This window comes from Bufo bufo, chromosome 3, assembly GCF_905171765.1.
Source record: "Bufo bufo chromosome 3, aBufBuf1.1, whole genome shotgun sequence".
In the NCBI taxonomy this organism is placed as follows: domain Eukaryota; kingdom Metazoa; phylum Chordata; class Amphibia; order Anura; family Bufonidae; genus Bufo; species Bufo bufo.
Genome location: NC_053391.1, coordinates 294,252,428 through 294,324,516, shown reverse-complemented (window position 1 = coordinate 294,324,516; position 72,089 = coordinate 294,252,428).

The following is a 72,089-nucleotide window of genomic DNA, read 5'->3' as shown; positions in this document are numbered from 1 at the left end:
GATTGAGGCCTACTATACACCGGCTTCCACTAAATACAGATATTCCTGCTTCTACAAAATAATGATTAAGGGGTTTATATACCTGCTTCCGCAAAATACTGATTGAGGGGTGTAATACACCTGCTTCCACAAAATACTGATTGCGGGGTGCGGTATTCCTGCTTCCAGCAAATATTGATTCAGGTGTTCTATATACCGGTTTCTGCCAAATATTGATTGAAGCCTGCAATACACCGGATTCCACAAAATACTGATTGAGGGGTGCGATATAACTTCTTCCACTGAATATTGTTCAAGGAGTTCTATATACCTGTTTCCACAAAATACTGATAGAGGGGATTGATATACCTGTTTCTGCCAAATATTGATTAAAGCCTGCGATAAACCGGCTTCAACAAAATACTGATTAAGGGTTGCGATATTCCTGCTTCCAAAAAATACTGATTGAGGGGTGCGATATAACGTATTCCACAAATTATTGACTAAGGGGTTCTATATACCTTTTTTACAAAATTCTTATAGAGTGGATTGATATAAATGCTTCCACTAAATATTAATTGAGGCCTGCGATACAACGGCTTTAACAAAATTCTGATTGACAGGTGCGATATACCTGCTTTCACCAAATATTGATTAATGAATTCTATATACCTGTTTTCACAAAATACTGATTGAGGGGATTGATATACCTGCTTCCAGCAAATATTAATTGAGGCCTGCGATACAACGGCTTCCACAAAATACTGATTTAGGGGTGCGAAATACCTGCTTCTACAAAATACTAATTAAGGGGTCTATATACCTGCTTCTGCAAATTACAGATTGAGGGCTGTGATACAACTGCTTCCACAAAATACTGATTGAGGGGTGTGGTATTCCTGCTTCCACTAAATATTGATTCAGGTGTTCTATATAACGGTTTCCACAAAATACTGCTTGAGTAATGCGATATACCTGCTTCTTCAAAATACTGATTAAGGGGTTCTATATAACTGGTTCCACAAAATAATGATAGCGAGGATAGATATAACTGCTTCCACTAAATATTGATTGAGGCCTGCGATACACTGGCTTCCACAAAATACTGATTGAGGGGTGTGATATACCTGCTTCTACAAAATACTGATTAAGGGGTCTATATACCTGCTTCCGCAAAATACTGATTGAGGGGTGCGATATAACTTCTTCAACCAAATATTAATTGAGGCCTGCGATACACCGGCTTCTACAAAATATTGAAATATGTGATTTACCTGCTTGCACCAAATATTGATTATGGGGTTCTATATACCTATTTCCACAAAATACTGATAGAGATTGATATACCTGTTTCCACTAAATATTGATTAAGGCCTGCAATACACTGGCTTCCAAAAATACAGATTTAGGGGTTCTATATACCTGCTTTATCAAAATACCGATTAAGGGGTGCAATATACCTGCTTCCACCAAATATTGATTGAGGCCTGTGATAAACCGGCTTTCACAAAATACTGATTTACTTGTGCGATATACCTACTTCTGCAAAAAACTGATTAAGTGGTTCTATATACCTGCTTCTACAAAATACTGATTGAGGGGTGTGATATACATGCCTTCACCAAATATTGATTGAGGCCTGCGATACACCGGCCTCCACAAAATACTGATTGAGGGGTGCGATATATCTACTTCTGCAAAATACTGATTAAAAGGTTCTAAATACCTGCTTCCAAAAAATACTGATTGAGGGGTGCGATATACCTACTTCCACCAAATATTGATTCAGGTGTTCTATATGCCCATTTCCACAAAATACTGATTGAGTAGTGCAATATACCTTCTTCTACAAAATAATGATTATGAGGTTCTATATACCTGCTTCCACAAAATACTGATTGAGGGGTGTGATATATCTGCTACTGCAAAATACTGATTAAGGGGTTCCACCAATTATTTTTTGAGGCTTGCGATACACCGACTTCCACAAAATGTTGATTGAGGGGTGCGGTATGCCTGCTTCCACCAAATATTGATTCAAGTGTTCTATATAACGGTTTCCACAAAATACTTATTGAGTAATGCGATATACCTGCTTCTTCAAAATACTGATTAAGGGGTTCTATATACCTGTTTCCACAAAATACTGATTGATGGGTGTGATATATCTGCTACTGCAAAATACTGATTAAGGGGTTCTATATACCTGTTTCCAAAAAATACTGATTGAGGGGATAGATATTACTGCTTCCACGAAATATTGAATGAGGCCTGCGATACACCGGCTTCCACAAAATACTGATTGAGGGGTGCGATATACCTATTTCTACAAAATACTGATTAAGGGGTTCTATATAACTGCTTCCACAAAATACTAATAGAGGGGATTGATATACCTGCTTCCACCAAATATTAATTGAGGCGTGCTATACACTGCCTTCCACAAAATACTGATTGATGGGTGCGATATACCTGCTTCCACCAAATATTGATTAAGGGGTTCTATATAACTGTTTCCACAAAATACTGATAAAGTTGATTGATATACCTGTTTCTACCAAATACTGATTGAAGCCTCCGATAAACCGGCTTCAGCAAAATACTGATAAAGATTATAGTGATGAGCGGCAGTAGTCATATTCGAATTTGCGATATTTCGCGAATATTTTGTCGAATATTCGGTGAATATTCGCAAATTCGAATATTCATTATATTCTACGATTTTTTTTTACTCGAAAAATCGACAAGGTATTGATCGCGTAATATGCGAATTTTCGTAATGCAAATTTTTATCGCAAATTTTTCAATTGCCGAGCAAAAACATGATTCCTCCCTGCTTCTTGCTTGTGGGCCAATGAGTCATAGCACTATATCGAATATATTTGTTTTTTTCGAATATTCGTAATATTCTAAAACAAGAATATATAGCAATACAGCCAATATTAGAAAAAACGAATGTAGAGCAATTTAGCTAATATGGTGCTATAATCTTTTTTTTTTAATAGTTGGAATTTTTTTCCAATCTGAACTTAAGATGAGAAAAAAATTACAACTATTAGACAAAGAAGATTATAGCACTATTTTAGCTAAATTGCTCTATATTTCGTTTTTTTCCCGAATATTTGCTATATTGCTATATACAGTGGGATGCGAAAGTTTGGGCAACCTTGTTAATCGTCATGATTTTCCTGTATAAAACGTTGGTTGTTACGATAAAAAATGTCAGTTAAATATATCATACAGGAGACACACACAGTGATATTTGAGAAGTGAAATTAAGTTTATTGGATTTACAGAAAGTGTGCTATAATTGTTTAAACAAAATTAGGCAGGTGCATAAATTTGGGCACTGTTGTCATTTTATTCATTCCAAAACCTTTAGAACTAATTATTGGAACTCAAATTGGCTTGGTAAGCTCAGTGACCCCTGACCTACATACACAGGTGAATCCAATTATGAGAAAGAGTATTTAAGGGGGTCAATTGTAAGTTTCCCTCCTCTTTTAAATTTCTCTGAAGAGTAGCAACATGGGGGTCTCAAAACAACTCTCAAATGACCTGAAGACAAAGATTGTTCACCATCATGGTTTAGGGGAAGGATACAGAAAGCTGTCTCAGAGATTTCAGCTGTCTGTTTCCACAGTAAGGAACATATTGAGGAAATAGAAGACCACAGGCTCAGTTCAAGTTAAGGCTCGAAGTGGCAGACCAAGAAAAATCTCGGATAGACAGAAGCGACGAATGGTGAGAACAGTCAGAGTCAACCCACAGACCAGCACCAAAGACCTACAACATCATTTTGCTGCAAATGGAGTCATTGTGCATCGTTCAACCATTCGGCGCACTTTACACAAGGAGATGCTGTATGCGAGAGTGATGCAGAGGAAGCCTTTTCTCTGCCCACAGCGCAAAAAGTGCCGCTTGAGGTGGGCTAAAGCACATTTGGACAAGCCAGCTTCATTTTGGAATAAGGTGCTGTGGACTGATGAAACAAAAATTGAGTTATTTGGCCATAACAAGGGGCGTTATGCATGGAGGAAAAAGAACACAGCATTCCAAGAAAAACACCTGCTACCTACAGTAAAATGTGGTGGCGGTTGCATCATGCTGTGGGGCTGTGGGGCCAGTGCAGGGACTGGGAATCTTGTCAAAGTTGAAGGACGCATGGATTCCACTCAGTATCAGCAGATTCTGGAGACCAATGTCCAGGAATCAGTGACAAAGCTGAAGCTGTGCCGCGGCTGGATCTTTCAACAAGACAACGACCCTAAACACTGCTCAAAATCCATTAAGGCATTTATGCAGAGGAACAAGTACAACGTTCTGGAATGGCCATCTCAGTCCCCAGACCTGAATATAATTGAAAATCTGTGGTGTGACTTAGAGAGCTGTCCATGCTCGGAAGCCATCAAACCTGAATGAACTAAAGATGTTTTGTAAAGAGGAATGGTCCAAAATACCTTCAACCAGAATCCAGACTTTCATTGGAACCTACAGGAAGCTGTAATTTCTGCAAAAGGAGGATCTACTAAATATTAATTTAATTTCTTTTTTGTGGTGCCCAAATTTATGCACCTGCCTAATTTTGTTTAAACAATTATAGCACACTTTCTGTAAATCCAATAAACTTCATTTCACTTCTCAAATATCACTGTGTGTGTCTCCTATATGATATATTTAACTGACATTTTTTTATCGTAACAACCAACGATTTATACAGGAAAATCATGACGATTAACAAGGTTGCCCAAACTTTCGCATCCCACTGTATTCTTGTTTTAGAATATTACGAATATTCAAAAAAATGAATATATTCGATATAGTGCTATATATTAGTTTTTTATAATATTCATAATCTTTCCCATTTAAAGTCATGATTCCTCCCTGCTTCTTGCTTGTGGGCCAATGAGCCATTGGCCCACAAGCAAGAAGCAGGGAGGAATCATGTTTTTACTCGGCAATTGAAAAATTTGCGATAAAAATTCGCATTAAGAAAATTCGCAATAAAAAAATCTCGTATATTCGAAATTACGAATATATATCACTATATTCGTGAATTTTCAAATGACCTATATTCGCGATAAAAATTCGAAATTCGAATATTCGTGATCAACACTAATTAAGAAGTGCGATATTCCTGCTTCTACAAAATACTGATTAAGGCTGGGTTCACACGGGCGTTGCGGGAAAATGTGCGGGTGCGTTGCGGGAACACCGGCAATTTTTTTGCGCGAGTGCAAAACATTGTAATGCGTTTTGCACTCGAGTGAGAAAAATCACGCATGTTTGGTACCCAAACCCGAACTTCTTCACAGAAGTTCGGGCTTGGGAACGGTGTTCTGTAGATTGTATTATTTCCCCTTATAACATAGTTATAAGGGAAAATAATAGCATTCTGAATACAGAATGCATAGTAAACTAGCGCTGGAGGGGTTAAAAAAATAATAATAATAATTTAACTCACCTTAGTCCACTTGATCGCGTAGCCCGGCATCTCCTTCTGTCTCCTTTGCTGAACAGGACCTGTGGTGAGCATTAATTACAGGTAAAGGACCTTTGGTGACGTCACTCCGGTCATCACATGATCCATCACCATGGTAAAAGATCATGTGTCGGGATTCGAACCCGTGACCAGCCACATCCCAGGCGGTAGCCCTTCTTACTAGGCTACCGTCCTCTCTGGACATTACTCCCTGAAACCTATTATGTAACCTCAGTCTTGCCAAGCCTTGCTCATCACCCTTGATTCCCCACACCTGGTACTTCCCTATATAAGTCCAGCCCCTTGCACTCTAGCTTGCTGATTATTGAGCTCCTGAGCCTTGATCAAGCTTCTCCTCATCTGCTGCTTCTGCTACTACTGAAAGTCCACTGCTGACCAGGAATTGCCTACTGACTACTCTTCTGCTTGTCCCTACCTACTGAACTGCTACCACCGTTGCCATCCGGATTGTCTGACCACGCTTACTGCCGCCTGCCCTGACCCACCGCCTGCCTACTGACTACTCTTCTGCTTGTCCCTACCTACTACCTGCCTGCGGTCCTTGCCACTGAGCTCCGCTCCTACCTCCAGCCAGCGGTCCTCTGACAGGTGAGCCTGTAGGATTGTTACAGAATAATCAGCCCCACTATGGAGTCCGCAATGGCCACTCTGCGTAAGCAGGTCTCCGAACTTCAAGAATTTGGTACTACATATCAGGAGAAATTTGCCCAGCTCCAAGGCGTAGTCCAAAGCCAACAGAGGGAGATTATTGAACTACAGAGGCAACTCCTGGACGTCCGCGGCGCACCCGCAGACACCCGCATGCCACTCCCATCAAGATTCAGCGGCGACAGACGCCAGTATCGGGGGTTTCTAAACCAATGCCGCATCTATTTTCAGATGTACCCGGCCCCCTTCACCACCGAGAAAAAGAAGGTGCTATTCGTGGTCAATCTCCTGACGGATGAAGCATTAGCATGGGCATCACCATACGTGGAGACTAACAGTCAGCTCCTGGACAACCTAAACAACTTCATCACCGCCATGAGCCAAGTCCGCCATGAGCTGTTGCTGGGTGATTCAATCATAAGAAGTGTGGAGCTTAAAGAAAATGGTTTTGTGAGATGTCTCCCTGGGGCTACTGCTAGAAGAGATAGAAGACGTATTATTAATATTGTTAAGCAAGCAAAGCAGGAAGGGGACGTGGATGTTCTTGTCCATCTAAGGACAAATGACCTGGCTTGCAATGAAGTGTCAGAGGTGAAAAAATCTTTTATCACACTTGGTAATGACGTACAGGATTTTGCATCCACCATTTCATTTTCTGAAGTTCTGCCTGTGCATAATGTTCAGAATGATAGGCAGAGGCGCATAAAGGAGTTCAACATATGGCTTGGTAAATGGTGTCAAGAGCAAGGATTTGGCTTTGTTTCTCATGATAGCTCTACTTGGAATAGAAAGGAACTGTACAAAAAAGATGGTTTGCATCTTTCTCTCAAAGGAACAAATGTACTTAGTGAACAACTCCAAGAATTTGCGAAAGAGTATTTAAACTAGGAAGGGGGGGCAAAAGAGTGAAAATAAAAGAGTCCAATTGCCCCCCGAAACAATGCCAGAACAGGCCAGAAGCACTGAGGATAAGAAATGATAAGCTCAGAGTCCTGTCTACAAATGCTCGCAGTTTAGGTAAAAAAATCAATGAACTTGGGTCAATAATGGCATCTGAGAATGTAGATTTAGTGGCTGTTACGGAGACATGGTTTAATGAAAGAAATGACTGGGACATAACCATACCAGGGTACTCTTTATACAGAAGAGACAGAGAAGGCAAGAAAGGAGGAGGAGTGGCCCTGTATGTGAAAGATAGCATTAAATCTAACCTAATACAAGTTGGTGAGGCCAACATAGAGTCAGTTTGGGTTACGTTGCAGTTTGCTAACCATGCAGTAACTCGTGTAGGTGTGATATATAGACCACCTGGTCAAGTTAAAGAACTAGATGATCTACTAGTTGAAGAAATAGCTAAAATGACAATGAAAGGAGAAGTTATCATTATGGGAGATTTCAATCTTCCAGATATAAACTGGAAAACCAAAATAGCAAGTTCTACCAGGAGTACAGATATTCTAAATTCCCTACTGGGGTTATCTCTACAACAAGTGGTTGAGGAGCCAACCCGGAGGGAGGCCATTTTGGATTTGGTATTCACAAACGGGGATTCGGTATATGATGTCATTGTAGGCGAAACCTTGGGATCTAGTGATCACCAGTCAGTGTGGTTTAATATAAGAACTGTGAAAGAGTCCCACCACACAAAAACAAAAGTTTTAGATTTTAGAAAAACAGACTTTTCAAAAATGAAATTAGTCATAAATGAGTCCTTATCAGACTGGAACGGATTACATGGAGTCCAGGAGAAATGGGACTACTTAAAAGGTGCATTATTGAAGGCAACAGAAAATTGCATTAGACTCGTCAGTAAAAGCAAAAAAAGGAGGAGACCAATGTGGTACTCAGCAGAAGTGGCCCAAATCATTAAAAATAAAAAGCTAGCATTTTGTAATTATAAAAAAACCCAGAGCAATGAAGATAAGGAAATCTACAAGATTAGGCAGAGAGAGGCCAAGCAAGTTATAAGAACTTCTAAAGCGCAGGCAGAAGAAAAACTAGCTCAGTCTATGAAAAAAGGGGATAAGACATTCTTCAGATATATAAATGAAAAAAGGAAATTAAAACAAGGAATAACTAAATTAAAAACAAAGGACGGAAGGTATGTAGAAGAGAATAAAGGGCTAGCCGACTGCCTTAATGAATACTTCTGTTCAGTTTTTACAAAAGAAAAAGGAGAAGGACCTCCACTAGAAAGAATGACTATTAAATCGTTTGATGCATGTATCTTTACAGAGGAAGATGTTCTAAGTTTGCTGTCTAAGGTGAAGACAGATAAGTCACAGGGGCCTGATGAGATACACCCAAAATTATTAAAAGAGCTTAGTGGTGAGCTGGCAAAACCGTTAACAGATTTATTTAACCAATCATTAGTAACAGGAGTCGTCCCGGAAGATTGGAAATTGGCAAATGTCGTGCCCATTCACAAGAAAGGTAGTAGGGAGGAATCGAGCAACTATAGACCAGTGAGTCTGACATCAATAGTAGGCAAATTAATGGAAACCCTATTAAAGGATAGGATTGTGGAACATCTAAAATCCCATGGATTGCAAGATGAAAAACAACATGGGTTTACTTCAGGGAGATCATGTCAAACAAATCTTATAGATTTTTTTGACTGGGTGAATAAAATATCTAGATTTTAGTAAGGCTTTTGACACTGTCCCACATAGAAGACTTATCAATAAACTGCAGTCATTGAGCATGGACTCCCATATTGTTGAGTGGATTAGGCAGTGGCTGAGTGACAGACAACAGAGGGTTGTAGTCAATGGAGAACATTCAAAACAAGGTAATGTTACCAGTGGGGTTCCACAGGGATCTGTACTGGGACCGATTTTGTTTAATATCTTCATAAGTGATATTGCAAAAGGCCTCGCTGGTAAGGTTTGTCTTTTTGCTGATGACACAAAGATATGTAACAGGGTTGATGTTCCTGGAGGGAAACGCCAAATGGAAAAGGATTTAGGAAAACTAGAAGAATGGTCAGAACTCTGGAAACTGAAATTTAATGTGGATAAGTGCAAGATAATGCACCTGGGGCGTAAAAACCCAAGGGCAGAATATAGAATATTTGACACAGTCCTGACCTCAGTATCTGAGGAAAGGGATTTAGGAGTAATTATTTCAGAAGACTTAAAGGTGGGAAGACAATGTAATAGAGCAGCACGAAATGCCAGCAGAATGCTTGGATGTATAGGGAGAGGTATAAGCAGTAGAAAGAGTCAAGTGCTTATGCCGCTGTACAGAACACTGGTGAGACCTCACTTGGAGTATTGTGCGCAGTACTGGAGGCCATATCTCCAGAAGGATATAGATACTCTAGAGAGAGTTCAGAGAAGAGCTACTAAACTAGTACATGGATTGCAGGATAAAACTTACCAGGAAAGGTTAAAGGACCTTAATATGTATAGCTTGGAAGAAAGAAGAGACAGAGGGGATATGATAGAAACTTTTAAATACATAAAGGGAATCAACTCGGTAAAGGAAGAGAGCATATTTAAAAGAAGAAAAACTACCACAAGAGGACACAGTTTTAAATTAGAGGGGCAAAGGTTTAAAAGTAATATAAGGAAGTATTACTTTACTGAGAGAGTAGTGGATGCATGGAATAGCCTTCCTGCAGAAGTGGTAGCTGCAAATACAGTGAAGGGGTTTAAGCATGCATGGGATAGGCATAAGGCCATCCTTCATATAAGATAGGGCCGGGGGCTATCCATAGTATTCAGTATATTGGGCAGACTAGATGGGCCAAATGGTTCTTATCTGCCGACACATTCTATGTTTCTATGTTTCTATAAGTCTTCGATGACCCCAACCACTGTGCGACAGCCGAGGCGCGACTACATGGTCTGCGGCAAGGGAGACGCTCCGTCGCCGAATACACCGCCGAGTTTCGCCGTTGGGTCACGGACACCACCTGGAACCCAGCGGCACAGAGAAGCCAATTCCGGCGAGGCCTGTCAGAATTAATAAAGGACGAACTCGCCAGAGTTGAGGCCCCGGACGATCTGAATGACTTCATTCAGTTATGCATCCGGATAGATCAAAGACTCTCCGAGAGGAAGAAAGAAAGACTCTGGTCCTCGGACCACAGACCCACTTACTCCTTCTCTTCCACCGCCCAGCGCGACCCCCAATCAGCAACTGAACCTATGCAGGTCGACGCTCTACGTAGGTCTCTATCCACAGCTGAGAAGGAGAGAAGGCTGGCCGAAAACCTCTGCCTCTACTGTGGGGAGCCGGGTCATTTTGCCATCAAATGTCCTCATAAGATCCGAAAGACTATTGCCGTCACGGAGCTAAAGGAGCAACCACAGACTCCAACCCCACCAGCAGCCCTTGAAAATAACAACACGGCGGCTCATGGATCCCACTTCATCGTCCCTATCCTCATCGACATTGAGGGGCGACAACTCCCCTGTTCAGCGATGTTAGACTTTGGGGCGGGAGGCAACTTCATGGACCTAACCTTCGCCCGCGAAAAGAACATTCCACTGACAATCAAGGCAGCCCCCGTTGACCTGGAAACCGTCGACGGATCCCCACTCTCCTCGGGGCCGGCCACTCACGAGACCACCGAACTACAACTCCTCATAGAACCAGATCACCGTGAAAAAATCCACTTCTCTCTGATCGCCTCCCCGAAGTTCCCAGTAATCTTGGGCATCCCATGGTTGGCCACCCACAACCCCTCGGTGGACTGGGAAACCCGCTGCATACGATTCCCATCCGAGTTCTGCATGCTAAATTGCTCCCACAAACCCGTCCTTCCACCCGAAGACACCACTATCTCAAAACTATCCATCAAGGATCTGCTACCCCCTCAATACCGCAAGTTCCAGGATGTCTGCGACAAGAAAAACGCAGACAAGCTGCCACCACACCAACCCTACGACTGCCCTATAGAACTGTTGCCCGGGGCCGAAATACCCTTTGGCAGTATCTACTCCCTCTCAGAGCCTGAACTCAAGGCTCTGAAAGAGTACCTGGACGAGGACCTGAGGAAGGGGTTCATCCGGCCCTCCACCTCCCCCGCGGGAGCCCCCTTTTTCTTCGTAGAGAAAAAAGACTCCTCCTTGCGTCCCTGCATAGACTACAGAAAGCATAATGACATAACCGTAAAAAACCGGTACCCGCTCCCACTGATTTCCGAACTCCTTGAGAGACTCCGGGAAGCGAAGATCTTCACCAAACTCGACCTTCGAGGGGCCTACAACCTCGTCCGAATCCGCCCTGGGGACGAATGGAAGACCGCCTTCCGGACACTTTATGGTCTTTTCGAGTACCTGGTCATGCCTTTCGGACTCTGCAATGCTCCCGCCACCTTCCAGCACTTCATTAACGACGTCCTCAGGGACATGCTGGATCTGTTTGTAGTCGTTTACCTGGACGACATCGAGTTTGAGTGAACCACCACTCAGTTCCTCGGATACATCATCTCCCCAGAGGGCCTAAGTATGGACCCGGGTAAGGTCCAAGCTGTGATGAACTGGCCCGTTCCGAAAAACGAGAAGGAGATACAAAGATTCATTGGCTTCGCCAACTTCTATCGGAAGTTTATCCGGAACTTCTCCAAGGTCATAGCACCAATCACCCAACTCACCAAGAAGGCAGTCCCCTTCTCCTGGACACCCGAGGCCCAGGAGGCCTTCACCAAGTTGAAACTCCTTTTCACTTCTGCCCCAATCCTAATCCACCCCAACCCCGAGCTCCCATTTACAGTCGAAGTGGATGCATCAGACTCTGCGGTGGGGGCAGTTTTGTCACAACGGACAGGGGAGAGGATGCTATTACACCCGTGCGCATATTTCTCCCGCCAGATGTCCCCCTCCGAGAAGAACTATGACATCGGGAAAAAAGAACTACTGGCGATCAAGGATGCCTTCTCCGAGTGGAGACACCTGCTGGAGGGAGCCACCAACCCCATAATCGTACTAACTGACCACAAGAACCTCGAGTTCATCCGCAGCGCTAAGAGACTCTCAGCCAGACAGGCCAGATGGAGCCTATTCTTTTCCCGCTTCAACTATCTCATCACCTATCGCCCTGGATCAAAAAACGGCAAGGCTGACGCCCTCTCCAGAATGTTTTCCGAGCCCTCACAGAGTAACAAGGGCCAAAATAACATCTTACCCGAGAGAAGGGTCGTAGGGGCCACCTACTCTAAAGAACTCCTGGGCACAATCAAAGAAGGATACGAAAATGACCCCTTCCTCGCCCACCCCACAGGGAATGTCAGCCTTACGTTTAAGAACGGTCATTGGTTTCATCAGGACCTACAACTAAATGTACCAGAAATCGCACGGCTCGAAGTGCTCAAACTCAACCATGACTCCAAGCTGGCTGGCCATTTTGGCACAAGAAAGACCCAGGAGCTTCTCTCCCGCTCCTTCTGGTGGCCAACATACAAGGAGGACATCAAGAGGTACATCTCCTCGTGCGCGGTATGTGCCCGCAATAAGACTCCTCGTTCCTCCCCCGTGGGTCTGTTACAACCCCTCCCTATTCCCTCCCGCCCCTGGGGCTCGATCTCCATGGACTTTGTGGTAGACCTTCCTCCTTCAAAAGGGATGAACACTATCCTGGTCGTGGTCGACCGTCTCACCAAGATGGCCCATTTCATCCCCTACAAAGGCATACCTACCGCCAAACAGACGGCCGATCTAATTCTCAGAGAGGTCTTCAGGCTGCATGGGATCTGCCTGGCGCTCGGGGTTAAAGTGAACCTATCCTCCGCTTTCCACCCTCAGTCAAACGGGCAGACTGAGAGAACTAATCAGACCCTAGAGCAGTACCTACGCTGTTTCAGCTCCCACCTGCAGGATGACTGGCTTTACCATCTCCCCACGGCCGAGTTCGCCTACAACAATGCTGAGCATAGCTCAACCAAGCACAGCCCCTTCTTTGCTAACACAGGCTCGCACCCGGTGTTCATTCCCCACCTGCCCGTCGCCTCCACCCTCCCAGCAGTGGCCGAACGCCTAACAACCCTACAGGAGGCACAAAAGAACATTATAGACAACCTCCAGCTCGCCCAGAGGCGTTTTAACCACCTCAGCCCCCAGTGCTTAAACACCCTGAAAGACCAGGCCACTTTTTACACTTCTGACCTACACTACTTTCACCGTTTATTGCTCGGTCATGCAACTTACCACCCAAATGAATTTTACCTCCTTTTCTTCTCACTAATAGAGCTTTCATTTGGTGGTATTTCATTGCTGCTGACATTTTTACTTTTTTGTTATTAATCGAAATTTAACGATTTTTTTGCAAAAAAATGAAATTTTTCACTTTCAGTTGTAAAATTTTGCAAAAAAAACGACATCCATATATAAATTTTGCTCTAAATTTATTGTTCTACATGTCTTTGATAAAAAAAAATGTTTGGGTAAAAAAAAAATGGTTTGGGTAAAAGTTATAGCGTTTACAAACGATGGTACAAAAATGTGAATTTCCGCTTTTTGAAGCAGCTCTGACTTTCTGAGCACCTGTCATGTTTCCTGAGGTTCTACAATGCCCAGACAGTACAAACACCCCACAAATGACCCCATTTCGGAAAGTACACACCCTAAGGTATTCGTTGATGGGCATAGTGAGTTCATAGAACTTTTTATTTTTTGTCACAAGTAAGCGGAAAATGATGATTTTTTTTTTTTTCTTACAAAGTCTCATATTCCACTAACTTGTGACAAAAAATAAAAAGTTCTATGAACTCACTATGCCCATCACGAAATACCTTGGGGTCTCTTCTTTCCAAAATGTGGTCACTTGTGGGGTAGTTATACTGCCCTGGCATTCTAGGGGCCCAAATGTGTGGTAAGGAGTTTGAAATCAAATTCTGTAAAAAAATGACCTGTGAAATCCGAAAGGTGCTCTTTGGAATATGGGCCCCTTTGCCCACCTAGGCTGCAAAAAAGTGTCACACATCTGGTATCTCCGTACTCAGGAGAAGGTGGGGAATGTGTTTTGGGGTGTCATTTTACATATACCCATGCTGGGTGAGAGAAATATCTAGGCAAAAGACAACTTTTCCCATTTTTTTATACAAAGTTGGCATTTGACCAAGATATTTATCTCACCCAGCATGGGTATATGTAAAAAGACACCCCAAAACACATTCCCCACCTTCTCCTGAGTACGGAGATACCAGATGTGTGACACTTTCTTGCAGCCTAGGTGGGCAAAGGGGCCCATATTCCAAAGAGCACCTTTCGGATTTCACAGGTCATTTTTTACAGAATTTGATTTCAAACTCCTTACCACACATTTGGGCCCCTAGAATGCCAGGGCAGTATAACTACCCCACAAGTGACCCCATTTTGGAAAGAAGACACCCCAAGGTATTCCGTGAGGGGCATGGCGAGTTCCTAGAATTTTTTATTTTTTGTCACAAGTTAGTGGAAAATGCAGATTTTTTTTTTTTTTTTTTTTTTTTCATGCAAAGTCTCATATTCCACTAACTTGTGACAAAAAATAAAAACTTTCATGAACTCACTATGCCCATCAGCGAATACCTTGGGGTCTCTTCTTTCCAAAATGGGGTCACTTGTGGGGTAGTTATACTGCCCTGGCATTCTAGGGGCCCAAATGTGTGGTAAGGAGTTTGAAATCAAATTCTGTAAAAAATGACGAGTGAAATCCGAAAGGTGCTCTTTGGAATATAGGCCCCTTTGCCCACCTAGGCTGCAAAAAAGTGTCACACATCTGGTATCTCCGTACTCAGGAGAAGTTGGGGAATGTGTTTTGAGGTGTCATTTTACATATACCCATGCTGGGTGAGATAAATATCTTGGTCAAATGCCAACTTTGTATAAAAAAATGGGAAAAGTTGTCTTTTGCCAAGATATTTCTCTCACCCAGCATGGGTATATGTAAAATGACACCCCAAAACACATTCCCCAACTTCTACTGAATACGGAGATACCAGATGTGTGACACTTTTTTGCAGCCTAGGTGGGCAAAGGGGCCCATATTCCAAAGAGCACCTTTCGGATTTCACTCGTCATTTTTTTACAGAATTTGATTTCAAACTCCTTACCACACATTTGGGCCCCTAGAATGCCAGGGCAGTATAACTACCCCACAAGTGACCCCATTTTGGAAAGAAGAGACCCCAAGGTATTCGCTGATGGGCATAGTGAGTTCATGGAAGTTTTTATTTTTTGTCACAAGTTAGTGGAATATGAGACTTTGTATGAAAAAAAAAAAAAAATCTGCATTTTCCACTAACTTGTGACAAAAAATAAAAAATTCTAGGAACTCACCATGCCCCTCACGGAATACCTTGGGGTGTCTTCTTTCCAAAATGGGGTCACTTGTGGGGTAGTTATACTGCCCTGGCATTTTCCAGGGGCCCTAATATGTGGTAAGTAGGTAAATGACCAGTGAAATCCGAAAGGTGCTCTTTGGAATGTGGGCCCCTTTGCCCACCTAGGCTGCAAAAAAGTGTCACACATGTGGTATCGCCGTATTCAGGAGACGTTGGGGAATGTGTTTTGGGGTGTCTTTTTACATATACCCATGCTGGGTGAGAGAAATATCTTGGCAAAAGACAACTTTTCCCATTTTTTTATACAAAGTTGGCATTTGACCAAGATATTTATCTCACCCAGCATGGGTATATGTAAAATGACACCCCAAAACACATTCCCCAACTTCTCCTGAGTACGGCGATACCACATGTGTGACACTTTTTTGCAGCCTAGATGCGCAAAGGGGCCCAAATTCCTTTTAGGAGGGCATTTTTAGACATTTGGATACCAGACTTCTTCTCACGCTTTGGGGCCCCTAGAATGCCAGGGCAGTATAAATACCCCACATGTGACCCCATTTTGGAAAGAAGACACCCCAAGGTATTCAATGAGGGGCATGGCGAGTTCATAGAATTTTTTTTTTTTTGGCACAAGTTAGCGGAAATTGATATTTTTTATTTTTTTCTCACAAAGTCTCCCGTTCCGCTAACTTGGGACAAAAATTTCAATCTTTCATGGACTCAATATGCCCCTCACGGAATACCTGGGGGTGTCTTCTTTCCGAAATGGGGTCACATGTGGGGTATTTATACTGCCCTGGCATTCTAGGGGCCCTAAAGCGTGAGAAGAAGTCTGGAATATAAATGTCTAAAAAATTTTACGCATTTGGATTCCGTGAGGGGTATGGTGAGTTCATGTGAGATTTTATTTTTTGACACAAGTTAGTGGAATATGAGACTTTGTAAGAAAAAAAAAAATAAAATCCGCTAACTTGGGCCAAAAAAATGTCTGAATGGAGCCTTACAGAGGGTGATCAATGACAGGGGGGGTGATCAATGACAGGGGGAGTGATCAATGACATGGGGAGTGATCAATGACAGGGGGGTGATCAATGACAGGGGGGTGATCAATGACAGGGGGGTGATCAGGGAGTCTATATGGGGTGATAACCACAGTCATTGATCACGCCCGTGTAAGGCTTCATTCAGACGTCCGTATGCGTTTTGCGGATCCGATCCATCAATCAGTGCATCCGTAAAAATCATGCGGACATCTGAATGGAGCTTTACAGGGGGGTAATCAATGACAGGGGGGGTGATCAATGACAGGGGGGTGATCAGGGAGTCTATATGGGGTGATAACCACAGTCATTGATCATGCCCCTGTAAGGCTTCATTCAGACGTCCGGATGCGTTTTGCGGATCCGATCCATCTATCAGTGCATCCGTAAAAATCATGCGGACATCTGAATGGAGCTTTACAGGGGGTTGATCAATGACAGGGGTGTAATCAATGACAGGGGGGTGATCAGGGAGTCTATATGGGGTGATAACCACAGTCATTGATCACCCCCCCTGGAAGGCTTCATTCAGACGTCCGTATGCGTTTTGTGGATCCGATCCATCTATCAGTGGATCCGTAAAAATCATGCGGACATCTGAATGGAGCTTTACAGGGGGGTAATCAATGACAGGGGGGGTGATCAATGACAGGGGGGTGATCAGGGAGTCTATATGGGGTGATAACCACAGTCATTGATCATGCCCCTGTAAGGCTTCATTCAGACGTCCGGATGCGTTTTGCGGATCCGATCCATCTATCAGTGCATCCGTAAAAATCATGCGGACATCTGAATGGAGCTTTACAGGGGGTTGATCAATGACAGGGGGGTAATCAATGACAGGGGGGTGATCAGGGAGTCTATATGGGGTGATAACCACAGTCATTGATCACGCCCCTGTAAGGCTTCATTCAGACGTCCGGATGCGTTTTGCGGATCCGATCCATCTATCAGTGGATCCGTAAAAATCATGCGGACATCTGAATGGAGCTTTACAGGGGGTTGATCAATGACAGGGGGGTAATCAATGACAGGGGGGTGATCAGGGAGTCTATATGGGGTGATAACCACAGTCATTGATCATGCCCCTGTAAGGCTTCATTCAGACGTCCGGATGCGTTTTGCGGATCCGATCCATCTATCAGTGCATCCGTAAAAATCATGCGGACATCTGAATGGAGCTTTACAGGGGGTTGATCAATGACAGGGGTGTAATCAATGACAGGGGGGTGATCAGGGAGTCTATATGGGGTGATCAGGGGCTAATAAGGGGTTAATAAGTGACGGGGGGGTGTAGTGTAGTGTAGTGGTGCTTGGTGGGACTTTACTGAGCTACCTGTGTCCTCTGGTGGTCGATCCAAACAAAGGGGACCACCAGAGGACCAGGTAGCAGGTATATTAGACGCTGTTATCAAAACAGCGTCTAATATACCTGTTAGGGGTTAAAAAAAACACATCTCCAGCCTGCCAGCGAACGATCGCCGCTGGCAGGCTGGAGATCAACTCTCTTACCTTCCGTTCCTGTGAGCGCGCGCGCCTGTGTGCGCGCGTTCACAGGAAATCCCGGCTCACGCGAGATGACGCGTATATGCGTCGCTGAGCGCAGGGCTGCCACCTCCGGAACGCGAATCTGCGTATAGCGGTCCGGAGGTGGTTAAACAGGGAGCAGACAGACGTCGCAAACCCACCCCGGGCTTCCATGTGGGAGACAAGGTGTGGCTGTCCACCAGGAACCTCAGATTGAAGGTCCCCTCCAAAAAGTTGGCCCAAAGATACATGGGTCCGTTTCGGATCACCGCACAAATCAACGAGGTCACGTTCCGGCTCGACCTTCCGGACTCCATTAGGGTGCACCCTGTCTTCTATTGCTCACTCCTCAAGCCATACGTGGAGAACACCTTCACAGGCCGCCACTCGCCCCCTCCACCACCCGTGAGGGTACAGGGTGAAGAAGAATACGTTGTCGCAAAGATCCTCGACTCCAGGATCCACCGGGGAAGACTACAATACCTAATTGGGTGGGAGGGTTACCCTCCCGAGGATAACTCCTGGGAGCCAGAAGAAAATGTCCACGCCCCCAGACTGGTAAAAGAGTTCCACCAACGGCACCCCGGTAAGCCTGCCCCTGCGGTGCCCGGAGGTCACCTTGGAAGGGGGGGAGTACTGTCGAGATTCGAACCCGTGACCAGCCACATCCCAGGCGGTAGCCCTGCTTACTAGGCTACCGTCCTCTCTGGACATTACTCCCTGAAACCTATTATGTAACCTCAGTCTTGCCAAGCCTTGCTCATCACCCTTGATTCCCCACACCTGGTACTTCCCTATATAAGTCCAGCCCCTTGCACTCTAGCTTGCTGATTATTGAGCTCCTGAGCCTTGATCAAGCTTCTCCTCATCTGCTGCTTCTGCTACTACTGAAAGTCCACTGCTGACCAGGAATTGCCTACCGACTACTCTTCTGCTTGTCCCTACCTACTGAACTGCTACCACCGTTGCCATCCGGATTGTCTGACCACGCTTACTGCCGCCTGCCCTGACCCACCGCCTGCCTACTGACTACTCTTCTGCTTGTCCCTACCTACTACCTGCCTGCGGTCCTTGCCACCGGGCTCCGCTCCTACCTCCAGCCAGCGGTCCTCTGACTCAGGTGAGCCTGTAGGATTGTTACATCATGTGATGGATCATGTGATGACCGAAGTGACATCACCAAAGGTTCTTTACCTGTAATTAATGCTCACCACAGGTCCTGTTCAGCAAAGGAGACAGAAGGAGATGCCAGGCTACGCGATCAAGTGGACTAAGGTGAGTTAAATTTATTTTTATTTTTTGTTAACCCCTCCAGCGCTAGTTTGCTATGCATTCTGTATTCAGAATGCTATTATTTTCCCTTATAACCATGTTATAAGGTAAAATAATAATGATCGGGTCTCCATCCCGATTGTCTCCTAGCAACCGTGTGCGTGAAAATCGCACCGCATCCGCACTTGCTTGTGGATGCTTGCGATTTTCACGCAACCCCATTCACTTCTATGGGGCCTGCATTGCGTGAAAAACGCAGAATATAGAGCATGCTGCGATTTTCACGCAACGCACAAGTAATGCGTGAAAATCACCGCTCATCTGAACAGCCCCATTGAAATGAATGGGTCGGGATTCAGTGCGGGTGCAATACGTTCACCTACCGCATTGCACCCACGCGTAAATCTCGCCCGTGTGAACGCAGCCTAAGGGGTTCTATATACCTGCTTCCACAAAATTCTGATTGAGGGGTGAAATATACCTTCTTCTACTAAATATTGATTGAGGCCTGCTATACACGGGCTTCCACAAATTACTGATTGACGGGTGTGATATACCTGATTCCACTATTTATTGATTATGGGGTTCTATATACCTTTTGTACAAAATACTGATACACTAAATATTGATTGAGACCTACGATACACCGGATTCCATAAAATACTGATTAAGGGGTGCGATATACCTACTTCTACAAAATACTGATTAAGGGGTCTATATACCTGCTTCTATAAAATACTGATTAAGGGGTGCGATATAACAGCTTCCACAAAATATTGATTGAGGCCTGCGATACACCGGCTTCTATAAAATACTGATTGAAAAATGCGATTTACCTGATTTCACCAAATTATGATTAAGGGGTTCTATATACCTGTTTCCACAAAATACTGATAGAGGGAATTGATATAACTTCTTCCACCAAATATTGATTGAGGTCTACGATACACCGGCTTCCACAAAATACTGATTGATGGGTGCGATATTCCTGCTTTTGCAAAATACTGATTAAGGTGTTCTATATACCTGCTTCCACAAAATGCTGATTGAGGGGTGCGATATAACTGCTTCCAACAAATATTGATTGAGGCCTGAGATACACCAGCTTCCACAACATACTGATTGAAAGGTGCGATTTACCTGCTTCCACCAAATATTGATTAAGGGTTTCTATATACCTGTTTCCGCAAAATACTGATAGAGGGGATTGATATACCTGCTTCCACCTAATATTGATTAAGGCCTGTGATACAACGGCTTCCACAAAATACTGATAGAGGCGTGCGATATACCTGCTTCTACAAAATACTGATAAAAGGGTTATACATACCTGCTTCATCAAAATACTGTTTGAGGGGTGCGATATACCTGCTTCCATCAAATATTGATTGAGGCCTACGTTACACCTGCTTCCATAAAATACTGATTGAGGGGTGCGATATACCTGCTTCACCATATATTGATTGAGGCCTGCGATACACCGGCCTCCACAAAATACTGATTGAGGGCTGCGATATACCTGCTTCTACAAAATACTGATTAAAGGTTTTCTATATACCTGTTTCCACAAAATACTGATAGTGGGGATTGATATTCCAGCTTCCACCAAATATTGATTTATGCCTGCGATACACCGGCTTCCACAAAATAATGATTTTGGGGTACGATATACCTGCTTCCACCTAATATTGATTAGGAATTCTAAATACCTGCTTCCACAAAATACTGATAGAGAGGAATAATATATCTGCTTTCAACAAATATTGATTGAGGCCTGCAATATACCGGCTTCCACAAAATCCTGATTGAGGGGTGTGATATAGCTGCTTCTACAAAATACTGATTAAGGGGTTTGAAATGCCTGCTTCCAAAAAATACTGATTGAGGGGTGCGATATACCTGCTTCCACCAAATATTGATTGAGGCCTGAGATACACCAGTTTCCACAAAATACTGATTGAAAGGTGCGATTTACCTGCTTCCACCTAATATTGATTAAGGGTTTCTATATACCTGTTTCCGCAAAATACTGATAGAGGGGATTGATATACCTGCTTCCACCAGATATTGATTAAGGCCTGTGATACAATGGCTTCCACAAAATACTGATAGAGGAGTGCGATATACCTGCTTCTACAAAATACTGATAAAAGGGTTATACATACCTGCTTTATCAAAATACTGTTTGAGGGGTGCGATATACATGCTTCCATCAAATATTGATTAAGGCCTGCGATACACCGGCCTCCACAAAATACTGATTGAGGGCTGCGATATACCTGCTTCTACAAAATACTGATTAAGGGGTTCTAAATACCTGTTTCCACAAAATACTGATAGAGGGGATTGATATACCAGCTTCCACCAAATATTGATTGATGCCTGCGATACACCGGCTTCCACAAAATAATGATTTTGGGGTACGATATACCTGCTTCCACCTAATATTGATTAGTAATTCTATATACCTGCTTCTACAAAATACTGATAGAGAGGATTGATATACCTGCTTTCAACAAATATTGATTGAGGCCTGCAATATACCGGCTTCCACAAAATGCTGATTGAGGTGTGTAATATAGCTGCTTCTACAAAATCCTGATCAAGGGGTTTGAAATGCCTGCTTCCAAAAAATACTGATTGAGGGGTGCGATATACCTGCTTCCACCAAATATCGATTCAGGTGTTCTCTATACATGTTTCCGCAAAATACTGATTGAGGAGTGTAATATACCTGCTTCTACAAAATACTAATTAAGGGGTTCTATATACCTGTTTACACAAAATACTGATAAAGGGGATTGATATACCTGCTTCCACCAAATAATTATTGAAGCTTGCGATACACTGACTTCCACAAAATACTGATTGAGAGGTGCAATATACCTGCTTCTACAAAATACTGATTAAGGGGTTCTATATACCTGCTTCAACAAAATACTGATAGAGGGGATTGATATACCTGCTTCCACCAAATATTGATTGAGGCTTGCGATACATGTCTTACAAAAAATACTGATTAAGAAGTGCAATATACCTGGTTCTACAAAATACTGATTAAGAGGATCTATATACCTTCTTTAAAAAAATACTGATTGAAGAGTGCGATATACCTGCTTCCACCAAATATTGATTGAAGCATGCGATACCACGGCTTCTACAAAATGCTAATTGAGAGGCGTGATATACCTGCTTCTACAAAATACTGATTAAGGGTTTATATATACCTGCTTTCACAAAATACTGATTGAGGGGTGCGATATAACTGCTTCCACCAAATATTGATTGAGGCCTGCGATACACCGGCTTCCACAAAATACTAATTGAAAGGTGTGATTTACCTTCTTCCACCAAATATTGATTAATGGGTTCTACAGGGAGTGCAGAATTATTAGGCAAGTTGTATTTTTGAGGATTAATTTTATTATTGAACAACAACCATGTTCTCAATGAACCCAAAAATCTCATTAATATCAAAGCTGAATATTTTTGGAAGTAGTTTTTAGTTTGTTTTTAGTTTTAGCTATTTTAGGGGGATAGCTGTGTGTGCAGGTGACTATTACTGTGCATAATTATTAGGCAACTTAACAAAAAACAAATATATACCCATTTCAATTATTTATTTTTACCAGTGAAACCAATATAACATCTCAACATTCACAAATATACATTTCTGACATTCAAAAACAAAACAAAAACAAATCAGTGACCAATATAGCCACCTTTCTTTGCAAGGACACTCAAAAGCCTGCCATCCATGGATTCTGTCAGTGTTTTGATCTGTTCACCATCAACATTGCGTGCAGCAGCAACCACAGCCTCCCAGACACTGTTCAGAGAGGTGTACTGTTTTCCCTCCTTGTAAATCTCACATTTGATGATGGACCACAGGTTCTCAATGGGGTTCAGATCAGGTGAACAAGGAGGCCATGTCATTAGATTTTCTTCTTTTATACCCTTTCTTGCCAGCCACGCTGTGGAGTACTTGGACGCGTGTGATGGAGCATTGTCCTGCATGAAAATCATGTTTTTCTTGAAGGATGCAGACTTCTTCCTGTACCACTGCTTGAAGAAGGTGTCTTCCAGAAACTGGCAGTAGGACTGGGAGTTGAGCTTGACTCCATCCTCAACCCGAAAAGGCCCCACAAGCTCATCTTTGATGATACCAGCCCAAACCAGTACTCCACCTCCACCTTGCTGGCGTCTGAGTCGGACTGGAGCTCTCTGCCCTTTACCAATCCAGCCACGGGCCCATCCATCTGGCCCATCAAAACTCACTCTCATTTCATCAGTCCATAAAACCTTAGAAAAATCAGTCTTGAGATATTTCTTGGCCCAGTCTTGACGTTTCAGCTTGTGTGTCTTGTTCAGTGGTGGTCGTCTTTCAGCCTTTCTTACCTTGGCCATGTCTCTGAGTATTGCACACCTTGTGCTTTTGGGCACTCCAGCTCTGAAATATGGCCAAACTGGTGGCAAGTGGCATCTTAGCAGCTGCACGCTTGACTTTTCTCAGTTCATGGGCAGTTATTTTGCGCCTTGGTTTTTCCACACGCTTCTTGCGACCCTGTTGACTATTTTGAATGAAACGCTTGATTGTTCGATGATCACGCTTCAGAAGCTTTGCAATTTTAAGAGTGCTGCATCCCTCTGCAAGATATCTCACTATTTTTGACTTTTCTGAGCCTGTCAAGTCCTTCTTTTGACCCATTTTGCCAAAGGAAAGGAAGTTGCCTAATAATTATGCACACCTAATATAGGGTGTTGATGTCATTAGACCACACCCCTTCTCATTACAGAGATGCACATCACCTAATATGCTTAATTGGTAGTAGGCTTTCGAGCCTATACAGCTTGGAATAAGACAACATGCATAAAGAGGATTATGTGGTCAAAATACTTATTTGCCTAATAATTCTGCACTCCCTGTATATACATGTTTCCACAAAATACTGATAGAGGGGATTGAACTACCTGCTTCCACCAAATATTGATAAGGCCTGTGATACACCGGCTTCCACAAAATACTGATTGAGGGGTGCGATATATCTGCTTCTACAAAATACTGATTAAGGGGTTGTATATACCTGCTTCCAAAAAATTCTGATTGAGGGGTGCAGTATACCTGCTTAACCAAAAATTGATTAGGAATTCTATATACCTGCTTCCACAAAATAGTGGTAGAGAGGATTGATATACCTGCTTCCAACAAATATTGATTGAGGCCTGCCATACACCTGCTTTCACAAAATGCTGATCGAGGGGTGTGATATACCTGCTTCCACCAAATACTGATTAAGGGGTTTAAAATGCCTGCTTCCAAAAAATACTGATTGAGGGGTGCAATATACCTGTTTCCATCAAATATTGATTCAGGTGTTCTATATAATATTTTCCACAAAATACTGTTTGAGGGGTGCGATATAACTGCTTCTACAAAATACTAATTAAGGGGTTCTATATACTTGCTTCCACAAAATACTGATAGAGGGTATTGATATACCTGCTTCTACCAAATATTGATTGAGGCCTGCCATACACTGGCTTCCACAAAATACTGATTGAGAGGTGAGATATATCTGCTTCTACAAAATACTGATTAAGGGTTTCTTTATACCTGCTTTAACAAAATACTGATTGACATGTGCGAAATACATACTTCAACCAAATATTGATTCAGGTGTTCTATATACCGGTTTCCACAAAATACTGATTAACAGTTGCAATATACCTGGTTCTACAAAATACTGATAAGAGGTACTATATACCTGCTTCCACAAAATACTGATTGAGGAGTGTGATATACCTGCTTCCAACAAATATTAATTGAGGCCTGCGATGCACCGGCTTCCAAAAAATTCTGAATGAGTGGTGTGATACACCTGCTTTCAAAAAATTCTGATTGAGGGGTTTGATATGCCTGCTTCAAAAAAATATTGATTGAGGGGTGCGATATACTTGCTTCCACCAAATATTGATTCAGGTGTTCTATATACTTGTTTCCACAAAATACTAATTGAGTATTGCGATATTCCTGCTTCTACAAAGTTCTGATTAAGGGGTTCTATATACCTGCTTCCACAAAATACTGATAGAGGGTATTGATCTACCTGCTTCCACCAAATATTGATGAGGCCTGCAATACACCGGCTTCCACAAAATACTGATTGAGGGGTGCGATATACCTGCTTCCACCAAATATTGATTAAGGAATTCTATATACCTGTTTTCACAAAATACTGATAGAGGGGATTGATATACCTGCTTGCAGCAAACATTGATTGACGCCTGCGATACATCGGCTTCCACAAAATACTGATTGAGTGGTGTGATATACCTGCTTCTACAAAATACTGATGAAGGGGTTCTATATACCTGCTTACATAAAATTCTGATTGAAAGGTGCGAAATACCTGCTTCCACCAAATATTGATTGAGGCCTGCAATATACCAGCTTCCACAAAATCCTGATTGAGGGATGTGATATACCAGCTTCCACAAAATACTGATTGAGGGGTTTGATATGCCTGCTTCCAAAAAATACTGATTGGGGGGTGTGATATACTTGATTCCAACAAATATTGATTTAGGTGTTCTATATACTTGTTTCCAGAAAATACTGATCGAGTATTGTGATATACCTGCTTCTACAAAATACTGATTAAGGGGTACTATATACCTGCTTCCCCAAAATACTGATAGAGACGATTGATCTACCTGCTTCCACCAAATATTGTTAAGGCCTGTGATACAACGGCTTCCACAAAATACTAATTGATGGGTGCGATATACCTGTTTCTACAAAACGCTGATTAAGGGGTTCTATATACCTGCTACCACAAAATACTGATTGAGAAGTGCAATATACCTGCTTCCACCAAATATTGATTAGGTATTCTATATACCTGCTTCCACAAAATACTGGTAGAGAGCATTGTTATACCTGCTTCCAACAAATATTGATTGAGGCCTGCCATACACTAGCTGTCACAAAATGCTGATTGAGGGGTGTGATATACCTGCTTCTATAAAATACTGATTAAGAGGTTTGATATGCCTGCTTTCACAAAATACTGATTGAGGGGTGCGATATACCTGCTTCTGCAAAATACTCATTAAGGGGTTTTATATACCTGCTTCCACAAAATACTGATTGAGGGGTGTGATATACCTGCTTCCACCAAATATTGATTGAGGCCTGCGATACATCGGCATTCACAAAATACTGATTGAGGGGTGCGATATACCTGATTTTCACCAAATATTGATTCAGGTGTTCTATATACCTGTTTCCACAAAATATTGATTGAGGGGTGCGATATTCCTGCTTCTACAAAATACTGATTATGGGGTTCTATATACCTGCTTCAACAAAATACTGATAGAGGGGATTGATATACCTGCTTCCACCAAATATTGATTGAGGCCTGCAATACACTGGCTTCTAAAAAATACTGATTGAGGGGTGCATTATACCTGGTTCTACAAAATACTGATTAAGAGGTTCTATATACCTGCTTCCACAAAATACTGATTCAGGAGTGCAATATACCTGCTTCCACCAAATATTGATTATGTATTCTATATACCTGCTTTCACAAAATACTGGTAGAGAGCATTGTTATACCTGCTTCCAACAAATATTAATTGAGGCCTGCCATACACTAGCGGTCACAAAATACTGATTGAGGGGTGTGATATACCTGCTTCTACAAAATACTGATTAAGGGTTTCTATATACCTGCTTCCACAAAATACTGATTGAGGGGTGCGATATAACTGCTTCCAAAAAATATTGATTGATGCCTGCGATACCCTGGCTTCCACAAAATACTAATTGAGGGGTGTATCTTGGCACCGACACTGTGTGCCAGATATATATTTAATTTCCGCTGAACGTGGCCATATAGCACTGGGATGCCCTTCTGGGAGAAATATTTCCTTTCGGGGACCTTCCATTGCTGTGTGCCAATGGCCACAAATTTTCTAAAGTCCTCCGAGTCCACCAGTTTATATGGCAGTAGTTGGCAGGCTAGCAGTTCCGACAAGCCAGAGGTCAACCATTGGGCAAGAGGGTTATCCGGCGTATTCAACTTTTTACACTCAATCAATTGGGCCACGGAACCCTGCTTTGTGCCAGATGAACCCGATGATGGCACGGTGGAAGTTGGAGGACAAGTTAGAGGAGAGAGGAGAAGAGGCAGGACGTGGAGCGCTGGGAATGTGGCTTTGTGGGTGCTTTGTGTGTTGCTCCCACTGGGCTTCTTAAGGCGGTCATCCCTAGGTGAGTGTTGGGATTACCGCGACCTATGCATTGACAGAACAGGCTGCAGATGGCAAGACTATTGTCAGCAGCGGACACATTAAAAAAGCCTTCACTGCGGAGCCATGTGCCGGCGTCTTAGGAGCGCCAGATGTGACCGTGCATGGTGTATGGCTTGTTCCAGATATACTGTAAGTTCTGCCTGCTTCTCCTCCTTTTCCTCCCTATCTGCTGTTCCGTCTCTCCCTCTGAACTCCCCTCCTCTTCCTTTCTTGTGGGCACCCACGTGACGTCCATCGACACGTCATCATTGTCAGCTTCCCCACCATTGACATTAGAGATCTCGGAGTAGGCAGCAACAGCGGGGACCACCCTCCTTGGGCTGATCTGTGTACTGTCGCTAGACCACTGGGCGGCGTCTGTTGCTACCTCCTCATCTGATGCCAAGAATGGCTGCGCATCGGTAAGATCTGGTAATCGATAGGAAAATAATTACTCTGACTCGAGTGGAGGGGCTATGGTGGTGGTGTTGGTGGTGTTTTTGGAGTTGCACACAGCAGAGAGTGAGGAGGGTGCAGATACAGAGGATGAGGAGAATTTAGACTACAGTCGTGGCCAAAAGTTTTGAGAATGACTAAAATATTAGTTTTCACAAAGTTTGCTGCTAAACTGCTTTTAGAACTTTGTTTCAGTTGTTTCTGGGATGTAGTGAAATATAATTACACGCACTTCATACGTTTCAAAGGCTTTTATCGACAATTACATGACATTTATGCAAAGAGTCAGTATTTGCAGTGTTGGCCCTTCTTTTTCAGGACCTCTGCAATTCGACTGGGCATGCTCTCAATCAACTTCTGGGCCAATTCCTGACTGATAGCAACACATTCTTTCATAATCACTTCTTGGAGTTTGTCAGAATTAGTGGGTTTTTGTTTGTCCACCCGCCTCTTGAGGATTGACCACAAGTTCTCAATGGGATTAAGATCTGGGGAGTTTCCAGGCCATGGACCCAAAATGTCAACGTTTTGGTCCCCGAGCCACTTAGTTATCACTTTTGTCTTATGGCACGGTGCTCAATCGTGCTGGAAAATGCATTGTTCTTCACCAAACTGTTGTTGGATTGTTGGAAGAAGTTGCTGTTGGAGGGTGTTTTGGTACCATTCTTTATTCATGGCTGTGTTTTTGGGCAAAATTGTGAGTGAGCCCACTCCCTTGGATGAGAAGCAACCCCACACATAAATGGTCTCAGGATGCTTTACTGTTGGCATGACACAGGACTGATGGTAGCGCTCACCTTTTCTTCTCCGGACAAGCCTTTTTCCAGATGCCCCAAACAATCGGAAAGAGGCTTCATCGGAGAATATGACTTTGCCCCAGTCCTCAGCAGTCCATTCACCATACTTTCTGCAGAAGATCTATCTGTCCCTGATGTTTTTTTTGGAGAGAAGTGGCTTCTTTGCTGCCCTTCTTGACACCAGGCCATCTTCCAAAAGTCTTCGCCTCACTGTGCGTGCAGATGCGCTCACACCTGCCTGCTGCCATTCCTGAGCAAGCTCTGCACTGGTGGCACTCCGATCCCGCAGCTGAATCCTCTTTAGGAGACGATCCTGGCGCTTGCTGGACTTTCTTGGACGCCCTGAAGCCTTCTTAACAAGAATTGAACCTCTTTCCTTGAAGTTCTTGTTGATCGTATAAATTGTTGATTGAGGTGCAATCTTAGTAGCCACAATATCCTTGCCTGTGAAGCCATTTTTATGCAACGCAATGATGGCTGCATGCGTTTATTTGCAGGTTACCATGGTTAACAATGGAAGAACAATGATTTCAAGCATCACCCTCCTATTAACATGTCAAGTCTGCCATTTTAACCCAATCAGCCTGACCTAATGATCTCCAGCCTTGTGCTCGTCAACATTCTCACCTGAGTTAACAAGACGATTACTGAAATGATCTCAGCAGGTCCTTTAATGACAGCAATGAAATGCAGTGGAAAGTTTTTTTGGGGATTAAGTTAATTTTCATGGCAAAGAAGGACTATGCAATTCATCTGATCACTCTTCATAACATTCTGGTGTATATGCAAATTGCTATTATAAAAACTTAAGCAGCAACTTTTCCAATTTCGAATATTTATGTAATTCTCAAAACTTTTGGCCACGACTGTAGAACCTTCAGAATCACAGGTGCATATCCATGAAGCAAATTATTTATTATAATAACAAAATGGCTGCACTTCATTATACATACAAACAATAGAGCTAAGAAATGGTGGTCATTCTAAATAAAAGTGGTACAATACCGACTATAAGTACTATCAGTATTTAGTAGAAGCAGGCATATCGCACCACTCAATCAGTACTTTGAGGAAACAGGTATATAGAACACCTGAATCAATATTTGGTGAAAAGCAGGTATATCGCACCCCTCAATCAATATTTTGTGGAAGCAGGTATATCAAACCCTCAATCAGTATTTTGTGGATGCCGGGGTATCGCAGACCTTAATCAATATTTGGTGGAAGCAGGTATATCGCACCCCTCAATCAGTATTTTGTGGAAGCAGGTATATAAAACCCCTTAAAGAGTATTTTGCAGAAGCAGTTATATCACACCCCTCAATCAGTATTTTGTGGAAACAGGTATATAGAACACCTGAATCAATATTTTGTAGAAGCAGGTATATTGTACCCATCAATCTATATTTTGTGGAAGCAGGTATATCAAACCCCATAATCAATATTTTGTGGAAGCAGTTATATCGCACCCCTGAATCAGTATTTTGTGGAAGCAGTTATATCGCACCCCTTAATCAGTATTTTGTAGATGCAGGTATATCGCACCCCTCATTCAGTATTTTGTAGAGACAGGTATATAGAACACCTGAATCAATATTTGGTGGAAGCAGGTATATCACACCCCTCAATCAATATTTTGTGGAAGCTGGTGTATCGCAGGCCTCAATCAATATTTGGTGGAAGCACGTATATCGCACCCCTCAATCAGTATTTTGTGGAAACAGGTATATAGAACCCCTGAATCAATATTTGGTGGAACCAGGTATATCGCACCCCTCAATCAGTATTTTGTAGAAGAAGGTATATCACACCCCTCAATCATTTTAATTTTTTTGTGGCAACAGGTATATCACACCCATTGCATATAGTTGTTCCAATAACATTTGTCCCTCTATAGCAGAACCGTGTAGCAGAACCGCACACAACTGCTGCACAATACAAATGCACTATAATATGCTTTCTATGTTAGAAAGTATATTATAGGTATGTCACACCCCTAAATCAGTTTTTTTGGGGTGCAACAAGTATATCACACCAGTTGCAATTAGTTATTCCAATAGTATATCACACCTATCGATAGCACACCTATACCAGTCCTTAAAAGGACTTGTGTGGCCCTATTAGCTAGCGTTTGGTTTCCCTAACAGTCTGTCACTGCTCCACACAGCAACCTCTCCTTACACTGGCAAAACACAGTATGTAAAATGGCTGCCAGATCAGGTTCTGTTATAGGGTGGGGGTCTGTCCATGTGCTGAAACGTCTCAATTGGCTGTCCTGTCCCACCTGATGGATGTGTCATGGGTCAAAGTTCGGCACAATGCCAAAGAATATGGCGCATGCGAACTTCGGCATATGTTCGCATGTTTGGCGAATCGCGATTGAGCAAAATTCGCTGCGAAACCACCGCCGGACGAAACGCAAGGCCATCTCTAGTACCCACTGCATACATAGCTTTGCCGCATGGTGTCCACTATGCACACAGGTCTGCCACATGGTGCCCATTGCACGCATAGCTCTGCCACATGGTGCCCACTACACACATAGCTCTGCCACATGATGCTCATTGCAAACATAGCACTGCTACATAATGCCCACTGCATATACAGTTTTGCTGTATGCTGCTGATTACACACACAGCCCTGCAACTTGGTGCCCACTGCACACACAGCTCTGCAACATAGTGCTCACGACACACATAGCTCTGCCGTATGGTGTTCACTACACACACAGCTCTGCCACATGGTGCCCATTGCACACACAGCCATGCCACATGGTGACCAATGCATATACACATCTGCTGCATTGTGCCTACTGCACACACAGCTCTACCACATGGTGCTCACTGAATACAACACCGCTTTGCTGCATGGAGCCCACTGCACACACAGCTCTGCCGCATGGTGAACACTACACACATAGATCTGCCGCATGGTGCCCACTACTTCTGTGTTCAGAAGAGAGTGCATATAGTGAGACCTCTCAGTATTGAAATCTATATCCTGTTTATAACGCCATAGGTCTGTCTGTAGATCACTGCACTAATGTTATCAGCAGAAATATCTATTGTGTCTACAAATAATAGACTTTCTACTGAATGGAAAGTGAGAAATAGATCTGCTGATTACAGGTTGTAGCATACAAGCAGCCTACATGTAAGTAGCTGCTATCTGTGCTATGTAACAGGATGTGGGGGCGGGGAAGCAGAGCATAGTGCTGGTGGATGTGAAATCAACAGGAACGCCCACAGAGCCTCACAGGAGAAGACAACAGTGAGTAAAAATCATATCAGAGCATTTCTGAGGGCTTGTGAAGCAAAGCTGATACCAGTAAGCAAACAAGTGCAATTATGTTATGTGCTGCATTACAGTAAGATATGGGGTTATTGATTTTTAGTGCACAAAGGTGTCCATAGCCTTTAAAAAATAAAAAATAAATAAAATTAATATCTAAGGCAAGATGTTATGAACTTAAAGGACATCTGTCAGCAGATTTGTATCTATGAAATTGGCTGATCTGTTACATGTGCGCTTGGCAACTAAAGGCTTTTTTGTTGGTCCCATGTTCCTATGTGGTCACATTGCTTAGAAAAAATGGGCAGTACTACCAGGGCCATTTTTTTTTATAAAGAAAAAAAAGTTCTGGGCAACAATTGAAGTAGGGGGCCTCCACTATTTTTTTCATATTTGTTAGAGGTGGGACGAATCCAATTTTTTTCGAATCCGAATCCGAAAAGGTTCTCGAATATATCGAATCTTTCGAATCTCGAATCCTACGAATCCTGTACATAATTGTGTGAACGCACGGTGTAAGAAACAAAGTCAGACCGCGTCAGTTTGTCTGAACCTCCACCTCCCAGTCACGGTCGCACCCTATATGACCGTGATGACCCCTGCTATGACCCCTGCTCCTATCCCTACAGAACATACAGGGTAATACAGCCACATACCTCTTACATCCAGTGACGTCTCTTGTAGATGTTCTCTTTCCTCATCTTCTCCTTTCAGACCTTCTGACCAGACCACCATTTTTCAGCCATTTTTCGTCTCTGCAGCTTGACAAAAAAAAAATCTTAGTTTACTACTTTTCCATCATCCTCCCATCTTCTGGACAAATCATCCTAACACCCCCAATACTGTGCCGCTGTGCTTCCCAATACTATACTGCAGAAACAGCTAATACCCCTGATAATACTAGTACCACACAGAGCCCCCCACATAAAATACCCCTTCTTTGTGGCCTCAGTAGATGCCCCCATAGTGCCCCCCAATAATGTGCCAATAAGAAGTGGCCCCACAGTGCCACCCAATAATGTGCCAGTAAGTGTCCCCATAGATGCCCCCCTAATCATGTGCCATTATCAAGTGCGGAGTGCCTCTCTCCTCCCCCATGTGCCGGTATCATAGTGCCATCTCCCCCCCAATGTGCCCGTATCATAGTGCCACCTCCCCCCATAATGTGCCCGTATCATAGTGCCATCTCCCCCCATAATGTGCCCGTATCATAGTGCCTCCCCCAATGTGCCAGTAGTATCATAGTGCCTCTCACCTCTCCCCCTGGCATTCACAGATCCCCCCCCATCCTATAACAGTGCCATCCACAGACCCCCCCACCCCATAACAGTGCCATCCACAGACCCCCCCCATCCTATAACAGTGCCATCCACAGACCCCCCATCCTATTACAGTGCCCTCCACAGACCCCCCCACCCCATAACAGTGCCATCCACAGACCCAGCCCACCCCCTAACAGTTCCATCCACAGACCCACCCCCCACCCCCTAACAGTGCCATCCACAGACCCCCCCCATTGCCGCTCCAGTAGTTATAAAATGTGTAATTCTGATTAATAATCATGCTGCCCCCTCTGTCTGTAGTATAACATTCAATGAATCTTACTTACAGGGCTACTGCTATCGTAATTCAGGACGGCCGGGCAGACGAGTGGCAGCGTCACTGACTGACGTCACCTGCTTGCGCCGCCTGCTTTATGAATGAAGCAGGCGGCGCAAGCAGGTGACGTCAGTCAGTGACGCTGCCGCTCGTCTGCCCGGCCGGCCTGCATTACGATAGCAGTAGCCCTGTAAGTAAGATTCATTGAATGTTATACTACAGACAGAGGGGGCAGCATGATTATTAATCAGAATTACACATTGTATAACTGTACTGGAGCGGAGGGGCCGGAGCACAGTGAACGCACCGGCCCCCCAGCTCCGCCTCCTAGTCCCTCCCACCGGATTCGTCGGATTCGTTTCAGGCAAATTACGTCGGGATTCGAGTCCACGAATCCCACGAATCCAGCAAGATTCGAGGGATTCGTGGATTCGACGAATCCCCCGTCCCATCTCTAATATTTGTAAAGCTACATATTGTATATATAAAACACAGATATAGTTGCACTTCTAATATCTGACAACTGCCATTCAATGCAACACAATGGTGCCATTGATGGCACAAGTAATATCACCATATAATGCCTAAATGATACTGTCTAAATAATACTATCATATAAGGCTTACATAATACCATGTAATACCTACCTACATAATCTCTAATTATTGGTGCCACTTTTTGGTTAGTATAGATCACTTTACTGCAGTTAACTAATTTTAAGCCTGCCTATAATGATATCACCTCTGTGTATAGATAAGACAGGATCCACCAATCACAATAGATGATTGTCAAATCTTATCTATTCTTTCCTTCTACAATGACCGCTGCACATGTCAGAGCATGCCTAGAAAACTCTCCCTTAGTAGTCAGAGGTCAGCTCCTGTCCATTGTATCTATGGTCCATGGAGCTGCCATAAAGAAATGTTTTTAATGCTGTTAAGAACAGCTCAGGCAAGGTGGCCTCCCCCATAAAAATGTTTAGGACAGTGGTGCCCAACCATTTTTTGCCTGAGGGCCTCACTAGACTTGGTATAAATTTCACAGGCCGGAACCAGGTAGCTATGCCAGAAAGAAATGCAAATAACTGAGGGAGCACGTGTGAGCATTACTACTGTGAAGAGGGCACATATCTGGGCATAACTACTGTGAGGGGCACATATCAGGTATAACTACTGTGAGGAGGGCACATATCTGGGCATAACTACTGTGAGGGGCACATATCAGGTATAACTACTGTGAGGAGGGCACATATCAGGGCATAACTACTGTGAAGAGGGCACATATCAGGGCATAACTACTGTGAGGGGGCACATATCAGGGTATAAACAATCAATACTAAAATAATGGATGAGCACACTTCATTTGGACTTATACAATCTAAAATTTTATTAAATCAGACAGTTGTATATTTATCACGTGTATAACAGATTATATAAAATAAAATAAAACACTATAAAATACTTAAAATCAATAGAGAAAGCAATATCTTGTATTGTAGCGCTTCTGGTATATAACAGAGTCCAAACAATAGGGTGGATACTGCCAACGTAGTTGTTATTGCACACAATGGTCAGCTGGCTGTATGGTGCCAAAATTTCTTAGTGATGTAAATTACAATCCCATGCATATAAGTCCGCATATAAAACAGGTGAATGTCCAGAATATGGCTATATCAATAATTGAATTCTTTGGCATCTCATAGATAATTATAAAGTGTAGATCTCTAGTATTATCTCATTCCTGGTGGCCGTTGGGGATATTTATGCCACATTGATGGTCAGAAATACAAACCGGATTCCAAAAAAGTTGGGACACTATACAAATCGTGAATAAAAACTGAATGCAATGATGTGGAGGTGCCTACTTCTAATATTTTATTCAGAATAGAACATAAATCACGGAACAAAAGTTTAAACTGAGAAAATGTACCATTTTAAGGGAAAAATATGTTGAATCAGAATTTCATGGTGTCAACAATTCCCCAAAAAGTTGGGACAAGGCCATTTTCACCACTGTGTGGCATCTCCCCTTCTTCTTACAACACTCAACAGACGTCTGGGGACCGAGGAGACCAGTTTCTCAAGTTTAGAAATAGGAATGCTCTCCCATTCTTGTCTAATACAGGCCTCTAACTGTTTAATCGTCTTGGGCCTTCTTTGTTGCACCTTCCTCTTTATGATGCGCCAAATGTTCTCTATAGGTGAAAGATCTGGACTGCAGACTGGCCATTTCAGTAACCGGATCCTTCTCCTACGCAGCCATGATGTTGTGATTGATGCAGAATGTGGTCTGGCATTATCTTGTTGAAAAATGCAGGGTCTTCCCTGAAAGAGATGACGTCTGGATGGGAGCATATGTTCTAGAACCTGAATATATTTTTCTGCATTGATGGTGCCTTTGCAGACATGCAAGCTGCCCATACCACACGCACTCGTGCAACCCCATACCATCAGAGATGCAGGCTTCTGAACTGAGCGTTGATAACAACTTGGGTTGTCCTTGTCCTCTTTGGTCCGGATGACATGGCGTCCCAGATTTCCAAAAAGAACTTCGAATCGTGATTCGTCTGACCACAGAACAGTCTTCCATTTTGCCACACTCCATTTTAAATGATCCCTGGCCCAGTGAAAACGCCTGAGCTTGTGGATCTTGCTTAGAAATGGCTTCTTCTTTGCACTGTAGAGTTTCAGCTGGCAACGGTGGATGGCACGGTGGATTGTGTTCACTGACAATGGTTTCTGGAAGTATTCCTGAGCCCATTCTGTGATTTCCTTTAAGTAGCATTCCTGTTTGTGGTGCAGTGTCGTTTAAGGGCCCGGAGATAACGGGCATCCAGTATGGTTTTACGGCCTTGACCCTTACACACAGAGATTGTTCCAGATTCTCTGAATCTTGGGATGATGTTATGCACAGTTGATGATGATAGATGCAAAGTCTTTGCAATTTTTCGCTGGATAACACCTTTCTGATATTGCTCCACTATCTTTCTGCGCAACATTGTGGGAATTGGTGATCCTCTACCCATCTTGGCTTCTGAGAGACACTGCCACTCTGAGAAGCTCTTTTTATACCCAATCATGTTGCCAATTGACTTAATTAGTGTTAATTGGTCTTCCAGCTCTTCGTTATGCTCAAATTTACTTTTTCCAGCCTCTTATTGCTACTTGTCCCAACTTTTTTGGGATTTATTGACACCGTGAAAATTGGAATCAACGTATTTTTCCTTTAAAATTATAAATTAACTCGGATTAAACGTTTGATCTGTCATTTACGTTCTATTACAAATAAAATATTAACATTTGCCATCTCCACATCATTGCATTCAGTTTTTATTCACAATTTGTTTAGTGTCCCAACTTTTTTGGAATCCGGTTTGTATTATTATTAGGTAAAATTCCTCTTACCTTCCTTAATGTTCAAACGAGGGTCGGGCGGCGCGGGATGGTGCCGGCGTCACGCTCCGTACTCCTCCAGCCGGCTTACCCGAGTTATCGCGGGAGTTGGGACGGGACTTGTGTCTCTGTTTCGTCCGTCCCTGTTAGTCTTCCGGCACAAAACAAAGGAGGACGCCTTTTCGGTCTGTGGATTCTTGCTCCGGTAGTCTTTCCTCTATCTTGTAATTTCAATTTTCATAGAGTGGCCACGCTTATGATTGCGGAGGTGCTCTTTACAGGTGTCCGTCCGAGCACAAAAAACGCACATGCACTAAAAAAAACGCATGGAAAACGCATGCATATATAACTCTTATTCCTAAAAAGAAATCCAGTCTTCCATAATTTGGGTGCTTTCTTGGAAATAAAAGGCGGAGGCAAACAGGTGTCACGATACCAATGATGAAGGGAAGGCTAATAGAGGAAAGACTACCGGAACAAGAATCCACAGACCGAAAAGGCGTCCTCCTTTGTTTTGTGCCGGAAGACTAACAGGGACGGACAAAACAGAGACACAAGTCCCGTCCCAACTCCCGCGATAACTCGGGTAAGCCGGCTAGAGGAGTACGGAGCGTGACGCCGGCACCATCCCGCGACCCCCGACACTCGTTTGAACATTAAGGAAGGTAAGAGGAATTTTACCTAATAATAATATACTGACCATCAATGTGGGCATAAATATCACCAACGGCCACCAGGAATGAGAATACTAGAGATCTACACTTTATAATTATCTATGAGATGCCAAAGGATTCAATTATTGATATAGCCATATTCTGGACATTCACCTGTTTTATATGCGGATTTATATGCATGGGATTGTAATTTACATCACTAAGAAATTTTGGCACCATACAGCCAGCTGACCATTGTGTGCAATAACTACATTGGCAGTATCCACCATATTGTTTGGACTCTGTTATATACCAGAAGCGCTACAATACAAGATATTGCCAAATGAAGTGTGCTCACCCATTATTTTAGTATTGATTGTTTATACCTGACCAGAGGGTGGGTGTCCCTCTAATTTGGGTTAGCAGCACCTGTTCCTATAATCCGTTTGGAGTGAGCCACCATATTGAAATTCATACATATCGGGGTATAACTACTGTGAGGAGGGCACATATCAGGGCATAACTACTGTGAAGAGGGCACATATCAGGGCATAACTACTGTAAGGGCGCACGAGTGAGCATTACTACTGGGAAGAGGGCACATATCTGGGCATAACTACTTTGAGGGGGCACATATCTGGGCATTACTACTTTGAGGGGGCATATATCAGGTTATAACTACTGTGAGGAAGGCACATATCAGGGCATAACTACTGTGAATAGGGCACATATCTGGGCATAACTACTGTGAGGGGGCACATATCTGGGCATAACTACTGTGAGGGGGCACATATCTGGGCATAACTACTGTGAGGGGGCATGTGTGAGCATTACTACTGTGAAGAGGGCACATATCTTGGCATTATCACTGTGAGGGGGCATGTGATGTATACATGTGTGTAATGTATGTAGTGCAGTATGTGATGATCACACAACTGCACTACATACATTACACACATGTATATTTCACATACTGCGCTGTCACCTTCTTCTGCAGGTCTACCTTGATGTCTGGTCTTTAGGCTTCAGTCAGATCCTCCACCGTCATGCTTGCGCCGTGTGCCCGACACCACCAGGAGCTGGCCCCTCCTCCTTTCATCTCCCGCTGGCTTCTCCTACAGCAGGGCGCTCTATTGCTCCAGTGCCCGCCCAATCTTAACAATCAGGGGCGTAGCTAGAAATGACTGGGCCCCATAGCAAAAAAATGTATGCCCCCCCCCCCTCCCGGATCTCCCACCCCTTCCAGAGCTCCCAGCCAAACACCCCTACAGGACCTCCAACCCCAACATCCCCACACCCCTCCCTAGATCCTCCTCAGTGTCATCCACAGATATCCCCCCTCAGTGTCATCCACAGATATCCCCCCCTCAGTGTCATCCACAGATATCCCCCCCTCAGTGTCATCCACAGATATCCCCCCCTCAGTGTCATCCACAGATATCCCCCCCTCAGTGTCATCCACAGATATCCCCCCCTCAGTGTCATCCACAGATATCCCCCCCTCAGTGTCATCCACAGATATCCCCCCCTCAGTGTCATCCACAGATATCCCCCCCTCAGTGTCATCCACAGATATCCCCCCCTCAGTGTCATCCACAGATATCCCCCCCTCAGTGTCATCCACAGATATCCCCCCCTCAGTGTCATCCACAGATATCCCCCCCTCAGTGTCATCCACAGATATCCCCCCCTCAGTGTCATCCACAGATATCCCCCCCTCAGTGTCATCCACAGATATCCCCCCCCCCAGTGTCATCCACACATATCCCCCCCCCCGTGTCATCCTCAGATATACCCCCCCCCAGTGTCATCCACACATATCCCCCCCCCCGTGTCATCCTCAGATATACCCCCCCCTCCCAGAGCTTCCTAGCTAATTTATTCACTGCACTTGCCTCTGTGAAATGGAAGAGAAGCGCTGTAATCTCGCACAGGCGCACTGGCAGAGGCCAGGAAGACAGTGCATGCGCACTTCGATGCCTCTGCCAGTGCGCCTGTGCGAGATTACGGCGCCTCTCTTCAATTTCACAGAGGCAAGTTCAGTGAAAAAATTAGCTAGGAGGCGGCGCTAAAATCCTGTTACTGTGCGGGCCGGATGACACGGCTTCGCGGGCCGCAGGTTGGGCATCACTGGTTTAGGAAATTAAAAAAAATCTACAATCCTAAAATGAAAGCAGATTTTAAAAAAAGAGATGTGTTACTATCTGGTTTTAACTGGCAGATAAAATTTGTGGTGACACATTTTCTTTAAGATTGACCGCATTGATGCAGAATGTCACAAATAACAACAAACAGGAAAGTTTTTTGATAAATCCTTTATTTTTTATATTCTGTCTAGATATACAGGAACTCGTTTCTGACCTTTAGTGTAAGTACTTTAAGGAAAAAGGATTCTCTTCACAAAGAATGCACATACTTTATTTATTTTATTGTAACTTATTGTTTATTTCTGCTATAAAATCCTTTGGAAAATATCTTGGCTATACTGATAGACATGGCCAACTCTAAAAAGTTTTAATGGCAAAATATTGGGGGGATTTTATCATTTCATTTGTACCAGAAAACTGTAGTCAAAAAGTCTACATGCTTGGCACACTTCTTTTTTTGCGCAAACATTTTGCAACTTTTAGTATTTTTATATTGCCCTCATGGATGGATAGAAACATGGGGGATGGAAAAGTGAGTGTGGTTAACTATACTCAATTTTTATAAACTCTGAATTTTTTAAAAAGCCATATAGAATGTCACAATCCTACTCCAGTATGAGGGTGGCATACCTAAACTTGGTCTCTTGCCGCATACGCACATGCATGTACGTGATATGATCATGCACCTGCCCGTTCAGCAGCACAGGCCTGGCTGTTACTGACAGCCAGGTTGCTGCTGCATCTGCCGGCATCGCTTTACATGGCAATGCCGGTGACTTAATCCTTTACATGCTGCGGTCAGCACTGACCAAGGCAAGTGTGGGCTTTCCCTCTGACTCCATCAGCCCCTCGCGCCGTGGTGACAGGGTGGCGAAGGTTTCTATGGCAGCCCGATGCCTTTCACAGGCATCAGAGCCTGCCATCTATGGAAGCCCAGGAGATTCAGCCCCTAGGCTGGGTCTCCTAGACAACTGTCAGCATCTTACTGTTTAAGACACTGACAGTTCAATACAGTACAATACAGCATGTATTGTACTGTATTGAAATAGGGATCAAACCCTGAAAAGTTGAAGTAAAAAAAAGTGAAAGTGTTTTTAACCCCAGGACTGTAACTGTGATAAGGGGACATCCTCTGTGTCTGGAGGAAAGAAGGTTTGTACACAAACATAGAAGCGGATTCTTTACAGTAAGAGCAGTGAGACTATGGAACTCTCTGCCTGAGTAGGTGGTGATGGTGAATTTACTTAAAGAGTTCAAGAGGGGCCTGGATGTATTTCTGGTCTGGAGTGTAATAATATTATAGGTTATAGTTATTAGAGATGGGTTGTTGATCCAGGGAGTTATTCTGATTGCCTGATTGGAGTCGGGAAGAATTTTTTTCCCCCTAAAATGAGGAAAATTGACTTCTACCTCACAGGTTTTTTTTGCCTTCCTCTAGATCAACTTGCAGGATAACAGGCTGAACTGGATGGACAGAAAAAAGTTCTTCACCATAAAATTATGTATAACAAAAAATAAAATGAAAAACAGACATATTAAGTATCAGTACATCCATAACGACCGGCTCTATAAAAATGTCACATGATCTACCGCCTCAGGCTAACGCCGTAAAAATTAAAAATAAAAACTGTGCAAAAAAAAGCCTTTTTTTTATAATCTTACGTCACAAAAAGTGTAATACCAAGCGATCAAAAAGACATATGTACCAATCAAACCGTCATCTCTTCCAGCAAAAAATTTAAATCGCCCAAAAAATTTGAAAAATATGGCTTTTAGAAAATGGAGATGCTAAAACATGATTTTGTTTTTCAAAAAAGCTTTTATTGTGTAAAACTGAAATACATTTTTCAAAAGTAGACATATTAGGTATCAACGTGTCTATAAAATTATCGTTAATTTCTAACGATAATTTGTTTTCCCTTAGTCCTAACAGCAGCACAGATGGGGTTAACTGCCCCTGTGGACTGGTAGGACCGGCGGAATTTTAATGAGCCCAAGAACCAATAAACGATCTTCAGCTCCCTGAAAGGGAGGAGATCACCCCCCAGCCCACCGTGTTTTTAACAAGCATAATGTATTTAGGGTGGGATATTTGTGTGCTGCTGTTAGGACTAAGGGAAAACAAATTATCGTTAGAAATTAACGATTCCCTTACGTCCTCAACAGCAGCACAGATGGGGAGATAGCAAGAAGAATCCCCTAGGGAGGGTCCTCATGCCTGGCAGAACTAAGAACAGTCTGCCCAAAAGCCAAAAACTCTGCCATCCTAGCATCTATCCTATAATGGGAGATGAAGGTTGACTCAGAGCTCCAGGAGGCCGCCTTACAGATCAACTCTAAGGGGAGGAGTCTTCTCTCCGCAACCGAGGTGGAGACCGCCCTAGTAGAATGGGCTCTCACAAACTCAGGAGGATCTAAGGATTGGGAGACGAAAGCTTCCATAATGGCCTCCTTTGATCCAGCGACTAATGGTGGCTTTAGACGCTTTACGGCCTTTAGACTTACCGGCAAACAGGATAAGAAGATTCTCATCTATCCTGAACTCACTAGATCTATCCACATAGATCTGGAGGCATCTTGAAATATCCAGCGGGTCTCTAGCTGGAGTATCAGAGGAGGAGGCTGTAAACAAAACTGGTAAAGATATTACCTGATTGATGTTCTGGAAAGTAGGCACCTTAGGCCTGAAGTAAGGTAAAAACTTCAGGAGTACTCTATCCTGTAGAAAAATAATGTACGGGTGAATTGCGGAGAAAGCCTGCAATTCAGAAACTCTTTTGGCTGAAGCTATAGCCAGAAGAAAGACCATCTTTAAAGTCAAAAATTTTAAATTTACCTCCTCCAAGGGCTCGAAGGGGGGGGAGATGCTAGCCCCCTGAGCACTACTGAAAGATCCCACTGGGGGATAGGTTTCAGTATAGTAGGCTTTAGTCTTTCAGCTCCCTTCAGGAAGCGTTTGATGAGTGGGTCCCGAGAATGTGGCCTGTTGAGACAGGCCGAGATGGCATAAACCTGTACCTTCAAGGTAGCTGGAGATAGGCCTCTATCTAATCCATCCTGAAGAAATTGAAGTATCGCAGGAAGGGGCGGATCTGCAGACGCCACCTGTCTGGAATCACACCATGCCTCGAAGATTCTCATGATCCTGGAGTAGGCCTTCTTTGTAGACTCTGCTCGGGAATGCGACAAAGTTCTCAGGACCGACTCGGAAAGCCCTTCTATGTTGGGAAGGGACTGATCAACCTCCAGGCTGTCAGGTTGAACCTGTGCAGATCTAGGCAGAGGTGAGTGTCCCACGACACCAGGGTCTGCTCCGGGGGGAGTCTCCAGTATTGTCCCCGACTCATCTGAATGAGCTGGGTAAACCAGGATCTTCTGGGCCAAAACGGTATGATGGCTATTACCGAGGCCTGATCCTGACGGATTTTCATCAATACCCTCGGTATCATGGAAAAGGGAGGGAAGATGTAAGCCAGCCTGAACCTCCATGGTATTGACAGAGCATCTATCGCCAGGGGGTTGTCTTCCCTGTAGAGGGAACAGAACCTCATCACCTTGGCGTTGAACCTGGTTGCCATGAGATCCACTTCTGGCATACCCCATCTGTGAACTAGCTGCCTGAAGATCTCCGGATGCAGAGACCACTCCATGGTCGGTAATCCTCGACTTAAGCGGTCCGCTATCATATTGAGGGAGCCTCGAATATGAACGGCAGATAGATGGGAAAGGTTCAGCTCTGCCCACCGAAGAATTACCCCGATCTCTGACAGAAGGGGCAATGATCTTGTGCCTCCCTGTTTGTTTATATAGAGAACTGCAGTCATATTGTCTGACTGGACTTTCACTGCTTTGCCCCGGATCTGAGGCGCAAAGTGAAGGAGGGCTAGCCGGATAGCTCGCATCTCGCGAAGATTGGAGGAAAGATGCCGCTCCAGAGGAGACCAAGATCCCTGAATTGGGGATCCGTCCAGGTGAACGCCCCAGCCTACAAGGGACGCGTCTGTAGTCAATATGACCCAAGCTGGTTGGGTCATAGACTTCCCTGCTGGTAGCTGAAACCACCATCTGAGGGAATTTCGGGTTTGACCGGACAGGGAGCACAGGGAATCTAGCCCCGCAGGGCTGCCGTTCCATAGGTGTAAGACCTCCGACTGAAGAGGACGGAGGTGCCATAACGCCCAAGGGACCGCATCCGCAGCCGCTGACATGAGCCCCAGAATCTTCATGAGAGTCCGGATAGAGACTCGACGAGGGACATAAAGGACCTTTGCCAGGTCCTGAATCCGCGCTCTCCTTTCTGGAGTCAACCGGAGGGACATCTCCACAGAGTCGACCACGAATCCTAAGTAATGGATTGAAGTCGATGGGCTCACATTCGACTTCTGCCAGTTGATAATCCAGCCTAGGCGGAAGAGAAAAGAGATTGCGACCTGAAGATGGTGGGTAAGGATCGGAACTGAAGAGGCTATGAAAAGCCAATCGTCCAGATAAGGAATAATAGTCAGTCCTTGGAGTCTCAAAGCTGCCACCACCGAAACCACCACCTTGGTGAAGATAAGGGGGGCAGAAGAGATTCCGAAGGGAAGCACGGCGAACCGCCCCCCTCCCCGACGGTACCCCAGACCGAAATCGCCATGATCAGGCCTAAAATAAAGGCACTGAGATCCATAGAAAGCGAGCTAAGCTTAAGGAGGGGAAAAGAACCCCTAAGCAATCTTCAGCTCCCAGAGAGGGAGCGACACGCCAGTCCACCTGTCCAGAGGACAGAAAAAAACACGATGGGCTGGGGGGTGATCTCCTCCCTTTCAGGGAGCTGAAGATCGTTTATTGGTTCTTGGGCTCATTAAAATTCTGCCGGTCCTACCAGTCCACAGGGGCAGTTAACCCCATCTGTGCTGCTGTTGAGGACGTAAGGGAATCACATGATCTACCCCCTAAGGTGAATTCCATAAAAAAAACTGTGCCAAAACAACCCTTTTTTTGGTCGCTTTGCCTCATAAAGTGATCAAAAAATCATACGTACCCAAAAATGGTACCTATAAAAATGTCAACTCTTTCCACAAAAAATGAGCCCCTACATAAGTCAATTAGCAGAAAAATTGTATAGATTTCAGAAAATGGTGACACAAAAAACATGAGAAAAAAATCAAGTGCTTTTATTGTATAAAACTGAAATAAAAATAAAAAATAGACATATTAGGCTTTGCTACATCCGTAATAACCTGCTTTATAAAAATATCACATGATCTATCCCCTCAGGTGAATGCTGTTAAAAAAAAAAAAAAAAACTGTCAAAATAGCAATTTTTTTGTCACATTGCACTGAAAGTGTCACATTTAATGATAAAAAAATCATATGTACCCAAAAATGATACCAATAGAAATGTCAGCTCTTCCTGCATAAAAAGTGCCCTTGCACAAGATGATTGGCAGAAAACTAAAAAATGTAGCTTTCAAAAAATGAAGACACAAACACATTATATTTGGCATTGTCGCATCCATATCAATCTGCTCTATAAAAACAACACATTATCTTATCTATGCTGTCAGCAGAACTCTGTAAAAAACTAAAAATGTAAACTGTGCAACTACAGCCATTTTTTTTATTACCATGCCTCAAAAAAAGTGTAATATCAAACGATCAAAAAATCATATGTACCCAAAAATAGTACCAATAAAACTTTCACCTCATCCCGTAGTTTACAAAATGGGGTCAATTTTTAGGAGTTTCTATTGTGCATCAGGGTGTCTTCAAATGCAACATGGCAACTTAAAATTATCCCAGCGACATCTGCTCTCCAAAATCCATATGGCGCTCCTTTCCTTCTGCATCCTGCCGTGTGTCAATGCAGCAGTTTCTGTAAACTGCAGAATCAGGGTAATAAATATTGAGTTTTGATATCTGGTGGACCTGCCCTGCTGTCAACCGTTTCTGGTCCAACATATTGTCACTTATAGGTGCTGTAATAGGGAAGGCACTCCCCACATCCCCGAAAATAGCATTGCTCTCCTTGGGGCTGGAATGTTTAGATTTAAAAGACCTCACTATTGCTTTTCATATACTAACAGTAACGAGAGTCGCGATAGCTAAAAGATGGAAGAGTAGAGACATCCCAACCATACCAGAAATCATTTCTAAAGTTCACTATAATTACGGCATGGAACTACTGATTGCAAAACAGCTTTGCCGGTTATCAAGTGTCAGCGTCAGGTGGCGAAATTGGGCGTCTTATATATCCAAACACTATCCATCTTTGCCAAATCTACAAGTGTAGAAGATGTATACCTCAATTCTATTGCTTGATTTTAACTGTGGTGCAGTGTTTATTATTGTTTGTTTGTTGGTCGTTTTTTCACGGCCTTGTCTCTTTCTTTAATGTAAATGAAAACTTTTCATCCGATGTCTTCTATCCTGAATACTTGTAATGTGATGAGCAAATTATACTGTAATTTACGGTAATATGACACTGTGGAAGATGTTGTATGCTCCAATTTTCAAATAAAAAATTTGTGAAATAAATATTGAGTTTTGTTTGGCTGTTAACCCTTGCTGTGTTACAGGAAAAATAGATTAAAATGGAAAATCTGCAAAAAAAAAGTGAAATTTTGAAATTTCACTGTCATTTTCCTTTCATTCTTGTGGAATGGGTTAATAAGGTTTGTAAAATCAGTTTTTAATAACGTGAAAGGTGTAGTTTCTAAAATGGGGTCATTTATGGGTGTTTTCTACTATGTAAGCCCCACAAAGTGACTTCATAACTGAATTGCTCCTTAGAAAAGTGGGTTTTGGTGGGAATTGCTTCTAAAATTCTAAGCCTTCTAAAGTCCTAAAAAAATAAAATTCAATTTTCAAAATGATGCCAACATAAAGTAGACATCTGGGGACTGTACAGTAACAACTATTTTATTCACAATCTGCTTTAAACTCAGAAATTCAAATGTAAAATTTTTTGAATTTTTACAATTTTTCTGTAAAGTTTTGATTTTTTTTTTTCTAAATAAAGGTGAAACAAACTGACTCATATTTAACACTAACATGAAGTATAATATGTCACAAGTAAAAGCATTCCAGAGTTATTACCACATTAAGTGAAACATGTCATATTTGCAAAATGTGGCTTGGTCCTTATGGTGAAAGCTGGCTTGGTTTTGAAGGGATCAAAGATGCACCAAATTTATCAAACCATTTGAAATTATTGATATATTTGGGGCAAATTATGCAAAATGCAAACTAAAAGCCAGACTGACTTCAAGAATTTCTCGTATGATAAATTCCCCCATTCTTTCCATCTTCTAAACTGGCATTGGGGCCCTACACTTCTATGTCACAAAAGTATACTCACAAGACAGGAAAGAAAAAAAAAATCCAATATAAACACAACAGAAATTAATCCCTCACAAGATAGGTGAATGTGTCATTCTAACACCTTTTCAGTTCCATTTAAAAGCCCTGCTAATTTGCCAAGAAAAGTAGACCCAGATGGTTATTACTATCTGAATCCTGTTCAGTCTGTTAATTTAACTTAGACACCCACAGAAGATTTTTATTTCATATTATATCCCTAACGTTCAACCATATGAAGGTGGTATCCACCTCAGCTGGAAAGCCATTATTTTCTCCAATGATTCATATATTCCCTTGAGAAAAATCAATGCAATAAATAATACTATTTATTATAAGGTGGCTCTATAAATCTAGAACTTTGCTAATCAGGAGCTGCAAGTGACTGCTGAAATCTCTCAAGTTTTGTATTTATTTTCTCTTATTTAACTTTATAAAACAGCTGAATATGGAAAATGATTTTTATTAGTACATTATTATTAAAAGTTATTCTGTCTGTAGGTTTGACACCTCAAACCTGACTGTACTATATAGGTGACAGAAAGAGCAAATAAATATACCTCAGGTGATGGTCATGCAGTTTGCATGACCAAGAAATCCAAATTATAAGCCCACTGGTGCACAAGTGACTGAGAAGGGCAGTCCCTCATGCACAGTGCTCTAGGTTATCTGCTTGTAATGTCCCCAGCCCTTACCCTCTGCTCTAAGTGATATCTCTAGAAGTCTTCTGATGACCCAAGGTATATTTAGACTGCTCTCCCTGTCACCTATATATAATACTTTAAATAAGTCTAGACTACATGCTCATACAATTTACGTACACTGAATGAAACTATCAGGGCAGAGATTTCTGCTGACCAAACATATAAGGGTAGACTGGAAAAAAAATGAAAAGGGGACCCTAATTTACACAAGGTGGGGCCAACACAAGTAGGTGGGGCCATTACTAATGGGTGGGATCAGCAATACCATAGTGCAGCACAAACCAGCAAAACCGAAACCACCGTTCAGCACAAAATGCTTCCCCATTAACAAAAAGTAACTCCCCAGATGCTGTCCCTCTGGTGGCCAACACTAGCTATCACAAAACTTTAGTCTGTCTTCCAGTTGTCTTATTAAGTTATAAATAGAGATGAGCGAATCGAAATTGACAAAGTGGAATTCGATCCGAATTTCAGAAAAAAATCGGTTCGCACTGAATCCAAATTTCCTCACGCTTCATGGTAATGAATCACATTTTTTCCGAAAACGGCTGCTGCACGTGTTAGGACATGGAGCAAGGAACTTTGGGAATGAGGGATCACCTACAATGCCATGCATGCAGCCAATCCATGCCACGTCACAGCCCTATACATAGCCTCAGCCATCTTTGATTCAGCCATTTTCCAGTGTACTTAGTGCAGGGAGAGACGTCAGCAGGCGCTAGGGACAGTGCTAGGAAAGACTTTAAAACTTTTATTTTGCTGTATAGAAGTTCAGGGAAAGGATAGTGAGGAATCGTTCCACAGTATTGAAGCAAAACAGGGTTCAGTAGGGGAGTTTACAGCCTAGGTAATAGGAACAATCCTATTACACCTTGCTGCACTGACTGCGGATCCAAATTGCCGTTCTTGTTATTGGGGTGCAAGTGCTGTTTGATACAGCCATTAACAGGGTTTATTACTAGCAAATTCTTCTATATCTTATGTGGTAAGGTGCAGGGTATCGTAATGGATGGCAGATACGTGTCACCAAGGTTCATGGCCTCGGTGAGGTAAGAGCCGGATTTTGTGTGTTAACAGCAGAAGCTGTTGACACCTTTAATACTTCTGGGCCAGCTTTTATTGGGAGAAGGTAAATAGTTGGGCGGGTGCCTACTCCCCACGTTCCAGGACCAGGTTTTGGAGCTGGGATTTAAATTCCCAGGCAGCAACCTCAGCTGAGTGGAGAAGGAAGGAAAATCACTGTCTGGGTGGTTTTTGCAGTGTGTGGAGCTGAGGCCTGGACCCCGACACAGGCATACAGAGCGCCCAGCATCCTGTGAGAAAACTTTTTGTGGTTGTGCGATCGGCCAGGACAGGACTCATTCCAGTAAAGGAGCCAGGTGAAGCTCTGCTATTTTGTGTGTGAATTAACGCCAAGTGACTGTTATGTTTTTTCTGTTTTGGCAAGTGTGAAATAAACGCTCTTTTGCTTCATTACCTGGACTCCATTTGCCTCTAAACTGCACCCGCACCCCCTGTCTACCGGAGTAATTCCCCACACTTATTTGTCCTTGTGCGGTGCAGTTATATGTTTTAACCACCTCCCGTCTCGCTAACGCCGAAAGGCGTGATTGTGGCGGCGCTGCCAGGTCACACTAACGCCGATCGGCGTCATATCGCGTGAGCCGAGATTTCCTGTGAACGCGCGCTCACAGGAGCGCGCGTTCACAGGATCGCGCAGTTCACAAGTTCATCTGTAGCCTGCCGGCCGCGATCATTGGCTGACAGGCTGTGGATTTTTGAAATGACCAATCAAAGAGTTATGTCAGACGCTATTTTGAAAATAGCGTCTGATATACCTGCTACCTGCTCCTCTGGTGGTCCCTTTTGCTTGGATCGACCACCAGAGGACACAGGCAGCTCTGTAAGTAGCACCAAATCACCACACTACACATTACCCTGTCATTTATTAACCCCTTATTTAGCACCTGATCACCCATATTAGACTCCCTGATCACCCTGATCACCCCCTTGTCCACCCCCCTGTCATTGATCACCCCCCTGTAAGGGTCCCTCATCACAGCCAGGTAGTTAGCTACTTGCTAGGTAGTTAGCGCCCAGCCCACCGCACCGCAGTCCCTGATTAGTCGCTGATTAGCGTCATCACTGTCGCTAATCAGCACTAGTACTATATAGTATCTGTAAGTGATCAAGACTGATCGCATTCAGATCTATATAAGTACATTAGGGTCACCTTAGGCTCTGCAAAAAACGCAGTGTTCGCCGATCAGGCCTGATCTTGTGCGCACACTTGCGTTCAGTCCGCCCCACCGCAGTGACAGAATTTTTTTTTTTCTGATCACTGCAAAAACATCGAAAAATCGCTGCGCCGCTATAAAGATCACTTTTTAGCTTTTTGGATCTTTATTAGCGATCGCAGCTTTACTTTGCAAGCACTCCTTTTTACTAGGTAGGTTTGCTCTTTTTCCTGGGTAGTCTCAGAGGAATACCCCCTAAATTTAGTGAACCCAAAATGTCAAACAAGGGGTATTCCGCTGAAGAGGCCTACAGGATTCTGGCCGTGATGGATGAAAGCGATGGGGACGCCTCACCCGCTGAATCCAGTGGTTCAGAATATGAACCTGTAGACAGCAGTGGCGCTCTAACTGCTAGCGAAGATGACGAGGTTGAGGTCCCTGCTACGGTCAGGCGTACCCGATCCCATGTCAGGGTTCTGCATACCCCGCATGATGAGCCTCTTTTGCAGCAGAGTGGTGCTAGCGCTGATCTTGTTTATGGTGCGGGATACAACAGCAGCGCAGCACATCCTGGACCTTCTACCAGCACTGCCGTATTCCCTGGTGAAGTGGCGAGCACCAGAAGGGCAGTTCAAGCTGGTACGGTGGCACGTGCAATAACTCCCCCGTCGCAGCCACCGCGTTCACAGGCCCGTAGAACCCTTAGTCTCCCAGAGGTGCGGGAAAATCCTAATTGGCACTCCCCTGCTTCCGCCGCACCCGTATTGCCCCCTTTCACCACCCAGTCTGGAGTTCGCGTGGAGACGGCTCATTTAGGATCAGCCCTTCAGTTTTTTGAGCTGTTCTTCACTGCGGATCTCTATGACCTAGTTGTGGCAGAAACCAACCGCTACGCCACACAGTTTATTACAGCCAATCCGGAAAGCTTCTATGCCCAGCCTTACCGGTGGAAACCAGTCACAGTTTCCGAGTTTAACATTTTTGTGGGCCTTATCCTCAGCTTGGGTCTAACATGCCCATGTTCTCTGCTGCAATGTCCAGGGCACGTTTTGAGGTCATCATGTGCTTTATGCATTTCGCTGACAATAACACCTGTCATCCAAGAGGCCACCCTGCTTATGACCGGCTCCACAAAATTCGGCCCCTCATAGACCATTTGTCATCCAGATTTGCAGATGCGTATACCCCTAATTAAAACATCTGCATAGACGAGTCCCTAGTACATTTTACCGGGCACCTTGGCATAAAACAGTACATCCCTAGCAAGCGCGCCCGGTATGGGGTCAAACTGTATAAGCTCTGTGAAAGGGCCACAGGCTATACATATCGTTTTAGGGTCTATGAGGGAAAAGACTCAAAACTGGAGACGGTCGGATGTCCTGACTATCTGGGGAGCAGTGGCAAGATTGTCTGGGACTTGGTGTCACCCTTACTCCACTTATACGTGGACAATTTTTACTCAAGCGTGGCCCTCTTTCGGCACTTACATCTAGTCGGAATTTAATGATGTGGCACCGCGCGACTGGGCTTCCCCCAACGGCTCGTTAGTACCCGACTTGCACGGAGGGAGAGGGCTGCTTTGTGTGACCAAGAACTGCTCGCGGTGAAGTGGAGGGACAAGAGGGACGTTTACCTTCTGTCCAGCATTCACGCAGACACGACTGTCCAAATTGAAAGGGCAACTGGAGTCATTGTGAAACCCCTCTCTGTCCACGACTATAACCTTCACATGGGAGGGGTGGACTTCAATGACCAGATGTTGGCTCACTATTTAGTTTCCCGACGCACCAGACGCTGGTATAAGAAGGTGTCTGTATATTTGATGCAATTGGCTGTATATAATAGTTTTGTTCTCTACAGAAAGGCTGGGAGAACAGGATCCTTCCTAAAATTCCAGGAAGAGATCATTTCGGATATCCTGTATCCAGGAGGGTCCATGCCCCAAGTCCCTGATGTAGTGAGCCGGCTACATGGCAGACACTTCCTGTCTGTCTATCCTGGTACCCCAACTCAACGTTCCCCAAGAAAAAGATGTTGTGTCTGTAGCAGGGGTGGAATAAGGCGTGACACCACCTTTTTTTGTCCTGACTGTCCTGACCAGCCTGCCCTATGCATAGGGGAGTGTTTCCGCAAGTTACACACACAGGTACACTATTAGTATAGGGATTGCGTGACACAGGACAGGCACACAGGGGTCTTAGGGCCCTTTCACACAGAGCTGCCACAAACCTCTCCTTTCACCTGGGACAAAGTGCATAATGTACATCGCAACATCTCTGGGCGATTTGCGCTTTGCACATTGTGCAAATGGGGAAGGAGAGGTTTGTCCTCTAAAGGTAAAAAAAAAAAAATCACAGGTAAGCAAAAAAGTTAATGTTCTGTTTCAAAAGTTTATAAAAGTTAATGTTCTGTTCAAATGTTATGAAAAGTTAATGTTAATAAATTTATTGCGTTGCGGCCTGTTTTTTTTTACCTGCTAGGTGGACCAAGCGATCAAGCAGCTGCAGCACTGATGTGCATTCTGACAGAAGCATTGCGCTGCTGTCAGATTACACAAAAGTCGGTGTATGCGGTGCTGCAAGATGAGATTTCTCCTCTGCAGTAAAAAAGATACGTTTGCCGGGGCTTATGGCTATATTTTTTGGCAGAGATTTTTTCATCCACATTGATCGATGCGAATGAAGAAATCTGTGCCGTTCATTTTTTCTTTCAGCTCAGAGGCTGAACGGAAAAAAAAAATCTCATTAACCGTATGCTCAATATAAGGCCTCATGCACACGTTTTTTTTTAAGGTCCGCAAAAACGGGTTCCGTAGGTCCGTGACCGTTTTTTCATCCGTGGGTCTTTCTTGATTTTTGGAAGATCCACGGACATGAAAAAAATGTCGTTTTGGTGTCCGCCTGGCCGTGCGGAGCCAAACGAATCGGTCCTGAATTACAATGCAAGTCAATGGGGATGGATCCGTTTGACGTTGACACAATATGGTGCAATTTCAAACAGATCCGTCCCCCATTGACTTTTAATGTAAAGTCAGGAGTCCCTATTATACCATCGGATCGGAGTTTTCTCCAATCCGATGGTATATTATAACTTGAAGCGTCCCCATCACCATGGGAACGCCTCTATGTTAGAATATACTGTCGGATATGAGTTAGATCGTGAAACTCAGATCCGACAGTACAGTCATGGCCAAAAGTTTTGAGAATGACAAAAATATTAGTTTTCACAAAGTTTGCTGCTAAACTGCTTTTAGATCTTTGTTTCAGTTGTTTCTGTGATGTAGTGAAATATAATTACACATACTTCATACGTTTCAAAGGCTTTTATCGACAATTACATGACATTTATGCAATGAGTCAGTATTTGCAGAATTGGCCCTTCTTTTTCAGGACCTCTGCAATTCAACTTGGCATGCTCTCAATCAACTTCTGGGCCACTTCCTGACTGATAGCAACACATTCTTTCATAATCACTTCTTGGAGTTTGTCAGAATTAGTGGGTTTTTGTTTGTCCACCCACCTCTTGAGGATTGACTACAAGTTCTCAATGGGATTAAGATCTGGGGAGTTTCCAGGCCATGGACTCAAAATGTCAACGTTTTGGTCCCCGAGCCACATAGTTATCACTTTTGCCTTATGGCACGGTGCTCCATCGTGCTGGAAAATGCATTATTCTTCACCAAACTGTTGTTGGATTGTTGGAAGAAGTTGCTGTTGGAGGGTGTTTTGGTACCATTCTTTATTCATGGCTGTGTTTTTTGGCAAAATTGTGAGTGAGCCCACTCCCTTGGATGAGAAGCAACCCCATACATGAATGGTCTCAGGATGCTTTACTGTTGGCATGACACAGGACTGATGGTAGCGCTCACCTTTTCTTCTCCGGACAAGCCTTTTTCCAGATGCCCCAAACAATCAGAAAGAGGCTTCATCGGAGAATATGACTTTGCCCCAGTCCTCAGCAGTCCATTCACCATACTTTCTGCAGAAGATCAATCTGTCCCTGATGGGGTTTTTTTGAGAGAAGTGGCTTCTTTTCTGCCCTTCTTGACACCAGGCCATCTTCCAAAAGTCTTCGCCTCACTGTGCGTGCAGATGCGCTCACACCTGCCTGCTGCCATTCCTGAGCAAGCTCTGCACTGGTGGCACTCCGATCCCGCAGCTGAATCCTCTTTAGGAGACGATCCTGGCGCTTGCTGGACTTTCTTGGACGCCCTGAAGCCTTCTTAACAAGAATTTAACCTCTTTCCTTGAAGTTCTTGATGATCCTATAAATTGTTGATTGAGGTGCAATCTTAGTAGCCACAATATCCTTGCCTGTGAAGCCATTTTTATGCAACGCAATGATGGCTGCACGTGTTTCTTTGCAGGTCACCATGGTTAACAATGGAAGAACAATGATTTCAAGCATCACCCTCCTTTTAACATATCAAGTCTGCCATTTTAACCCAATCAGCATGACATAATGATCTCCAGCCTTGTGCTCGTCAACATTCTCACCTGAGTTAACAAGACGATTACTGAAATGATCTCAGTAGGTCCTTTAATGACAGCAATAAAATGCAGTGGAAAGGTTTTTTTGGGATTAAGTTAATTTTCATGGCAAAGAAGGACTATGCAATTCATCTGATCACTCTTCATAACATTCTGGAGTATATGCAAATTGCTATTATAAAAACATAAGCAGCAACTTTTCCAATTTTTATGTAATTCTCAAAACTTTTGGCCACGACTGTATATTCTAACACAGAGGCGTTCCCATGGTGATGGGGACGCTTCAAGTTAGAATATACTAAGAACTGTGTACATGACTGCCCCCTGCTGCCTGGCAGCACCCGATCTCTTACAGGGGGCTGTGATCCGCACAATTAACCCCTCAGGTGCTGCACCTGAGGGGTTAATTGTGCATATCATAGCCCCCTATAAGAGATCAGGGGCTGCCAGGCAGCAGGGGGCAGACCCCCCTCCGTCCCCAGTTTTAATTTCATTGGTGGCCAGTGCGGCCCCCCCTCCCTCCCTCTATTGTATTATTTTCATTGGTGGCACAGTGTGCAGCCCCCCTCCCTCCCTCTATTGTATTATTTTCATTGGTGGCACAGTGTGCGGCCTCCCCTCTTCCCCCCATCCCCCCGATCATTGGTGGCCGCGGAGAGTTCCGATCGGAGTCCCAGTTTAATCGCTGGGGCTCCGATCGGTAACCATGGCAACCAGGATGCTACTGCAGTCCTGGTTGCCATGGTTACTTAGCAATATTAGAAGCATCATACTTACCTGCTGCGCTGTCTGTGACCGGCCGGAAGCTCCTCCTACTGGTAAGTGACAGGTCTTGTCACGGAACCATGAACCAGACGTACAACAAGGGATAAGTGAAAATAAGAAGGCTTTATTGAAAATAAAGCTGTAAAGCAAAAGTCCAAACGGATGGCGAAACCGAAGCAGAGTCTTTGCGAAGCCAGAGGTCAGGAACCAGAAGGGTAGTCAGACGAAGCCAGGATCAGGAACCAGCAGGGTAGTCAGACGAAGCCAGGATCAGGAACCAGCAGGGTAGTCGGACGAAACCAGGATCAGGAACCAGCAGGGTAGTCGGACGAAACCAGGATCAGGAACCAGCAGGGTAGTCGGACGAAACCAGGATCAGGAACCAGAAGCAGCAGCAGTCTAGAAGCATGTGAACACAGGAGGACCAAGCAAGGAACTGAAGCCACAGACCTCCTATATATATGAGCTGGGCATCCAGCTCCTCCCAGTGGGAAGGAGGAGCCGCAGGGTGGGAGGCTACAAGAAACCCAGAAACCAAGATGGCCGCCAGCACATGTCAAACGAAGGAGAACAGCAAGAAGGTAAGACCATGACAGTACCTCCCCCTCAAGGGCCCCTCCTCCGCGGAGTAAAGAACGGTTTCTGAGGGAAGCGTGCGTGGAAGGCTCGGAGCAAGGCAGGAGCATGGACATCTGCGGAGGGAACCCAGGAACGCTCCTCTGGACCATAACCACGCCAATGGACCGAAAACTGCACCCGACCGCGGACCAGGCGTGAGTCCAGGATATTGCTCACCTCATACTCCTCACGATTACCCACTTGGACCGGACGAGGGCGAGGAACCGAGGAAGTGAAACGATTACACACCAGTGGCTTCAACAGGGAGACATGAAACACGTTGGAGATCCGCATGCCAGGAGGAAGCGCAAGGGCATAGGCTACCGGGTTTACCCTGCGAAGCACTCGGAAGGGACCAACAAAGCGAGGCGCCAGCTTGGGAGTGGGCACTCGAAGGTTGAGGTTGCGGGTGGACAACCATACACGGTCTCCGACCTGGTAGGAAGGAGCAGGCGCTCGTCTGCGATCAGCCTGGAGTCTCTGGCGCTGCGCAGAGACCTCAAGGGACTTCTGGATCAGTACCCAAGAAGCACGTAGGACGGAAAGGTGATCCTCCACAGCCGGAATATCCTGGGGAGAGAATACCTCCGGTAACACGGCAGGTTGGAACCCATAATTGGCCATGAAGGGAGACGTCCCAGAGGAAGAGTTCACCGCCGTGTTCCTGGCAAACTCAGCCCAAGGCAGGAGGTCAACCCAATTGTCTTGGTGATCGGAGACATAGCAACAAAGGAATTGCTCCAAGGCCTGATTGGATCGTTCTGCGGCCCCATTGGACTGAGGGTGGTAGGCCGAGGAGAAGGAGAGATGAATCCCCAACTGGGAGCAAAAGGCGCGCCAGAACCTGGACACAAACTGACTCCCCCGATCCGACACAATCTCCTTGGGCAAACCGTGCAACCGGAAGACCTCCCTGGCAAAAATCGTGGCCAACTCTTGTGCAGAGGGTAACTTCTTGAGAGGAACACAGTGGCACATTTTGGAAAACCGATCCACAATCATGAGAATGACCGTATGGCCTCGGGATGCAGGGAGGTCCACAATGAAATCCATCCCCAGGTGTGACCATGGGCGCTCCCCGGTGGCTATGGGTTGCAGAAGGCCCAACGGAAGGTGCCGAGGGGACTTACTCTGGGCACAAACGGAGCATGCCGCTACATATGCGGCGATGTCGGAACGTAGGGAAGGCCACCAGAACAGACGTGAAACAGCCCAGGACAGCTGATTCTTTCCAGGATGCCCCGCGGTCTTGGAGTTATGGTAGGTTCGCAACAACCGAGTGCGCAACTCCTCAGGCACAAAACATCTGCCGTTGGGTCTCCCAGAGGGAGCACCAGATTGAGCCGCCAAAATCTGCTCACCCAGGGGAGAGGTCAGGCTGGTGCGAATGGCGGCCAAGATCTGATTCGGAGGTATGACCGAAGTCGGAATCGACTCCTCCCTGGACAGCTCGGAGTACTGCCGTGATAAGGCATCCGCCCTGATGTTCTTGGAACCGGGTAGGTAGGAGACCACGTAATTAAAACGTGACAAGAACAGAGCCCATCTGGCCTGACGTGGTGTCAATCTCTTGGCCTCAGAAAGGTAGGTCAGATTCTTGTGGTCCGTCAGGATGAGGACCGGAACCACCGAACCCTCGAGCAAGTGCCTCCATTCTTTAAGGGCCTGCACGATGGCCAATAACTCCCTGTCACCAATCTGATAGTTGCACTCCGCGGAAGACAGTTTCCGGGAGTAAAACCCACAAGGAAGCAGAGGACCCTCTGGTGTTCTACGCTGAGACAGAAGGGCGCCTACTCCCGTCTCAGACGCGTCCACCTCGAGGACAAAGGGCAACCCAGGGTTGGGATGCGACAGAATCGGAGCCGACACAAAGGCGGACTTTAGAGCCTCAAAAGCTCGGATGGCCTCGAGCGGCCAGACCTGGGAATTACTGCCCTTCCTGGTCAGATCCGTGAGAGGCTTGGCTAGCATGGAAAAGTCCCTGATGAACTTCCGATAATAATTGGCGAAGCCCAAAAAGCGCTGCAGGGAACGAAGACCACTGGGCTGGGGCCACTGTAAGACAGCCGAAACCTTCTCAGGATCCATGGAGAACCCCTCAGCGGAAATGATGTAACCTAAGAAGGTTACCTGGGATTGGTGAAATTCGCATTTCTCAAGCTTACCGAACAGCTTGTTCTCTCGTAACCGTTGCAACACTCGTCTGACATCCAGAATGTGGGCCTCCATGGATTCAGAATATACCAAGATGTCATCCAAATAGACCACCACACACTGCTGCAACAGGTCACGGAAAACATTGTTGATGAATTCCTGAAAGACTGCGGGCGCATTGCACAACCCAAAGGGCATAACCAAGGATTCATAATGACCGGTCTGGTGTTAAACGCGGTCTTCCACTCATCGCCCGCCTTGATCCTTACCAGGTTATATGCCGCCCTCAGGTCGAGTTTGGTAAAGACCGTGGCCCCTTTAAGGCGATCGAACAGCTCGGAAATCAAGGGTATCGGGTAAGCGTTCTTGATCGTGATGCGATTGAGACCCCTGTAATCGATGCAAGGCCTCAACTCACCGCCCTTCTTTTTCACAAAGAAAAATCCAGCCCCTGCCGGGGACGAGGATTTGCGAATGTGTCCGCGTGAAAGCGCCTCCCTCACGTACTCCTCCATGGCCTCATTCTCCGCTACCGACAGTGGATAGACTTTGCAACGAGGAGGAACGGCACCAGATTGTAACTCTATGGCACAATCGTATGGGCGGTGCGGAGGTAGGGCAACCGCGCGCACCTTATCGAATACATCCCGGTACTCCTCGTATTCAGGAGGCAACAGAGAGTCCGAGGAAGTACACAGCAACTTGACAGACCCATGGATGCAACTAGCCCCACACTGCGGTGACCACGAGAGGATCTCGGCCGATCTCCAATCGAAAGTCGGATTATGCTTCCGGAGCCAGGGGTACCCCAAGACCACCGAGTAGTGTGGAGACGAAATAACCTGGAGGCAGACCGACTCTCTGTGAACGGCACCAATGGCTATCCCCACTGGAAGGGTCTCATGAGTCACGTGTGGCGGCAGAAGGGGTCTGCCGTCTATCGCCTCAAGAGCCAGTGGGGAACCTCGAGCCTGCAGAGGAATGGAATTGGCGGCAGCGAACACATTATCAATGAACAAACCACCAGCACCAGAGTCCACCAACGCCTGGGTCGTCACCGAGCCCCCGACCCAGGAGAGGACAACAGTGATCAGTGGTTTGTCAACACGGGAAACCGGGGACGAGGAGACTCCACCCAAGATCTGCCCCCGACAGGATCTCAGGTGCGAGCGTTTCCCGGACGGTTCGGACATGCCAACCGAAAATGCCCACCGAGACCACAGTACATGCATTGGCCCTCGCGTCTCCGGAGTACCCTCTCCCCCTCGGACAGGCGAGCAAACCCCAGCTGCATGGGTTCACCCCCAGACAAGTCATCCCCAGGAGGCGTGGGAGGAGAGGGAGGCACGGGTGGGACAGCAAACGTAGGCGCCAATCTGTTAGAAAACCTCCGCAGGCTCTCCTTAAAGGAAGGTCTCTCCCTGAGTCTGGTGTCAATCAAAATCAGGAAAGAAATAAGAGACTCGAGCTCCACTGGTAGGTCCTTAGCTGCAACCTCATCCTTCAAGGCATCCGAGAGACCATGAGAGAAAGCAGCGACCAGAGCCTCATTATTCCAGCCCACCTCTGCTGCCAGGGTACGAAACTCAATGGCGTATTCAGCTACGGATCGTGAACCCTGTCTGATGGACATAAGGAGCTTCGCAGCAGAGGCAGCACGAGCCGGCACATCGAATACCTTCCGAAGAGAAGCAACAAAACCGGAAAACTCGGCAACCACCGGATTGTTGTTCTCCCATAAAGGGCTGGCCCAGGCCAAGGCCTTGTCCGAGAGCAGCGAGATCAAGAAGCCCACCTTTGATCTCTCAGTGGGAAAGGCATGTGGCAGCAACTCGAAATAAATGCCCACCTGGTTAAGGAAACCTCGGCACTGAGTTGGCTCTCCCCCAAAGCGCTGTGGAAGAGGGGCAGAACCGGTCATACCCCGAAACACCGCAGGTGCAACAACAGGTGTCGGGGTAGACTCTGGCGCAACAACCGGAGCGGCAGTAGGAGCGGGCCCAGGAGCGACAACCGACCCATCGGCAACGGGAGCGAAATGAGCCGTGCGTTCAAGCAGGGTTTGCAACGCCACAGCGAACCGACCCAACAGGTGATCCTGCTGATCAAGTCTGGCAACCAGCGTGGGTAGCGAGGATGGCCCTGTACCGTCAGAATTCATGGCTTGGTCCTAATGTCACGGAACCATGAACCAGACGTACAACAAGGGATAAGTGAAAATAAGAAGGCTTTATTGAAAATAAAGCTGTAAAGCAAAAGTCCAAACGGATGGCGAAACCGAAGCAGAGTCTTTGCGAAGCCAGAGGTCAGGAACCAGAAGGGTAGTCAGACGAAGCCAGGATCAGGAACCAGCAGGGTAGTCAGACGAAGCCAGGATCAGGAACCAGCAGGGTAGTCGGACGAAACCAGGATCAGGAACCAGCAGGGTAGTCGGACGAAACCAGGATCAGGAACCAGAAGCAGCAGCAGTCTAGAAGCATGTGAACACAGGAGGACCAAGCAAGGAACTGAAGCCACAGACCTCCTATATATATATGAGCTGGGCATCCAGCTCCTCCCAGTGGGAAGGAGGAGCCGCAGGGTGGGAGGCTACAAGAAACCCAGAAACCAAGATGGCCGCCAGCACATGTCAAACGAAGGAGAACAGCAAGAAGGTAAGACCATGACAGGTCTGTGCGGCGCATTGCTTAATGATCTGTCACTTACCAGTAGGAGGAGCTCCCGGCCGGTCACAGACAGCGCAGCAGGTAAGTATAATGCTTCTAATATTGCTAAGTAAGGGGGGGCCGCACACTGTGCCACCAATGAAAATAATACAATAGAGGGAGGGAGGGGGGGCCGCACACTGTGCCACCAATGAAAATAATACAATAGAGGGAGAGAGGGGGGGCCGGGGGGGCCGCACTGGCCACCAATGAAATTAAAACTGGGGAGGGAGGGGGGTCTGCCCCCTGCTGCCTGGCAGCCCCTGATCTCTTATAGGGGGCTATGATATGCACAATTAACCCCTCAGGTGCAGCACCTGAGGGGTTAATTGTGCGGATCACAGCCCCCTGTAAGAGATCGGGTGCTGCCAGGCAGCAGGGGGCAGTCATGTACACAGTTCGTAGTATATTCTAATTAGAAGCGTCCCCATCACTATGGGAACGCCTCTGTGTTAGAATATACTGTCGGATATGAGTTTTCACGAAGTGAAAACTCATCTCTAAAAAAGCTTTTATGCAGACAAATCTTCGGATCCGTCTGTATGAAAGTAACCTACAGCCACGGATCAAGGACACGGATGCCAATCTTGTGTGCATCCGTGTTCTTTCACGGACCCATTGACTTGAATGGGTCCGTGACCCATTGTCCGTCAAAAAAATAGGACAGGTCCTATTTTTTTTGACGGACAGGAAACACGGATCACGGATGCGGCTGCAAAACGGTGCATTTTCCGATTTTTCCACGGACCCATTGAAAGTCAATGGGTCCGCAAAAAAAAATGGAAAACGGCACAACGGCCACGGATGCACACAACGGTCGTGTGCATGAGACCTAAGGAGAATAGCAGAAACTCCTAATGCTGGCCATACATGTAATGATTGTCGAGACCCTCAAATGCCAGGGCAGTACAAAAACCCCACAAATGACCCCATTTTGGAAAGAAGACACCCCAAGGTATTCGCTGAGGGGCATATTGAGTCCATGAAAGATTGAAATTTTTGTCCCAAGTTAGCGGAAAGGGAGACTTTGTGAAAAAAAAACAAAAAAAATAAATTTCTGCTAACTTGTGCCAAAAAAATAAAAAATCTTCTATGAACTCGCCATGCCCCTCATGGAATACCTTGGGGCGTCTTCTTTCCAAAATGGGGTCACATGTGGGGTATTTAAACTGCCCTGGCATTTTAGGGGCCCTAAAGCGTGAGAAGTCTGGAATCCGAATGTCTAAAAATTAAAAGGAATTTGGGCCCCTTTGCGCACCTAGGCTGCAAAAAAGTGTCACACATGTGGTATTTCCGTACTCAGGAGAAGTAGGGCAATGTGTTTTGGGGTGTCTTTTTACATATACCCATGCTGGGTGAGATAAATATCTCTGTCAAATGACAACTTTGTATAAAAAAATGGGAAAAGTTGTCTTTTAGAGAGATATTTCTCTCACCCAGCATGGGAATATGTAAAAAGACACCCCAAAACACATTGCCCTACTTCTCCTGGGTACGGCGATACCACATGTGTGACACTTTTTTGCAGCCTAGGTGGGTAAAGGGGCCCAAATTCCAAAGAGCACCTTTAGGATTTCACAGGGCATTTTTTACACATTTTGATTTCAAACTACTTCTCACGCATTAGGGCCCCTAAAATGCCAGGGCAGTATAAATACCCCACAAGTGACCCCATTTTGGAAAGAAGACACCCCAAGGTATTTCGTGATGGGCATAGTGAGTTCATGGAAGTTTTTATTTTTTGTCACAAGTTAGTGGAATATGAGACTTTGTACGAAAACAATAAATAAAAAAAATACATAATATTCCGCTAACTTGTGCCAAAAAAAAAAAAATTTGAGGAACTCGCCATGCCCCTCACGGAATACCTTGGGGTGTCTTATTTCCAAAATGGGGTCACTTGTGGGGTATTTATACTACCCTGGCATTCTAGCACCTCAAGAAACATGACAGGTGCTCAGAAAGTCAGAGCTGCTTCAAAATGCGGAAATTCACATTTTTGTACCATAGTTTGTAAACGCTATAACTTTTGCGCAAACCAATAAATATACACTTATTGCATTTTTTTATCAAAGACATGTAGAACAATAAATTTAGAGAAAAAATTATATAGAAATGTAGTTTTATTTGAAAAATTTTACAACCAAAAGTGAAAAAATTCATTTTTTTAGCAAAAATTTCGGTCAATTTCGATTAATAACAAAAAAAGTAAAAATGTCAGCAGCAATGAAATACCACCAAATGAAAGCTCTATTAGTGAGAAGAAAAGGAGGTAAAATTAATTTGGGGGGTAAGTTGCATGACCGAGCAATAAACAGTTAGGCCTCTTTCACACGGGCGTTGCGGGAAAATGTGCGGGTGCGTTACGGGAACACCCGCGATTTTTCCGCGCGAGTGCAAAACATTGTAATGCGTTTTGCACTCGCATGAGAAAAATCGCGCATGTTTGGTACCTAAACCCGAACTTCTTCACAGAAGTTCGGGCTTGGGATCGGTGTTCTGTAGATTGTATTATTTTCCCTTATAACATGGTTATAAGGGAAAATAATAGCATTCTGAATATGGTTATAAGGGAAAATAATAGCATTCTGAATACAGAATGCATAGTAAAATAACGCTGGAGGGGTTAAAAAATAAATAAAAATAATTTAACTTACCTTAATCCACTTGCTGGCGCTGCCGGCATCTCGTCTGTCTCCTTCTTTGCTGAACAGGACCTGTGGTGACATCACTCCGGTCATCACATGACCCATCACATGACCCATCACATGACCCATCACCATGGTAAAAGATCATGTGATGACCAGAGTGACGTCACCACAGGTCCTGGAATGAATGCTCACCACAGGTCCTGTTCAGCAAAGAAGGAGACAGACGAGATGCCGGCAGCGCGAGCAAGTGGATTAAGGTGAGTTAAATTTTTTTTTTTTTTTTTTTTAACTATGCATTCTGTATTCAGAATGCTATTATTTTCCCTTATAACCATGTTATAAGGAGAAATAATAATGATCGGGTCTCCATCCCGATCGTCTCATAGCAACCGTGAGTGAAAATCGCACCGCATCCGCACTTGCTTGCGGATGCTTGCGATTTTCACGCAACCCCATTCACTTCTATGGGGCATGCGTTGCGTGAAAAACGCAGTATATAGAGCATGCTGCGATTTTCACGCAACGCACAAGTGATGCGTGAAAATCACCGCTCATGTGAACAGCCCCATAGAAATGAATGGGTCGGTATTCAGTGCGGGTGCAATGCGTTCAACTCACGCATCGCATCCGCGTGGAATACTCGCCCGTGTGAAAGGGGCCTTAAAGTTGTGGAGTGCCGATTTGTAAAAAAGGGCCTGGTCACTAGGGGGGGTAGAAACCTGTGGTCCTTAAGTGGTTAAAGCATTTTTGGGTTGTATTAGTGGGGAAAAAAAGGGCTAATTAGCCGATGTGTGGTGAAGTGAGAAAATTACACAGCATATGTTCTAAATTACACAGTTATATGTTCTAAAGCCCTTTTTGGCATGTATTAGTGGCAAATAAAAAATTATTATTATATGCCGTTCAGCGGTGCAGTTATATTTTTTAAAGCCCTTTTTGACGTGTATTAGTGGCACAAAAAAAAGTATTTGCCGTTGTGTGGTAAAGTGAGAAAATTACAACCCTTTTTGGCGTGTATTAGTGGCAAAAAAATATATTATTTGCCGTTCAGTGGTGCAGTTATATGTTCTAAAGCCCTTTTTGGTATGTATTAGGGGGGGGGAAGGGCTTATTAGCTGTTGTGTGGTGAAGTGAGAAAATGACAGACTTTTTTGGGTTGTTTTAATTTCCTTTTTATTTATTTATTTAATCTAACAGTATGTCAGACAGAGAAGTGACAGGCCCTGCACAGAGGCTGAAATGTTTCTGGCACAGGCACAAGTCGCAGCAGAGTAAGGGGGAGTGGCAGCAGGAGTCGCAGTGAGAGACCTGAGCTCCCGGTGTCATCTAGCAGTTGTGTCTTGACCAGCAATCCAGTGGTTCTTGAATGGTTGACTCGGTCATCCACTTCGTCCCAAGTGACTTCAGAAACCCCCAGCCAAGAGTCGGTGGGTTCATCAGACAAAATCCTTAGCTGGCATCGAGCAGGCCCTATGCCCTCACCTGTCCTCAACCTGCCTCTGTCCTTTTCTGTTCCCTCAGCCAGAGAAGTATTATATGCTGTGGGCTCAGCTCCATTATACAGTGAGGACCAGCTACTAGACGAAAGTCAGCAGCTACTGGCTAGCCAAGATATGGAGGAGACATCCGCCGATTCCTCCAGTAGGCGAGCAAGTAGTGATAAGAAGAGTGGCGTGGGAGCTGGTGTTGCAAGCGGTCAGGCTCCTGACCCAGAGACTGTTGAAGAGGACATCAGCGCCGGCAGCGTTTGACATGTGGTCTCGTTTGTGCCTGATGAAGGGCTAATGTTAGCCCGAAACGTTGCGACTTGTGTACCACTGTGCCAGGGGCGTAGCTATAGGGGGTGCAGAGGTAGCAGTCGCTACCGGGCCCAGGAGCCTGAGGGGGCCCAAAGACCCTTGTGCTGCATAAGAAGACACAAGCATTATAGAAAGTGCATGCTGGTCAAGTTACACCTCTGGCTGGAGGGAAGGGGTTAGGTCAAGAATTTGGCATGGGGGGGTGCCGTTTCAATTTTTGCCTTGGACGGCACAAAGGTTTGTGCTTCCCTACCCCTGGCCACAAAGCACTGAGGGAAGGCAGGGCCCAAGCTGAACTCTTGCACTAGGGCCCATGAGCCTTTAGCTACGCCCCTGCACTGTGCCCAGCTGAAATTATTTGAAATAAAGATTTACTGATTATCATCATCATCACAGTGCTGTCTAAATCTTTGTGATACTTACAGTTCTTGAGGTGGAGCTAAAGAACACAACTCGGACGTGCACCCAAGTTTGCCAGATTTAGAAAGAGTGCTGTGGTCTAATAGATTTGAAATTACTGAAGAGGACATCAATGACGTGCAGACAGTGTAAGACCGTGAACCGGGGAGGGACCCCCAGGATACAGCAAAGTCACAGACGAGGAAAGCAACAACACACAGCTTTGTGCAAAACAGAAACTTTACTAAAACAGTAATATAGACATAACAATGTGAAGGTGCACCAAAGATCTTATACCCCAGGCCCACAGTCACTTTCCCCGTCGGGTTGGACAGATCTATCATGATGGCATTCACAGCAGAGCCTGCAAGTCGATGCTGTGCCACAAAAGAGGACAAACCTAGCCGATGGCGCACACAGCAGACCCTGCAAGTCAATACTGTGTTACAGAAGAATTCTGTAAAGCCTGACAAGAATGCAAGTCCTAACTAACTAACTATTTGCATGCCTAAACTTAGTCTCTGATGCTTCAGGCGCTACTAGTATAAGGTGATGAGTAAACTAATTTACTTTTTTTAAGAATTTATGGTAGTAATATAAATTTATCATGTCACTGTCAACACTTAAAAATGTTTTAAATTCTGCAGTTTTTACACTGACCACTAAGCTATATTAGCCATCTCATGTCCATTGTCGTCTATGGTTCATGTAGGTGCTGTAAAGCATATCTCTAAAGCTGGGTTCACGTACAGTGCTGCCCATAATTATTCATACCCCTGGCAAATTTTGACTAAGGCCTCATGCACACGACCGTATGTGTTTTGCGGTCCGCAAATTGCGGATCCGCAAAAAAAAAAACGGATGACGTTCTGTATGGCATCCATTTTTTTTGCGGATCCATTTTTTTGCAGATCCATTGTAATAATGCCTATCCTTGTCCGCAAACTAGAAAAAAATAGGACATGCACTATTTTTTTGGCGGAGCAACGGAACGGACATACTGATGCGGACAGCACACGTTGAAATGAATGGGTATCCTATCCGCAAAAAAAACGGATCGGACACGGAAACAAAATACGGTCGTGTGCATGAAGCCTTAAAGTTACTTTTATTCAACCAGCAAGTATTTTTTTGACGGGAAATGACATAGGTGTCTCCCAAAAGATAATAAGACGATGTACAAGAGGCAAAAAAAAACATTTCTCAGCTTTTATTTACATTTGAGCAAAAAGTGTCCAGTCCAAAATTATTCATACCCTTCTCAATAATCAATAGAAAAGCCTTTATTGGCTATTACAGCAATCAAACGCTTCCTATAATTGAGACCAGCTTTTTGCATGTCTCCACAGGTATTTTTGACCATTCATCTTTAGCAATGAGCTCCAAATCTTTCAGATTGGAGGGTCTTCTTGCCATCACACTGATCTTAACTAGTAACTTTAAGTCAAAATTTGCCATGGGTATGAATAATTATGGGCAGCACTGTATGTCTTCAAATTCTGATATTCTGAAAGGATATAGGGACATGATGGAATCAAGAGTTGAGCAAAGTTTTGTAAAATTTGATTCGGCTGCTTTGTCGAATTTTACCAAAAAATCTGCTTTGTGGTGAATTAGTTTGTCATGAAGCGCATTTCTTTGTAAGTAGTGGGTGTAATAACAGGGAGCTGTGATTGCGCCACTACCAGTCATTGTACCCCTTAGGCTACTTTCACACTGGGGTTTTGGTTTCCGTTTGCGAGATCCGTTCAGGGATCTCATAAGTGGTCTAAAACGGATCAGTTTTGCCCTTTATACATTCTGAATGGATAAGTCTGACGAAACTGAGCCAAATGGATCCGTCCTGACACACAATGTAAGTCAATGGGGACGGATCCGTTTTCACTGACACAATATGGCACAATAGAAAACGGATCTGTCCCCTATTGACTTTCAATGGTGTTCAAGACGGATCCGTATTGGCTATGTTAAAGATAATACAAACGGATCCATTCTGAATGGATGCAGACTGTTGTATTATCTGAACGGATGCGTTTGTGCAGATCCATGACAGATCCGCACCAAACGCGAGTGTGAAAGTAGCCTTAGATGTCACGTTCATACATGATCGCGGCATCTGATATGCATAAAAGTGTGTAATATATATTTTTTTAAACTTACCTGATACATTTGCTTGCGAGGGGCCAACCGCGGCCATCTTGCTTGAAAGTCTGGTGTGAAATCTTGCGCGGCCCGAGATGACGTCATGCTGGCCAACATGGTGATGTCATACGTCACCACGCACGGGATTCCAGCCAACCTCTTCAAGCAAGATGGGGGTGGGGGGCCCGTCATGAGCAAATGTAACAGGTAAGTGTCTTTTTTTTCCGTTTTTTTTTTTTCGTTTTTTTTACCCTATTTCAGGTTAAATCGATTCACATCCTGCGAAGCATGAGAAAATTCGGCTTCGCAGCTAATCAAATTTATCCTGAAACTCTGATCGAAGTCCACTTTGTGGACTTCGATTTGCCCATCCCTAATGAAATCACCAGATCAGGTATATGCTGGACACTGTCAGCACCTGAGAGATTCCATTTACTATAACGAGTCTGTCAGGTCCGTCAGGTACCTACCCAAAAATTAAAAAAAATATGGCTTTGAGAAAATAGAGACACAAAAACAGGATTTCTTTTCAAAAATGCTTTATGTAAACTGAAACAAAAAACAATATTTGGTATTGTCCGTAACAACCACCAGATCGGGTATATGCTGGACATTGTCAGCACCTGACAGATCCCATTCACTATAACTGGTCCGTCGGGTATACATCATGAATACTGGCATTCTGCTGGGCATATTACTGCTTCAGTATTTCCTGTTAAATTGATCTAAGCAAATTATACTTTGGGGTAAAATTGTCTGAAATCAACCTGGATGTGTTTTAGTTTCAACTGAATCAAACTTCTGAATTTTAGAACTTATTAACTTATGAAACTATGCAATAGTACAATAAAAGGCGAAGTGTCATGGTTGCATCACAAATAATGTTATCATTCTATTGCTTCTCAAGTGCTTGCATAGCCATGGCCTAGAACTCATCTACATGATTTAAAACTAATATTGTTTTCATTGTTAAATCCCAAAACTGAAGATCTGGTTATTCGTAAAACAATGTTTACAAAGAAATCATATGATCTGCAATAACCACAGCAATTAGCCTTCATCTTGCACTTTTACAGATAATGCAAGACACAAAATGTGGTTGAAATTTTCATACACTAGCCCCATCTATGACTTCCTACAAGCAGTCACTAAATACTGCAGCAGCACTAAAAATGTATCGGATCATAAAAAAAAAAACTAAGACAATATAAGTGACTATTTAAGCCTTTTCTCATTCTAATCACATTTCTACCTCTTGCCAAACAATGAAAGGTTACAGGGCAACATTTACACACATCACACATATGTTTACTCCCAGATGATATATAGCAATGTCACATTTGCTGGTAGATCAGTAACACCATTTTTTCAATATTACATTTACAAACATATATACTTTCAATTTCAGTTAATCCATTGAAAAATAATCTTCACTGTAGGAGGATAAAATATATTCCTAACCTCTAATAATGCAAAAACAAGATTAGGAAACACCCTCATCACATGCATAACAGTTTAGTAAAGTAAAAGTATATTATCAGTTTAGGGGAAACAGCAGCTGGGGTTTTAATGATCTGATCTTTAACCCCTTAACCCCTTAAGGACTCAGCCCTATTTCACCTTAAGGACTTGGCCATTTTTTGCAAATCTGACCAGTGTCACTTTAAGTGCTGATAACTTTAAAACGCTTTGACTTATCCAGGCCATTCTGAGATAGTTTTTTCGTCATATATTGTACTTCATGACACTGGTAAAATAAAGTAAAAAATATATAATTTTTATTTATAAAAAAAAAATACCAAATTTACCAAAAATTTGTAAAAAATTGCAAATTTCCAAGTTTAAATTTCTCTACTTTTATAATACATAGTAATACCTCCAAAAATAGTTATTACTTTACATTCCCCATATGTCTACTTCATGTTTGGATCATTTTGGGAATGATATTTTATTTCTTGGGGATGTTACAAGGCTTAGAAGTTTAGAAGCAAATCTTGAAATTTTTCAGAAATTTTCAAAAACCCAATTTTTAGGGACCAGTTCAGGTCTGAAGTCACTTTGCGAGGCTTACATAACAGAAACTACACCCCTCAAGGTATTCAAAACTGATTTTACAAACGTCGTTAACCCTTTAGGTGTTCCACAAGAATTAATGGAAAATCGAGATACAATTTAAAAATTTCCCTTTTTTGGCAGATTTTCCATTTTTTATTTTTTTCCCAGTTACAAAGCAAGGGTTAACAGGCAAACCAAACTCAATATTTATGGCCCTGATACTGTAGTTTACAGAAACACCCCATATGTGGTCGTAAACCGCTGTACGGGCACACGGCAGGGCGCAGAAGGAAAGGAATGCCATACGGGTTTTGGAAGGCAGGTTTTGCTGGACTGGTTTTTTTGACACCATGTCCCATTTGAAGCCCCCCTGATGCACCCCTAGAGTAGAAACTCCCAAAAAGTTACCCCATTTTAGAAACTATGGGATAGGGTGGCAGTTTTGTTGGTACTAGTTTAGGGTACATATGATTTTTGGTTGCTCTATATTACACTTTTTGTGAGGCAAGGTAACAAGAAATAGCTGTTTTGGCACAGTTTTTATTTTTTGTTATTTACAACATTCATCTGACAGGTTAGATCATGTGGTAATTTTATAAAGCAGGTTGTCACGGATGCGGCGATACATAATATGTATACTTATTTTTATTTATGTAAGTTTTACACAATGATTTCATTTTTGAAGCAAAGAAAATCATGTTTTAGTGTTTCCATAGTCTGAGAGCCATAATTTTTTCAGTTTTTGGGCGATTACTTTGGGTAGGGTGTGATTTTTGCGGGATGAGATGACGGTTTTATTGGCACTATTTTGGGGTGCATATGACTTTTTGATCGCTTGCTATTACACTTTTTGTGATGTACGGTGACAAAAAAATGGTTTATTTAGCACAGTTTTTATTTTTATTTTTTTACGGTGTTTATCTGAGGGGTTAGGTCATGTGATATTTTTATAGAGCCGGTCGATACGGACGCGGCGATACCTAATATGTATACTTTTTTTTATTTATGTAAGTTTTACACAATAATATCATTTTGGAAACGAAAAAAATGATGTTTTAGTGTCTCCATATTCTGAGCCCTAGTTTATTTTATTTTTTGGGCGATTGTCTCAGGTAGGGGGATACAGCTCATACAGCTTCCGGGCTGTGAGATCCAGGGGGCTGGATCTCACAGGCTCGTCACCGGAAGGCAGCGCAATGCCTTCCTTAGACATCGCAATGCCTTCCATGCCATCGGGTCGCCCCTACAGCCGCATGGGGACCCGATGGCACCGCTGCCCGCTGGATAAGGTAAAAGCCGCAAACTGCAGGTCTGAATTGACCTGCGGTTTGCGGCGATCGCCGACACGGGGGGGGTCACGGGACCCCCCCCCCCCCGGCGTTGTGACAGGATGCCCGCTGAATGATTTCAGCGGACATCCTGTTGCGATTAACCCCCTCCGTGCCGCAATCGCGATTTAAAGTTAGGACGTACCGGTACGTCCTGATTCCTTAAGGGGTTAAAGGGGTTGTCCGGGTTCAGAGCTGAACCCGGATATACTTCCATTTTCCCTCAGGCAGCCCCCATGACTTGAGCATCAGAGCAGTTCATGCTCCGATGCGCTCCCTTGCCCTGCGCTAGATTGCGCAGGGCACGGGCTCTTTTTTGTTTACATTAACACACTGCCGGGCAGAAGCTTCCGCCCAGCAGTGCGTTAATGTAAACAAAAGAGCCTGTGCCCTGCGCAATATAGCGCAGGGCAAGGGAGCGCATCGGAGCATGAACTGCTCCGATGCCAACATCAGGGGTGCTGCCTGGGTGAAAATAAGGGTATGTCCAGGTTCAGCTCTGAACCCGGACAACTCTTTAATAACCGATTACGTACTGTGCACATCATGATCGGGTGTTAGTTACCACATCATGATGTACACAGTATGCCCCACTCCCCAGGATGGCAGAGCGGTAGCAGCAGACTGTCAGTTGTAGCATACAGCTGACACTCTACTGCTACGGCTAACATTGGTGCTCTGTAGAGACCGCTGTATGGAAAGGCTTAACAGGGAGGGAGGTCGATCCCTCGCCATCAAGCTACTGTGGCAATGTTTAAAGGGTCATCTGTGTGTGATCCATTATGTTATTTTTATAAAGGCGATGTACTATTTTGATTA